This window comes from Denticeps clupeoides, chromosome 16, assembly GCF_900700375.1.
Source record: "Denticeps clupeoides chromosome 16, fDenClu1.1, whole genome shotgun sequence".
NCBI classification, from domain to species: domain Eukaryota; kingdom Metazoa; phylum Chordata; class Actinopteri; order Clupeiformes; family Denticipitidae; genus Denticeps; species Denticeps clupeoides.
This window is the reverse complement of record NC_041722.1, coordinates 19,348,225-19,420,313: the sequence shown is the minus strand read 5'-3', so window position 1 is coordinate 19,420,313 and position 72,089 is coordinate 19,348,225. Positions and strand designations below refer to the sequence as shown.

The following is a 72,089-nucleotide window of genomic DNA, read 5'->3' as shown; positions in this document are numbered from 1 at the left end:
GTTTTAAAATAGTGCTTCTGAACTTTCTTTTTTTTACGCGGTTCTTTATTGCTGCTGATAAATAAGACTTAGAAACGATTGTGAAGATTCAAGTTTTGATACCTATGATTCAACACCAGGCCTACAGCACTTACAGTTAAATTGCCGGGAAAAATACAGTAGTTACAACCTGCTGGTGCCTGAACCCCACCGTCACCAGAACATCTTGGGTAAGAAATTGATTTATTTTTTTCCCCATTGTTTCTCTACCAGCAGAAGCCCCTTACATTGCGTTCTGGCTGTTGTGAAAACTTTTGCACTCGTAAAAAAATACAGCAGATGCGTAAAGAATGTGAGAAGGAACCTACTAAAACTTTTTTTTTTTATTTTACCAACAGCGAATAAATAAAAGGGCATGGGGGGGCAGTGACATGTCTGGTGACAGGCCGCAAAAAGCTTTAGCATCCTGGGGTTGATGGAGAACGACCAGCCATTCTCAGTGGACAATGTCCTCGCGGTCCCTCAGGAGCCTGATCTGCCTCTCCCGGCCTCCTTCCACTCCAGCACACTGCAAAAACTGTGAATGTAGCAGGTGGAGCTGAGGGCCGGGACAACAAACATAATGTGTCTGTACCGACCGTCAGAGGAGAAACCGAGGGGGGATAACCTCGTGACGTGACTGGCCGGGAGCTGGAGGTTCATGTCAGAGCCCGACTTGACCCAACAAGCTTGACCCCAACAGCTTTTTAAAAGTCCTGCTTTCTTCATTATAGACCATGAGGGAAGGGAAATGTGTAAGGACAGGAATGGCCTCACAAATGAACATTTCTGTAAAAAAATTTACATTTAATAACACACTTTTACCAATCATCGAAAACAAATTTACAAGCAGCGGAATATACGGAAAGGATAGGTGCTATAGGCCGGAAGTTGATCAATCATTTACCAAACGAGCTTAAAATGCATCACCTGGCAACAGTGGTGGAGATTTGCAAATCAAATGTAAGGAACTTGAACGAAATGTGTCCTCTGCATTTAACCCACCATCCTGGTGAGCGTCACCAGGCCAACCACTGCCCCACAAATGAACATTTCACTAAAATATTGACATTTAATAAAATAAATTTAAAATATATCTGAAACACTTTTACCAATAATCAAAAACAAATGTACAAGCAGTGAATCATACGGAATGGATAGGTACTATAGATCGGAAGTTCATGTTTGCTGACCGATTTAGATTCGATTAGTGTACAAGTACAGGGCAATGAAATGCAGTTTAGGTCTAACCAGAAGTGCAATAAGCAGCAAGTGCAGGATAAAGGTCAAAGGTTAAGGTTTACCGCATGAGTTTGGCCCGACCCGGCCAAAATGATAGTAATTGGTCAAAGATTTCTAGTTCTAGTTTATGTGGCCTGGCGTGGCCTCTCCTCCCTCCATCTCCCCGAATGGCTTTTAACAGGCAACTTTTTTTCTCGACGTCACCGCAGTGATGGATACAAATTGTAATAACACCTTTCCGCATCATGATCATGATTATCACACCGAGCGGCAGTTTAGCGCACTCCCTTTCTTTCCCTCCCTCCCTCAACCGAGCAGCTGTCTATCAGGGCCTGTTTCCGTCGGGCGCATCAAAGCGAAGGCGTCCTGACACTGGCGGGACGGGGAGACAGGGAGCCGGGTTACACAATGGGCTGACGCAGTCCCAACACTCGGCTCCCGTCCTCTTAAATTAATCATGTCGCCTTGTATCCCCCGCACGCGTGCATAATGGGATGGGTGATAAAACGTTCCCCTTTCTGCTCCCGCCGCAATGCTGTTGCTGTGTGAAAAATGGGAATTGTGCGCACGTGTCTGACCGTTCGTCCCCCTAAACGCCTTTCTGTCACAATTTTGTGTTGAAATAATCAGGTGTCTGGCGACACCCCGATTGTGCTTCTTCTTTCTATCAGTTTATGGCTGAGTCTACGGCTGCCGTAGCGCTCCAGAAGTCCGGCCCGGAGGGTTCGGATGCGGGATTGGCTGCAGTTGTCTGCCGTGCGGCAGCTGAGCGAAAGTGACACCTGCCACCCCGGCATCAGGCGCCGCTATTTATTCTGATGATGTTGTAAAGTGGCACATGAAGCATTAATGCGGCGCCGGTAGGCATCCAGTCGTACGCGGCGCTCTGATTAAACGGCGAATGCTGTTGATTCCCTCTGCTAAAAAGTGTGCCGTCATCATGCCTCCACTCCGCTTGTTAGATGTCGTGCGTCGAGAGAACGGGAACCACCGGAAACCTCCCCTCCCTTATCACGCGTGACCCCACCGAGCGGCCTTCCCTCCCAGCGCGTCCCGGGCCCTCGCCGCCCCCGCCGTCGACAGCTGCGCGCCCCGCGCTCTCCGTCTAGCCAAAGTGCACCGTGCCCTTCTCGGCCTCGGGTGCTATTTAATAATTTACAGCAATTAATGCTGGCAGGGGCCGGGCCCCGCGGTGTCCATCTTCCGCCACGCTGCTGCTACTGTTTTGCGCCCCCGGGGACTTTTTTTTTTCTTTCCTTTTTTTGGTTTCACAGCCATTCACAGCTGGGCCGGATGGAGAACTGAGCGGCTAATACGAGCTCGGCCTCTTCGCCCTGTCTGCACGTGGAGAAATAAGTTCCTGAATGAGAATAAATGTGAGATTTAGGCCCTGAACATCATTACTTCTAACAAATAAGTTATTGCTGATCATTTAAGACATTCCACACCAGGTATTTTAAAATGTCGTGTGGATGACCTGAAAATGCAGACTTAAGAAAAGTCTGGTTTAGGTTAAGCTAGTTAAGTCGAGGTTAACGTTAACCAGCGTTGCACTGGACGGTCACGACTTCTCCGTTAGGTTAAGCCAGCTATCGGAGAAATGATTTTTAAATGTTTATGGCGTAGCAGACGCCCTTATCCATATCGGTCAGTGTACCAGTCAGTAGTGACAGGGGACAGGGACAGTCCCACCTGGGGACACTCAGGGTTAAGTGTCTGGCTCAGGGACGCGATGGTAGTAAGATTGGTGGTTAAAGCCTGTGACTTTTTGGTCTTCTGGTTCATAGGCGAGTGTGTTACCCCCTAAGGCCACCACCACCCTCTTTTGTAAAGTAAGCCATACTTTTAATAATTAAAAGGCCTAATAATGTTAGCAACAAAGCAAAGCATTTGCATTGCATATAAATGCTAAATATAATATAATATAAATGCTAAGATAACAAATGCAAATAATGCTAAATATCGTAACATATTTCTCTAGCCTTGTTACTGCTGAAAACAAAGTATAACCTTAATAGCTGGTTTTAGCTTGTTTAGCATTCATCCATAATTCCAATAAACTTTTAAAAGCTGCAGTGCATTTTCCGGAGTGTTGAACGAGTTCCTGTTTTTGACAGCATTATGTGGAAATCTTCTTTCAGTTCTTCTCTGTGTCTTTAGGCTCTGGTCAGAGCTGCTTTTCTGAATCTGCTCCAGTTTTCACCAACGCCTTAGCAACAACCCAAATATTCCACTACGTATGTATTCATCTTTCTGCCGAGAGCTTGAATAAAACTGTTACCGTGTACGTCATTATCCGACAAAGTGCCTTCAAAAAAATAAAAAGGGCGAAGCAATACTTTCCCAGACTGGCGCTTGCCTTCTGCTTCTACGTGGCCATATGTTTGAAGAAGAAGAAGAAAAAAAAAATGGAGAAGCTACAACCTGAATAAAATTTTAATTAGATTTATACAGGAGCGGTGAGTCATTTATGCTCCATTTTTTTGGAGGTTCCGCTGAGATATATCAAAGAACAAACATGTTCCTCTGACCTTGGCTGAATGAGGAGAGGCTGAGATAACAGGTAACTCCCTCTTATCTCCCAACTTTCTCCGAGGTGGAAACAGGGAAGCGGCCGTGTTCCATTCCGGCTGGAAAATGGTGCACTGCCCTTAAATGATGATTTGGTGTCCAGTTCTGCAAGCCCCACAGTGTGGAAAGTAATGTCCTGTTTCCTCGGAGGAGCCTCCAGAAATGCACACAAATGGACAGATTATTAAAGCAGGGATCAATATGATTAATCTCCAGCATCGTTGTGTTAAATGATCATGTTGGAAGATGCATCCTGCAGTTCATGGGAAGGGTGTTAAAAGTGGAAATTGCAAAAATTACTGGGAGGACGCTGGTGAACAGAAGAGGAAAGGGAACAGGCAGTTGCACGATCATCAGAACGAAAGGCAGTCGAGTAAATTATATTTGTGTTGCTAACTGTGTGGGTCATTTCATCTTTGCAAAGCGGTACATGAATATGAATCAACAGCAAGAAAAGTGAGTCAGTGGTGAATTCTCTTGAAGCTTACAAGGGATTGTGATTAGTTTACTTTCAGGGGTGTTCAAAGATGGTAGTAGCCTAGTGTGTTACACACTCGCCTATGAACCAGAAGACCCAGGTTCAAATCCCAATTACTACCATTGTGTCCCTGAGCAGGACACTTAACCCTAAATTGCTCCCTGTAACTACTGATTGTAAGTCGATCTGGATAAGGGTGCCTGGTAAATGCTGTAAGTGTAAAGAAAACTAGCTCAAATTGCAGGAACATACAGTACAGGCCAAAAATTAACACATGTGGAGTTATGTACTTCACAAAAAGTGGAGACCTGGCCTCCACAACCACCGGACCAGAACCCAATCCAGATGATTTGGGGTGAGCTGGACCAACAAGTGCTAAACACCTCTGGGAACTCCTTCAAGACTGTTGGAAAAGCATTTCAGCTCATCGAGAGAATGCCAAAGCAGTAATCAGAGCAAAGGGCGGCTAATTTGAATAGCTATTTTTGAACTCTAAACATATTTTCAGTTATTTCACCTGTTTTTGTTAAGTACATAACTCCACATGTGTTCATTCATAGTTTTGATGCCTTCAGTGAGAATCTACCAATGTAAATGGTCATGAAAATAAAGAAAACACATTGAATGAGAAGGTGTGTCCAAACTTTTGGCCTGTACTATATATGTGAAATTTATGTTATAGTTATTTTTGCTTGTTGGCATGTTGAGTTGAGCGTATTACAGTGTTTGGCTGCATATGGATTATGTTGGCTACTGTGGAGCCAACATAAGCAGTTCACCAAATTTCTGGACATTTGCTTGAAGACGCGCAGATGCAAAAAAGGCCCCCAGACCGAAACCCAGCTTTTCATATTGCCGGTTAGGCACTAAACTGCTTATCCCTAATGCAATTGTACTGCCCTATTTTATATAAAAAATTGATTCTGCCAAGACAACGTTCTGATTTCATGGCCTTGACTTGTGCAGTGTCGTTCACTCTCAGAAGTCGGATGTGTCTAAGACTGCAAAATGAGCTGAAAGGGGCTGAAAATGAACTGCCTGCTGCTTTGGAAAATAGGATAAATATATCAATGGAACATTAACCTACATGAGAGCACGACCTTAATGCTTATCAATGTGCCTGGCATCGTTTTAATTTCTGCAAATAAAAGGATGTGCTTTTCTGAAAGCTCAGGGCTCAGTAGCATCAAGCACATGTTCATGAAGTTGGTTTTATGATAGATAACGAGCCGAAGCAGCTCAGTATATCAGTGTCATAATATCATAATACAGAAATGGGCTGGAATGGGTCGACCATCTAACCTCATGGCCAATCAACAGTTAGGTCGGTCATCTCACTCTTTGACTTTTATGCTATCTGTCTTACTTAGGTCGTCTAAGGAAGTCTCCGTCGTGGAGAATTATGAGGCCATGCTAAACACCATCACCCTGTCATGCAGCTACGGTTCGCTGCCATGCAGGATGCTGCCAATGCCAATTTTTTTTTTTTCCTCCAGGGCCACCTCGTACCGGGACGGTTCTTCAGTGTTAAAGTAAAGAAAGCAAAGGAGAGGGAGATGAATAGATCTTCGGGATGGACACCGACAGCGTGACAGATATTATTATTATTTTTTTTTTTTTACATTAAGTCCTTCCTCACTTTGACTTGGGCAGGGGATTATGGCAGCCTGGAAAGGTCAAACTTTACCAGATTGTAGCAGAACACTAATCATCCGAGCAAACCCATTTCCCACAGTGACATTCTCTCATTTGTTACAAGCTGTCCAGCAGCTTCAAAGAGCCGTGAGCCACCGGCAGTGTTTGGATTTGTTTTCTTTCATTCCTCCATCTTTTCTTCCTCCTCACTCGCCTCAGCTAAATAAGCTAGAGGGAGGGGCGTGGGCTGCGGGGAGGAAGTGCTTCATCAGTGTTATCTGTCCTGGTGAGGAGAAGGGCTGGCTTTATGTAAAATTTATTTAGACTGCCTTGTAAATGTCCTCTGGAAATGTGACATGTCAGCTCGCAGCCTGATAGCAATCAGCGGCGACGGCGCCCCTGCTGTCTGAGGGCCAGTCCTCCTCTCACTTCCCTGGAACATCTCCACTTCCTGACCTTCACCACCGGAGCCGGAAAAAAAAAAAAAACATAGAGTCAGTTGCAAGTCCCTAAATATTTCATGATGCACGGTATTTAAGAAAAATGCACAAGCGGGAGTGCTGTGCTGTTCACGCTGTACAAACAGGATGGTAAATGGCACCCTGACGTGTACCGATGTCATCATACCTCACTTGAACTCTCAATATTGCAACATCAACAGCGATCATCAAGTGGGGTTGCTAAGCAACGTCATTCAGTTAGCAGTTAAGTAGTAAATTATGTGCAAAAGAACAGACACTTACATTGAAAGCACATTAAAATATCATGAAGCATGAAATAAAGGACGTTAAAAAGCACATATTTCTATTCATTTTCGACTTTAACCATAAAGTAATAAATAGCATTCCAGCATGTCAAGAATTTAATAGGTTTCTCTGGATTGAGCAAGACTGCGTATAATTCATCATGCAAATCCCAGGTTTTAAGCCAAGTATCCTCCTACTCCACAACATTTGCTTTCGTTGGCAGTGGCAGTTTTTGCTCTGCAAATCTGGCAATGATGGAGATGGAGCATTCACAGTCATTGGGATTGTGAATGGGACACACCTTACCTCGACGCCTGAACTTTTAGAAAGCCTCTCAACCAATCACAATGCATGGCTGGACCTGACTCTGGAAATGTTAACTGTATTTGTAAAGTGTTATAAAGGTCCCCTATTATGTAAATTTGACGTTGTGAGCTTTAGTAACATTAATACGAGTTCCTCTAGCCTTTCTATGGTGGCTAGAAATGGTGATAGGTGTAAAGAGTGTTTTGGCCATTCTACTTCACCGTTCTGAGAGCAGCAGCTCAGATGGTCATAAGGGGAAAGGAGCAGTTGCTCGGTCATTGGATGTAAAATTTAGCACAAATCTATTTTTTTTAGTACCATCACAAAAGACTGTGAAGAACCAGTGGGTTCATTTTATATTTTCTGGAAAAATGCAGCCACAACTTCCTGTTGCGCCAAACGCTGTGGTTGGTGAATGGTGTTGATGATGTCATTTCCACGAATGCTCTCTCAGCTTCGATAGGCCCTATACTCTTTCCTCCTCATTAGCATTTAAAGCTACAGACACAGAAAATAAGCAAAAGCAAAAATAAAAAGCTTAATAAAGGACCTTTAAGTGAAAGGTGAATTCCTTAGTACTACAGGGAGAACCTCATAACTTAAGACTACAGTTTCTTCTTTGCAAAAAAGAACCTCCAGGGCAGAGGTTGTACACAAGTGAGTGGACAGCGAGAGCAATTATTATTATCACAGAGCCAGCTTCCGTTTAGCAAAAGATGATAGAAAGAAAAGGTAAGAAAGAAAAAAAAAGATAATTAGACTTTGATTAAGACCAGAGGGAGCCGGGGATAAGGAAATGGGACTTCAGAGCAGGGGCGGCTCATGTATCATCAGTAAAGTATTTCCAAGAACATGGTCGCCACAATCAACATACGTTCCTGTGGATAGGCCCCATGGTGTAATCCACTCCTCCAATTTGGGCCAGTTAGACACTCTGAGGGATCTTCTGCTCCCAGACCCAGATGGTTGAGATCATTTTTCCTCTAATGTATACAGATGTTTTGTTTTTTAAGGCTTTTGAAGCCTGTGCATGTAATTGAGCACTACGATTGAAGGTAGTGTCCCAAACCAGTTTGTAAATTTTTTTTTATCTGATTGCCACTGAATCCACTGGAGCTGCGTTGCAATCCCATGTCTCCCTGTCTGAATGTGCAGACTGCAGACGTTTGACATTAATGACATCTTGGCAATTTCCCATTGTCTTCTTGATTTTGACCTCGTTCCGCTTGTGGATAACAGGAAGATTCCCTTCAGGCCGCAGTCAGAAGCACACTGTGTTAGTGGTTGTTGGTTAGTGGAGGGGCGAGTGTTGTTTCAGGCCGAGATCAATTGTTAATTTGGTGCAGTCATGTGAACTCGGAGTCACCTGGCCCCTTATTCAAAGCGAATTAAGCACACAGGCCGCAAACGAGGTCTTGAGACCCTGATAGATTGGGCTCATTCGAGTGTCCCTGAAAGTAATTAAATGATCCAATTGTTTCGTTCTCAGAGCCATCGGAACGTATTGCTGAAAGAATGCACCCGGAAATGGGAAATAACATTTGTTTTGCATGTGTGGCACGATCGCAGGGCTCTATCACCCCCTCAGCCCCCTGCTATCTCAAGGGACCGACATGAAAGAAGTAGGGAAAAAAATCTTTTATTTTGCGCGGGATGTGAAGAGGACGTGAAAAAAGGTGCTGTGATCTTTCTTCATCTGTGTTTCCAGCCATTGTGCAAGAGAAAAGCAGTGTGCATTAGATGCGTCCTCCATGTCCTGACCACTGCGGTGATGCAGGGGTTTTTCCCACTGGGCCAGAGTTGTGAACATGTGCTTTCTCTCTGCAAAGCCATTAGGTTAAAACCACTCAGAAGCACCATGACAATGACCATCTGTGACCACGCTTGCTTGGTGTAGTCCCATGGGCGCATATCTCTACACCTACATCTGGACCAAACAATTAGGAAGATTTGTTTTCGGATGTGGAAAAGTTACAGAGTGACATTTTGTCAAGATGAACCAGTCCACGCTCCTTTTAATGTGAAATTAATGTCTTGAACACATGTGCAGTTATGTACTTAACAAAAAAAGGTGAACTAAGTGAAAACATTATTTATAATTTTATATTCTAGTTTCTTTGCTCTGATTCCTGCTTTGCACACTCTTGGCATTCTCTTGACGAGCTTCAAGAGATCGTCACCTGAAATGCTTCTCCAACAGTCTTGAAGGAGTTCCCAGAGGTGTTTAGCACTTGTTGGCCCCTTTGCCTCCACTCTGCGGTCCAGCTCACCCCAAACCATCTAGATTGGGTTCAGGCCAGGTCTCCACTTTTTGTTAAGTACATAACTCCTCATGTGTTCATTCATAGTTTTGATGCCTTCAGTGAGAATCTACCCACATAAATGGTCATGAAAATAAAGAAAACACATTGAATGAGAAGGTGTGTCCAAACTTTTGGCCTGTACTGTACACACATGCAACCAACTACATAAATATCTCACACGTCTCACAGAGACAGGTGCCCTATTGGAAAACACAATTGATCCGGATCCATGGGGTTGGCACAGCAGTGAACAATGTGCTAATGGGGTGTCTAATGAATTTGCACCCCTCTGTCATTTGCTGCTAAACGTCACAGGAGGAAGACAACTGTCACTATGGAGGAGTCACAGCAGGCTAAAAAGAGAACAGGCAGAATGTGGTAGAAGAAATCCAGGTTTTACCAGGGAATTTATACCCTCAGATGCTGCGGGTCGAGGGAAAGAGATTGGCCCAGAAATGTGTAATATTTTCTGAAAAACAGGTTTCCCTTTGTGCATTTCATTTCAAGTATTTCATTTTTTTTGCCACAGGTCTCTTTATTTGAGCTTTTGTGATTGTCGAATAAAAGAGTTCACAGAACCATGGGAGATTCTTCTGTCTTTTTGTCTTGTTTTTTTGTATCTAGAGCAAGTGGAGTGGATATCTAGAGGAAGTGGAGTGGATCGCTCCATGTGCTGTCACCCGATGTAGACAGTCCTCTTTCTCTGTCTTTTCTTTCATATGCCTAATAAATAAATTGCCATGTTGTAGGTGTTTTGCAGCAACATTGACAGTTTGGCTCCATTTATTGGAGGACATTAATTGAAAATTCAGAACTCTAATCAGTGGGCTGAAAGCGAAAGCAGTAATGGCAGTCCCATCAGCCAGTCTTTGTCCATTGTAGCCCAGTGATTTGCCATGGTGGCACTGGCTTGTCGCTCAGGAGATGGCCTCTACCCCTATCTGGCAGGGCGGACGCGGCCGATTGAAAGCCAGCTGGCTGCCGGCAACACGCCCCCTCCAGACCGTGAGCGTGAGATTTTTGCACGCTGTAGCGAGGCCTCTAGCATGTCAAGTGGAACTGCAAAAATTCCCTTCCAAAGACAGGGCTCTGCACTTGTTAGATGGGTTTGGTGATGGAGGTCATGGGCCCATATTGCTTCATGGAGGGTGAGGATTTTTGAAGAGGATAAACGGCGTAGGTCAACGCTGGCACTATCGTGGCCTTTCAGGCCAAACTCATGATGCCCAACTGGGTAGGAAAACCATTCTGTCAAGGTGGACATCGCCTGATTGACAGACATTGGCCAACACCCCATCTGCAGTAGCAGAAAGATTGATGTCCCACCAAACAAGAGTGACACCAGCAAACTGGTAGTGGAATAACAACAACAACTATAATAAATGGGACATAACATGTCGTATATAGGACAGACATTTTGAAATAGAATGAGAACAGGGGTCCGTAGGGGAATATAAAGCCTAAACCCTGCAGATTAGTTATTCTTTCAGAAATGAAAGGGCTTAAAATGCCAAATTTGAAGTCGCAAGACGAAAATGTTTCATGCCTGACACCTTGAAGATGAGAAAAAGGGTGAAAACATTGATTGGCAACCAAGAGGTGGTTACCATAGCAACCATACTGCCAAGCTGCCATTGCTTACCACTTACTCCTTTGAAAATGAATGGCTTGCTGTCTCCCCCTTTGATTGTTTCCATTATTTACCTGCACAAACACATATTTTGCAGAATAAACCATGTGGTCATATCATCGTTCTACCTGCTCATGCATCCATCTTGACATGTGAGCATGTCCATTTTCAGTTCTTCAAATTCTTTGCATATAGGGGATATAGACCCTCCACCTAATGCATGTGGTTGGTATACGCAAAGGTCACCCATATTGCCGAGGTGCTTCAGAAGGTAGCAGAGGAGTTACCAGAGAGCTTCAATTCTCTTAAATTAACATGACTAACCTGTTGTCAAAAGCTTGAGTAGGAGCAGCGTCTGAAGTGACATATGTCTTCAGATCTATGCTGTAAGACATCAATCGGGATCAAATTGGTGGCAACATGGAAGCAGGTCTAATAATTCATGAATCATTTTACATCATGCAAAGCATCTATTCGGTTTTATTTATAGATCCAAATGAATGAAAAGGCACAGTATTTGTGCAAGGAAGGCACGTCACAAAAAGTTTGTTTGACTCCATTCGGAGACATGAATCCTGACAGTAAATAAGACTTTGGGAGAGTTTTTGGCAGAAAGGTGGAAGCCAACATTTGACTGGAGAAGAAAGTGAGTGACAGCACAGCATGTCTGTCAAAGTCAGTTCCTCACTGCGGCATCGCTCCGCACCTTTAGCAGTGCTGAGGAACTCCGGGGATGAAAAGAACACCCAAGGCTTGTCGGTGGTGCGGGTTTTATGAAAGAAATCTCTGCATTAATGGGTTCGGGAGGGGATTTGGAGTTATGCGGAGGCTGGCACGGCGGCTGCTGAACCACTGAGTTCCGACTGGCACAAATCTCGGTACCTTCACAAATTATCTAAATTGTATGTAAACGTTACGCCCTCACGTTTCTTTTTAATGAATTGCGTTACGTGGTGTCTGGTCAGGAAATTCAGAGCTGGGCCTTTAGTTGTAAATGTTCGGATACGTTCCTGCCCTCCTCGTGGGTCAACAGGCAGCTCACTGGAACACAATACACGTGGCCCTTTATTGAAAAGAAAGAAAAGAAATGACTTTTGATTTACTTTCTACTTCGTCTGGTCGGTTCAGGCAAGTGTGTCGTGCTACATGTGATCAGATTAGTGGGCCACATGTGGCCAACGGGTGGATGACCTTATGGGGAACCGGTCGCCTTTTAACAGGATCATTTTGGGGGCTGTGGCTGGCCCAGCCCCTGATCCACCAGACGGATCCCCCATAGGGCTCAATCCCATTTAGTGGATATCACCGGCGAGCAGGAGCGCTCCGTATGGTCGGCGAGATTCGGCCCAGCAGCCCTGTTTCCTATCCATTAGCTGGCAACGGTGCCACCTCGCTCTCATTCAATTAGCTCCACCGTACCTGCCAACGGTACAATCTTTCAGGGTCTGGGCCGAAGAGCCCGATCAAGCTATCATCCAACACCTCCGTCTGGTTGAAGTGCATTCACTGTAATTATCCAAAATGCATTTATAATGCATTTTTAATGCATTTATAATCCTATAACAGTAGCTCTTAAATTAGTCAGGATGGGAATAATCAAAAAGTGTGACACACAAGTTAAACCGCTTAAAAAAAAAAAATATTTTAAGGGTGGTAGTAGCCTAGTAGGGTAACACACTCACCTATGAACCAGAAGACCCAGGTTCGAACCCCACTTACTACCATCGTGTCCCTGAGCAAGACACTTAACCCTGAGTGTCTCCAGGGGGGGACTGTCCCTGTACCTACTGATTGGAAGTTGCTCTACACGCATCGGGTCACCGTTTCATGACAAGAAGGAAATTATGCCATCAACACTTCATGTAAAACAATATTTGACAGAGAAAAATGGTTCGTAAGTCCAAAAGCGTCTTCATCTGCATCAAAAAACGGCAAATAAACAAACAAACCAACCAATAAATGACCATCCCCACTGCTCCCTCGGCTCACACTCCCCTAATCTCCGGCGCCCTGGTGTGACGAGGCCAGCGGATGCCGCGGAGTGAGTGTTTCCAGCGTCTCCCCGGCCCAGCAGGGCCCCCGGCCTTATCCGGGGAGAGATCTCTCGGAGAAAATAAAGCGCCTCCCAGCCTGATGCACACCTCCAGCCGATAAGGTGTCAAACGTATCAGTCCCGGCCCCGCCGAACGCCAAATGCCGCCGCCGCTCTGTTTTTGTTTCATTTGGACCCCCGCCGAATCAAGCTGGGTAATCACGCGCTTTCCATGCGGCGCGTGCGGCCGGCGAGGCGGGGGCGGCTGATGCGAACGATACCCGACAGATCGGAATGGTCAGGCGGCGCTCTGTGCCCTGAATACGATTTCCAAGAGAGCCGGACCGCCCGGGCTTTATTTACACGCCTTTATTGGCCGACGTGCCACGGCTGAGATTACGGAGGCTGAGAGGCGGCATTAACATCTGGGGAAGTGCCCGCCGAAACACAAGACTGTCGTACCGGACGGGCTGCGGTACATCTGCCACATTCTGCACGCTGGCCGGTTATCGGAATGACATCATAGAACTACGAACGATTGACGGGCCATGGACCGCTAGGCCACCGTTTCCCCGTAATCAGGAGTATCCCGATCCGTCAAGGTGCCACTGAGGTCCCCTTGATGAAGTGAAAGTGCAGTGATTGTCACTTGTGATGCACAGCAGCACAGCACACGGTGCACACAGTGAAAAATGTCCTCTGCATTTAACCCATCACCCTTGGTGAGCAGTGGTCAGCCATGACAGGCACCCGGGGAGCAGTGTGTGGGGACGGTGCTTTGCTCAGTGGCACCTTAGTGGCACCTTGACAGATCGGGATTCGAACCGGCAACCTTCTGATTACGGGGGATGCTTACTTAACCTCTAGGCCACCACATGTTTTTTGATGAAGGCACCGTCCCCACAGACTGCTCCCCCCAAACAGTCATCCTTTGGAGGACGGTGTCTGTGCCACGGAGGCTGATCTGTGCCTTTTAACGCCTTACCAACCTGCCGTGTCACCTATAGCTGACGTTGTCCCCCACTACTCCGCTTAACGGGGACGGTGCGAGCAGTGAGTCCATTACCATAGAGACGGCCCCATTCAATTATTAGCCCGGCTAATAATCTAACAATTGATTTGTTTTTGCCGCGTCCCCTGCCAGATCGCATGTGCTACGAGTTGTCTGAGCAACGCCTAATGCATTTTAGAACTTCACCGCGCCAACTGAGGCCATGATTAAAAATATTCGTGCGGATTTCTGGCCACGGCCTTGATACAAATGCATCTGTGGCTTGTTCTCGTATGCGTGGTGAAAAAAAATAAATAAATTGGTCGACGGTGTTGAATTCTGGACCGTAACAATGTAGAATATTAACTTTCCATGAAAAGCATGCTCAATTATTCCATGAAAAATATCTCAAAGTACATCTCATCAGTGTAGACGATGGCCCGAATCAGGATGCCAGGGCATGTGTATTAAAAATACATACAAAAGAAAAGATCTGTGTGCTGTGTAATGTTAATACGCTGTGTATTATACTGTTTGACAGTTATACATGCTATGAATACTCTTTGTATATCGATTACTATACAAGACACACACACACAGGACCACCACTAATGGTAATAATTCATTTTATTTCTCACACCAGAGCTCAAACAGAATTTAGCTAAATTTATTGATCACACCAATCACATTAACACCCATCACACATGGAGTCAACTCTCGCATACAACCCTTCAACAGAATGCCAACGTCAGTATATTTATTATATTTATTTACGGACCTTGCAATTTTTTATGTTATTGGACAAAACTGAAGAAACGGGGCTATGATATAAATAACTGTTTATACAATAAGAGCAAACAAGGCAAAAAGTTGGAAGATTTGCATCTCTCCAAACCAGGGAGCTTTTGCTGTGATGGCGGCATTTCACTCCCTTGTCTTCTCTCCACCACCATACGTTCGACAACAGGGACGGTTTACAACCGCCCTGAAGGTTCAAGCCGAACACTTTCTTATCACTCACTCATGTTAATGAGGATCTCATCAAGCGGGTTTTAATGATGACGATATTGAACAAATATGGCTGCCCACTGCTTAATCAAGGTGATGGGTTAAATGCAGAGGACAAATTTCACAGTGCGCACCGTGTGCTGTGCTGCTGTGTATCACAAGTGACAATCACTTCACTTCAAAGCTGCCAAACATACTTCACTTTCTCCTCATACAACAATTACGAAATATGTTTCTTGTATTGGATTCTTCGAAATGGCTCCATCTTAGAGTTAAGGGGCGTCCAAACTTTTGACTGGAACTGTACATGTTTTATGGACTAAAATGTATAGAGCGTCCGTCAAACAGCATGTCTGCAACTGAACAAGAGCCGTGAAAGGTCCTCTCTGGCCCGCAAAGCACGTGGGGAGCAGCCTTCATAGTTTTTTTTAAGGTAAGCGACACCCCTAATTACCCACCCACCTCCACCCACAGCAAGGGGACACAGCCGAGGGAGGGAGGAGGGGGGGGACAAGGGCTCTTTGTGTGGCTGTCATCAGTTTAAGATTCAGGGCTGGAGGAGCCTGTGAAGTGCTTTCCTCGGCCAGCAGGGTCCCGATTATCGTTACTCCGACTTTACACAGACCCCCTTTTTATAGAGGAGTGGGACATAAAACGACCATCTCATTGTCTTGACCAGGCTGCTGTTTCGTCACAATCTTTCTCCCCGACGACACTGTTGGGTCCCCGGGGAGGGCTTTGCCACCATCCGCCTCTCTCGATTGGCCGAATTCGAGCCACTGAGTGCGTCGCGATCTGCGCCCGGGACCGCGCGACAGACGAGGAACTGCTTCCATCTGGAAGCGCCGGGGAAAAAGGAAGCGGGGCGGGAGGAGGGAGGTCACCGCCTGCGCCGAGCTCACTCCGTCTGGCCGTGCGCGCCGGGGATGGTGCGATCTCACTCCGCTGCGCAGCCCCGCTCGGACGCACGCCGCGTGGCCGTGGGGGACGTTCCACGGCGCGTGGACCTGGAGTGCTAGCGCCGGGACCGATCTTGTGGGATGTTGGTCGCGCGTCGACCGTGAGCTGCCCGTCTGGAGCCGCTGATGGGCAGCTGAGCGGCCGGACGTAACGCGTTTACGCACCGCGCCGGTGCGTAAAGGTAAGGGGCGATTTATTTCTTTTTTTTTAAATTACATATATTCATATATGTATGTCTATTCTATATATTTTTAATTGTACAAATTTTACGTTCGATTTTTAAACGATTTCCCATTAAGTTATGTGCGAGTGGAAACGGAGTAAACGGAGCGAAAGGCATGAACGTTCTTGCAGGATGACTGTTCCTACGCAGATCACCCCCTTTCTGCTCAATATTCACTCGCACGATGAGAGTTCAGCTTTAGGGTAGACGGAGCTTTTTTAATTTTTATTTTTCTAAGAGGTGAAGCGGAAAATGCGCAAATATCATAAACGCATCTACAGACGCGTCTATTTTCGAGGAACTTTTTTTTTTTATCGTGCGTACCGTTAACTTTTTTTTAAATTCCTCCTTCTGCGTCGTCACGTCAACGTTTACGGTTCTTCTTCTTTAAAAAGAAATACCACGATCGGCGACGTTAAAGTTTCTCCGTCTTCTTTCATTATCGTGCCGTGGACCGGATACGTGATCCGCGCCGCGGACGCAGGGATCTCGGGCGCTGCTCGTAATTGTCATGCAGGGCACATTTCCACCCGTCCAAAAAAGCAGCCTAGAAAGCTTCGCGGTTCGGGTGTTTTTTTTTTTCCACGTCCTGGCGCTTCAATAAAAAATATAAATCGCGGTAACCGACACCCCCCCTCCTCCGTCCCGTCCTCGCAGCAGATCTGGAATAAAAAGAGAGGTTTAATGCGCCTGGAAGCGTCCAGGTCGCCATAAATATGCACAGCGCGCCCTGCAAGAAGCGCCGCGGCGGGGGCTCGGGAATAACGGGGCGGCCATCTACATCGTACACACCGTTACGGTTCTTATTATTATTATCGATTATTATATGATAAGAACACTGGAAATGAGGGAAAAAGGAGAGAGAGAAAAACCCTCGTGGATCGTGGACACTTTGGTGATCCGCGCTGTGAAAGTCTCCCAGAACTACCAGAAGTCCTGGAAGTGATCAGCTCCACAAGTAGCGGGTCGGAGTCGCTTTTCCTGGGAATATTCGCGGTGTAGAAGATGCGTGCGTCGGCCTCCAGAGGGGAGAGGAGGTTAAAAGGCGCCTCGAAGCGAGCGCGTCATGCAGATGGAGAGCCGGAGGTGGCGCAGGAGGAGGAGGAGGAGGAGGAAGGCGCTCGACAGAGGGTGCTGTTGTTCTTCAGAGGGCCACTCAGGAAGATGGAGCCCTCCTGGGAAGCAGAATTCAATCTAGCCCAGGCTTCGGCTAATGCTGTGGCACTTTGTCAGGATTAACATCTTTCTGGTCGCCGGCTTCTGTTACCTTCGGTGTCACATTACCACCTTGGAGTCGTGTGGAGATGAGGAGAGCGAGACGGTGCGACATCTTGCCTGGTGCAGATATTCCAGTGCATAATGATAAAAAAAAAAAAAAAAACAATAATTCCAGTGACAGCTACGTGTATAGAATGACCTTTAACCTTGACTCCATGTCTTAGTGTGTATGATTTGGCACGGTTTCAGAGTAGCAGCGGCGTCTGGTGGCTGGGAGTCGGTGACGCCGCAGACGAGTGGCCCACGAGTTTATGACATGGGTTTATGTCATTGCCGTCGTGTCCCTGCTTTGTCTCTATCGTCCCGAAACTGGCCGCGAGGGCCGAGAACCGGCCGTGGGCCAAACCTTGCCGGCCATCTCGGTAGGAGCAACGTAGAGAGGCATCTGCCGTGGTCCGTGTTGTACAGGTGGCACCCTGAAGGTGGCTGGCCGGGAGGTTCACCGAGCGAACCGTGCCACCTCTCCGGCGTCTGACCGCGAGGCTTTCCGGGGAAAACCGGCCCGAATGAACGCCAATGCTATTTTGGCAACGTGGTCCTGGGCACGAGCGCGCCGGGCGACATGAAATCATTAATTCCTCCCAGGAAGATTATTAATAGTGCACTTGACACGGAGTGGGGAATCATGGCTTCATTTATTCGAAGCCCTCTTTATTGTGGCGCGCCGACTGCCGGCGTACTAATCACCGCGTGGGTGTGTGGAACACGTTGCTCGCCCTGAAGAGGAGCAATTAAGACGGTTGAAAAGAATGGCGCACTCTCTCTTAAAAAAGAAAAATTTATATATATATATATATATATATATATATGATTTCAACGTTCACCTTGTGATTTTTTTTTTCTTCTTCGTACTTCAATTGTATTAAATGGCTTGCGAAGGTTGCTCTTAATAACCACCTTATTAATGCTGAAGTGACCTGACATGATCTTTATATTCCCATATGCAGTCGAATATGTTTAAAAATTGGCCTTCGCTGCTTTTGTGTTGGGCGTAACTAGTCACGGTTATGAGAGTCATTTTGCGAAATGTGCTTTTGTTATGATTCATGAGGCCGGTTTGCACCGCGAAGGTTACGTCCATCTCTCCGTCTGTCCTCGTTTAGCATAGATTTGAGCGCGGACGCGAGAGCCCAAATTCCCATTAAGAATTCAATCACGCCGAAGCAGCCTGGCCGGAGGTCAGTCCCTAAGTAAAGGTCGAGACCGGGGTGACCTTAGCCACAAAGTGCGTCACAATCGATCCATTTCAGAGGGACACGTGACAGACACCAGGGGCCTGCCAGCCATGTGCATTAAGAGGCTCTGCATAATTAAGGCCCTTTTCAGCACGACCAGGGATTAGACGGTTAGACCTCAGCTCTCTTTGTTTACCTGTGGTCCTCCTGGAGGGGAGGGGTGTTTTAACCTTAAAGGATTTTTCGAGAGCATTTGAATATCGGTGGTCATATCTATTTGTCTTTCTAACTGCAAATCCGGGCTTTGATCAGGCGCTGCATTATCATACGGCGGCGCTGCGTCTCCTCATGATGTTACATCATCTTCCTCTGTTTATCATAAGGGACGCTGTCTGTCAGAGCGGCCATTCTTTAGATGGGTTTCAAGGACGAGAACAAGAACCTTCAAAGAGAAAAACGGGAAGAAAAATATTCTAAATTCTAATTGTATGAGAAGACACCACAGACAGACTTCAAGCTCTGCTTGCCAAATGTTTCTTCATCAGGCAGGATGTATTGGGTGCTCTTGTATATTTAGGATACGCATGGAAGCTGGAAGCCCTCATTTTAGGTTTTTATGGGCCAGGTGAAACGTTTTTTTTAAAACCTACAGACACAATAATACACAACATCATACGTGCCACAAAACACCCCTGACCCTGACACGCACACACGCAGATGTAATATACCTGTACCGTAACCTTTACCCCACCATAGAATACATGTGCACAACAGGCGCTGTGCTGTGTGCATTCTTCCCCAATGTCACTTTGTCCTTTGGCTTGGCCTTTAAAGGAAAACAGAGGACGTAAGGATCTGGTTATGGGTTCGGTTGTGCTGCATTCTGTGTTTTATAGCCATTAACTTTACCCATAATGCATGTAAAATAAAATACTTATTATGTTTTATGCAGTTAAGTGGTATGAAAGATCAATAGGTTTTGTAAAACATAAAAATGGCAATGGAGAAGTAACAGATAAAACATAACAGTTTGGTACGTAGGGTACATAGAAGTCATCTTTACAGCAGTTGCAGGAGTTTAGAAGTCATTAAAAGACCCTATGAAAATGTTATAAAGCATGCACGGGCTATTAGAGAGCTTTTGTTGTTAGTTAGCCTGTGGGGTTTTCACCCATTAGACCACACCAATGATCTCACACCACCAGAACAACCAAGTGTGACAATGGGGTCCATTTAACCAGCAGACGTGTGACTGGCAGCCATTTCATGATGTCTCGCCGTCTGCTTACATGCAATGAACACTTCTGTTGACTGAATGCATAATTAGGGCGCGTTCAGCCGGGTCCGAAGTACCAGCGGTGTCATGTTGTGTTGAACTGAATGCATTTTTGTTTCCAGAAGCTGACCTGATGCTTGGTCTCCATGGCTCTATTTTTCCAATGGTACAATGGCTGTGGAGGGTGCTGTGTGTGTGTGTGTGTGTGTGAAGGGGGGTTGGATCGATGACACACTTCATTACACCCTCTCTGCATCTGCAATAAAGCTAATTGTTGGTTACGCTGGCGTCGGCCATCCCCTTACAACCTCCCCCTTCCTGGTTTCCTCTAAAGAGACATTTCAACACATGCAGGGTGCATGAAACATGGCAACCCTTTACCCCAACCTGGCAAGCCATTGGCCTTCTTTCGTCTTGCCTCTTTTCATGTTTAAACATTGCCTGCGATCTGCAAACAGGGTCTTGAGAAGGCCAGTTTAAATGGACCTCATAATCGATGCATCGCAATGCAGACGTGGACGATTCCTCATTGATGCAGAACATTACCATAATTAAGCTGCTTGGTGATTTTCTGGTTAAAAAGTAGTGCCGGCAGTGACTGTGGCGGCCTGATCTGAGTACCGCACCACTCCAGGTAGGAGTTTGGCCTCGTCCACATGAGCATTTGTGGATGGCAAAAGCCAAGAATGCATGCATGCGTTGGTGCGGACGTATTTGACATGCGGTTGACCGAATGCTGGTGCTGAGCACCCGTGTGGACCCGTCTTGACGTCTGGTGCATTGAAAACCGTGATCGAATCAGATCGCGAGACCAGTGTTGGTTCACGCCTCTACTCCTGAGTGCGAAAGTTCAGTTAATTGCCTGTCGCCACGTGGTGACCGATGTCCATAATAACCAGAGACCTTATCCTGCACCGAGTTGCCAACAATTTCACTTTTTTTCCTTTTTTCTTCTCGCTTTTGTTCCCCTGCGATGGATGCTCATTCATTATGTCCAATTAAGCCCTGGAAGATAATGAAAGGCCGGGGGAGAACACAAACCTGTGTGGGTTTTTTTTTGGTCTGACACGCGTGTTGGAAGTTGTCACCGTGTTAATCACAGTGCCGCTCCGTTTTTTAAAATATTTATCTGTTGCCTGCTGCCTGGGAAATTAGTGGAATGGGGCGGAGGCAACAGCCTGTCAGGCTTCATATAAAAAAAAAAAGAGAGAGAGATGAGTTGCGCTTTTTTTTGGTTCTAACAAGGCAGGAACGCGGCATCGTTTCCACACCTTCTAATGACTGCATTCTGAGCAATGTCGCTGTCATTGGGCCCATGAAATAAAATGAGATGCACGTTATACGTTTTTATCTTTTTCCTTCTCCATTTGCATCTTCATATACTGGCACCCTCACAGGGTTTTAATATTTAATGCGCCACCGGGGCTTGGGGTGGCACGTTGTAATGAAGGGGAGGCCAAGCGCTCCACGCAGCGCTCCACTCTGTCTGCTTCGTTGGATGTGTGCTCAACGTCTGCTTCCCCGACTTCGTCATATCCGACTTTCTATTCATCCATGATCAGCATTCATCAACATACAGTACAGGCCCAAAGTTTGGAGACACCTTCTCATTCAACGTGTTTTCTTTATTTTCATGACCATTTACGTTGGTAGATTCTCACTGAAGGCATCAAAACTATGAATGAACACATGTGGAGTTACGTACTTAACAAAAAAAGGTGAAATAAGTGAAAACATGTTTTATATTCTATTTCCTTTGCTGATTACTGCTTTGAACACTCTTGGCATTCTCTCGATGAGCTTCAAGAGATCGTCACCTGAAATGCTTCTCCAACAGTCTAGAAGGAGTTCCCAGAGGTGTTTAGCACTAGTTGGTCCAGCTCACCCCAAACCATCTGGACTGGGTTCAGGTCCGGTGACTGTGGAGGCCAGGACTCCACTTTTTGTTAAGTACAGAACTCCACATTCATAGCTCATTCATAGTTTTGATGCCTTTAGTGAGAATCTAGTGGTCTAATGGAATATTATGAAATTTAGACTGTAATGGTCATGAAAATAAAGAAAACACATCGAATGAGAAGGTGTGTCCAAACTTTTGGCTTGTAATGTGTAAGAAAGTTTAGTGTGATTTAAAATATTTCCATCAAAATATTGCTGCCGGCCAGAAGCAATTGAAATCCCTACGGACCCAACACTACACCGTCACTGGTCTCAGATTACCGATCAGTGCTACTGGCCTTATAAAATGCAGATTATAGGCCCAGTGTGTTTTATTCATAAACTGCCTTTATAGAAAAGTTGGTACCTGGTCTTTTGTGTTTTTTTTCTTTGACTTGATTTATTCTGGGTGATTGTGAGTGTTTTTTTTTTTTTTTAATTAGGATGGGGATCAGTGATGCCCATCTAGTCATTATAGAGCTTTTCTTGTATTTTATCTGATCTCCACGTCAATTAAAGCCTCTTACTTTAATCCATAATGAGCACACACAAAAACATCTTTCGGATTAAAAAAGGAGGAAATAGGGAAGGCGGCTAAAAGTGAAAAATAAAGATGCTCTTGTTTCCTTTAGTGTCTTCTGTCTTTAGTCAGCCGGCCATCTCCCTTCATCTGGAACATAATCTGCTTTTAATAACTCCATAGCTCCTCCTTGTCTCGTAAGTGACAACGCTTATCTGATTAGTGGCCAGTTTATTATTCCTGTGATGTTTTATCACACTTTAATTTGCATGTTACATCACACATTACGTCTCATTACTGTACTTTTCTGCACCTCATTAGTAAATAATTGACTCCTGGCTTGTGGTTAGCACCTGTTTCATCCCCTCGGCAGCTTCTCCGAGCTTCTCCGCTTGGCTACGACGTCTCTGTTTGCCCAGTGTTCCCAGTGTGCTTTTCCATTGTGTGCAGGGTCCCATTTAATTTGCCCATTTGCACATTAGCACAGAATCTCCTGCATCCGGGGCCCGCACGGCGCGGCTCACCCCACCTCCGCTCGTCTCATGCATCGTGTCAACGGCGATGGCTTCCCTTCTGGGTTCTGCGCCAGTTTTTAACATCAGCCTGCCCCGCTTTCCAATTTCTCCCGCAGATTATATTCTGCATCCACACTCTCCTTTGCTCTCCCTTCAAGTTGGTTCCAAGTGAATCAGATGCAGGGATTTCTGGGTAGGGGGGGGGGGGGGGTCGTTATCATGTGCCTGGCATACAGTGCAACACATCATCCCAGCTACCCACCGGAATACCGGAAAAAAATACAAATATGAACGGCAACTATTATCCCAAGGTACAGGCTTTCACCGCGCCACCAAAAAATAGCAACGGTTAATGTTTCAGCATTTCAGCTCGTTTCCAACTCCCACAAGTCTTAAGATATTAAAACAGGGCTTTGCGTTGCTGAACCCGCACTGGGAGTTTGCGATAAAAGCGCGACACAACCAACGACAGATGAGTTTTCTGCCAGTGAAACTGTGACTCGGGCGCTCATGAACTCACAGTTGCGTTTTTTATTTCATTGTAAGGAATAAAATGGTAAAAAGTCGAAGTTCAGGAGGCGGAGCAAGGGCTATATTGCAATAAAGTACCGTTATAGTGACATGGATATGCATATTTAATACTGTGATTGTTGTGATATGGACTACACAGAAGTTTTACTGCGGTTTGTAAAGCTGAATTTTATGAAATGTAGATCATACTGTAGCTGATATAGGTCATATAACCGGGAGATGTAGCCTCCAACTATATATAACCTCAAACGACCTGCATTGACTGACACATTTGATGGGATTCGAGGTCTTTAACCTCTTTTCTAACTGTAAAGAATTGGATTATGGATCAGTTTCTTCCGAACCCTATCAGTACGTTGTTATGGCCCAAATCACGGCCCGCCTTCATTTGTACATCATTTCAAACACTGTGAGCGCTGAGGATGTCGCCGACGACACGCATTTAAGACCCATTTGGCATCACATTTTACTTGGCATCGACTTATTCCGAGAAAACAGGCATCGCGGGCGATTTACCAAGGGCAGGGGAAGGCTCGGCTTGTTGAAGCGGGTCCGGTTTTTCCCAAACGTACGAGGAGCAGGAGCGAAAATGGATCTGTGGGAGAGATTCAGTTCAGATTCAGCTGGTGGCATGCTTTAAAGAAAGGGCGTCAGCAAATATCATTGGTTTGTGCGCGATAAGTGCAAGAGCGTACAAAGGCGGTGAACTGGCTGAAATTATGATAAAGTTTGCCTCCATTTTCTGGATAAACCTTCCACCTCTGATGGTTCTTCAAAACTTTCCAACCAAGAATTACTTCAAGACGCAAAGAGAAAAAGCAAAACTGTTAAGACGTTAACGCAACCTTCAGGCGCAGTAAGCAAGTGGCTTGTTTGCATGTGAAGAACACGGAGCTTCAGATCTTTTTTTTTTTTTTAGTCCTGACAGGATGCCGTAGACCTGAATAGGTATGCAAATACGCGTCTTTTTCTCTGCTCGTCATTCATTTCATTCATTGGTATTACTGCTGCCGCTGGCTATCTGTCGCTATTATTTGTATATATTTCACACATCTAAAGATCTAATTTCCTTTGGAGGGAAATTGGGACTTAATCAATGACAGTGAATAATATAAAAAAGAGAAAAGAGTGTGTGTGTGTGTGCAAGACAGAAATGCCATTGCAGTGGAACATCTGGTGGCCTACTGAAATGGATTTGGTCCCTTTGACGTGCAGATTCTAACCGAGACAAAAAAAAAAAAAAATCGTCAGCACATGTTTTCACTGCAGATTTTTTCTAATTGACTTATTTTTCAGAAAAGGGTATTCAGTCTTTTGATAATTTTTTTGTTCCTTCTGTCCTTTTTGGTCAAAAAGGACCGTTCGGGGCCGTGGCAAAGCCGCTGAATAATTTATTCAGTCCTGCCTCCAGTAGTTTGGCTAATAGGGATCCATTTGGGCACAAAGGCATGCGTTTGGAAATGAGGCGGATAAACCTTTGGACGGCACAAGGAGCGTTTTGTCTGACACAGGAATTCTGTTGTCTGCTGTTTTGGTTGTCAAGTGCCCCGAGAAGGGAGGATGTGTAGCCGCGCCACAATGGAACCTTTCAGCCGAGCATCTCAGATGCCGGGAGATTCTGCCCTGCCTCTTTTCACAGCGCCCTAATCCCTTTATCAGCCGGCAACAATGGTGGATTCAGCGGCTAGCCGTCGGTGGGCCACGACCAGATTTCCTATGAACCTGCAAACCTTTCACATACAACCATCCAAAATGCAGATTATTGGGGAGACTGGTGGTTATGTGACCCTTGTCCCACAGTGATGCCTTTTAAGATGGCCACGATCGTCACTGATTGGTCAATGGGCTTGAAAATGACGCAGATCAAATGATTTCACCATCAATTCCATGACCTCATTGAGGTCTTTTGTAAAACGTTTGCACCAAAGGGTCCAGGAATCGTTGCAGTTATAGGATCGCAAATGAAACTCAGGGTACAAGAAAAATGACCAGTGAGATTATCAGGAAGTGTACGTTGATTAGATGAATGCATATGATGTGAAGGCACTGGCCATCTTGCATTCGTCCAACCAAAGTTCCAACTGATGGTGCGAATGCAACCTGAGAAAGGACCTTTCGGTAAATTAGTTGGCAAGCTCACTAGGTGGCTGGACGCTATAACTACGATCCTAAAACCGAATTGCTGCGAATCGAGGCTCAAGTGACTCTTTTTGTTGTTTTTTTTCTTTCATTTATCACCCGTCTGTATATTAGATATTGACAGAGGGAGATGAATAAAAAAGGGTGGTTGGAACTGCAGGGTCATTGTTTTTCTGGTGTCGGAAGAACCTTCGGGCTAATTCCCTTCCGCATCCGTCTGGGAAGTGCATTAATGTGTTCGCCCTACAAGTTTGATGCGAAGTTCCAGTTAATTTCCCGCCTGTGTAAATTCTGCTTCGCCAGGCACTTTCCGTTATTGAAAATGATGCCACGAGAAGATATTTTGCCCGGAGTTCTTGACTGCCGTGATTGAAAAGGGTTCGGTGACCCACGCGAACATTTTGTCCTGTAAGGCAGAAGTGACGCGCTGCACGCTGACATTGTGGGTGGCCTATGGGTAGGTCCTCATTAAGCAAACTGGCCATTTCCCTCTCTAATTAGGCTGTTAGGCATTACCATTACAAGCTTTACAGGAAGGAGGGCATAATTTCCAGTTCAATGTGAACAGCACCTGTCACTCGGACAAGGACGCTGGGCCAGAGGTGCGCTCATTAACATGACAGTCGGGCCACCGCTGTTTCCCGGGGAGGGCTCGTAATGGGGAGGAGTGTCCCCCGCGGAGAGCCAGCCCCCCAGCAGCAGGGCAAACACCGTGATGTGAAGCGGCGGAGAAGCCCATTCCTCCCGGTGGTAACTCCCAGACGCGTACGGGCCATCCAGGCAGCTGTTTCCACTCGGAGCTCCACCCACAAGAACATCCTTAATTGAGACGTTGCTTATAGATTTCATCATGCCCACAAATGCACTTCCCTGTGACACTTTTATCAGTCGCTCTTATTTATAGTTATATATATGAATAGATTATATATATATATAAAAAGTCAACCTTTTCTACGTTGCCATGTTTGTGGGTTTTTTTTAAGCGTAGTTAAGTTTTAGGGCACACCATTGTAGAAGACAGACAAAGACTGAAAGAAAGAGCAAACCAGGCTGATTGAACAGCCTCGGAGGGTGGGCCGAGGTTAGAGGCTTCAGAAGTGGAAACGCTGACGTTTACTGCACGCGCCGCGTTTATCTTCTTCCCCCATCTCCTGTTTGGAGCTCGGCAGGTTGCCATGGAAATGGCAAATGGACAGACAATGCTGGCGGACGAAAAGAAAAGTCTGCTTTGGCCAAACTGTTGGCCCGGCGCAGGCTTTCCAATATGAGAGATCACTGGTGGGTGCAGATGTCACGCGGCCCAACTGTTCTGGTTTAGAACAGTTTTAAAGGGGACGAGTACATTCGGACGGATTTGAATCCATTACAGCTCATTTTTATTTGCACAAGCATTTTAAAACCCATTTCTGAATTTGGAGGACACAGAAATTAAATTTTTTGTCAGCCTAAATTCAGTGGTGCAATAACACATTTTATGACTATGTGAGTTGTCTGAATGTAAATGATTCCTCCCTCTGACATAAAAAGAGTTCTGCTTTAGATAGTAGTGAAAAAGCACCATGAAAGTTTGTGGTGTTGGTTCTCATGTATACTGTATTTTATAATATTAGTTTGTGCTCTGATGCAATGATATTAAAGTGATATAAGTCATAGATCTGGCTGTTTAAAGGCGCAGGAGCGTGAGCCAGTAGGGGAGTAAACCACGTTAAAGGTCACAGGGAAGAAGTTGAAAGTGTGCAGTGAAAGACGGAAGGCTCCACCTGCCTCGGGCCCGCGCAGGAAGTTAAGGCGCATCGCCCTGTCTTTTGTGTGCACGGCTCCAGACGAGGGTCCTCAACACATCGCTGTTCAGGTGCTCTTGAGGTAGTACAGGACCTGGGGCCATATTCAGTTATACAATAGTCTATTTAAACACACACACACACACACAGCGCATTTGATACAGACTGATTACGGCGGAGTTCTGGCTTCCCCCTTGTAGGACAGACGGAAGGAACAAAGCTGGTAGTCGACATCTGCAGCAACAGCCTAGCCCCCCCCAACACACCCTCCCAACCCCTCCTGAGATTACTGAACTGATTCAGCCAGATTTGACAGAGACTCCTGTCCACCTCTCCGTGACCTCTATTTCTCCGCCGGGACCCGAAATCCCACCCAGCAGCCGACTTGATGCCCACTTCACATGTCTCCTTGCTGCAATTAACCCACCGTCCAACCTCTCCCACTGCAGGCATGGACACGTCTCCGGGACAAGCCATTACCGAGGCAGAACACCAGATACCGACATTTTGTCAGAGCACATCACTGTCATGTGACAGGCTCCTGACGAGTGATGGCATCGCGCATTTATAAAAAAAAAAAAAAAAAAAAACGTCCCTCCAGGATAAAATGCCAGATTTCAGCTTTCGCTGCACAAGTTGTGTGTGTCCACCCAGTGTAGGTTGTCCTCATGAGGTAGCAGCTTTATATTAGGCCCAGACCCAGATCTGTGCACTTTGTAGTTTCTATTTAATCTGAAGGTGAAACATCTCATCCAGGGCACTTAATGGGATCACCAGTTGGTGAGAAATTTTGGGCAAATTTGTTGAAAGGTGTCATGATTTGACGTAAATGCGGAGTTCACGTGCTTTTGCCGTGATTGCAACACTGTAATCTTTCTTTCTCTAGAACATTATCCAGTTCTAAAGGCATTTTTATTGCTATTATTATCCTGGAACAGAGCTTCTATCGTGGATAAAGTTGTAGGCAGCGGTGGCCTAGCGGGTAAGCAATCGGAAGGCTTCTGGTTGGATACCCGAACCGCCAAGGTGCCACTGAGATGCCACTCAGCCCCCCCGGCTGCTCACCAAGGGGCGACGGTTAAAAGCAGAGGACACATTTCGTTGTGTCGCCGTGCGCCGTGCTGCAGCGAATCACAATGACAGTCACTTCACTTTCACTAGTTTGCTGGTGATGCGCCGTCCGGGTTGTTTGCATGCAGCGAGGGGCAGACGGCCGTCCCTCCCCACCCAGGTCAGAGGTGGAGCCGCGGGGGGACAAGCCGGGACACAAAGCATTTTACAGCCCGGGCGGTTGGTTTAAAAGAGAAATTAATCGTACGTGGTTGCGGGCAAACAATAGCTGATTACTGGCGGCCCGGCTCAACCTGGGAAAAGAAAGGGAAGTGAGACGCGGCGCCCACTTCCAGAAAGTTCTTTTAGCGTGGGCTTCTGAAGTAATGGGCCTGTCGCCGCGGGGGTGGAGGTTGAGAAGCGAATAGTGACGGGTTCGAGCATTTGAATTATCTCATGGCTCGCCATATAATCCCGGGAACGAACGAGAAAAACGAGTTCTTGAGACACAACGGCAGCAGCGTGATGGAAGAGGGGGAGAATTCGAGCGACCGCCACGCGACGGTCAAGGCCGAAAGCGAGCGGCCTTATTTCACACCGAATCTAGCGGCCAGAACTAATCAGCCATGATGGAGATGTAGGCCGCGGCCCAGCGAAAATCCTTATGCGGCTGAAAATGACAGATTTTGGTCATTAGCGGCGTGTGCACTGTGAAAAGCTTCCCTTCGGCGCGCAGGTACGGGCGAGATGCCGGAGAGATGCCGCTCGGATTGATGAATGAGTCCCAGCCGTGTCCGATTAGACAGGAGGAAGAGGAGCCACGCCTCCGTCCTTCCTCTCACTCTCAACCCCTGTAAATAAGTGCCATTTATCGATCAAAGCGCTGCTTATCGACGACTCGAGGTGACCAATTTTCGGATTTCTGGAATGGCGCGTGTGGCATTCCCCGAAGGGGGCCGGAGCCTCTTTTAATTTGGCGCCGCACCTCTGGCCGGCCGCCCCTCCCCGCCGGAGCGCTTCTGACTCGTGTCACTTGATATTCATTGGAGGCCGTCTCTGCGCTTATCGAGATAACACTTCGCCAGCGCCCGGCTCTCTTGGCTACTCCAGGAACGGGCGGGGGGTGGCGGGGGGGAGCGAGGCGCGATAGGTTGCGCGCGGAAGACAAATCGCGCTTCCTTATCGCGGGGGGAAGGCCAGATTATCTTATCTCACCGCTTTCAAGCGTCTGGCTTCATAAAAGTTCGGCGCTTTAAATTAAGAGCATTCGGGGCACATTAATGATAATTCATCGATCCGTAAGTCCCGAGTGATGAAGCAATTCATCTTTCTTTTTGTTGTCGTTGCCCAAAAAGGGTCTTGTGGGTATTGATTCGCTTATCGCCGCTCATCACTTATCATGCTCAGTGGCTCGATTCCCTTCGTTTCCTTTCAAGGCCAACGTTCTTTAATTTATAGTAAGATACTATTTGGAGAGCGCGAGCCAAAAACACAATATGACAAGTGGTTGCAAAGGCTCACATTTTTGCAAGTGAACAATCCATTCGGAAAACCCTATTAAAAGCACTGGAGTGATTCGAGGTCATTTGTATTCATATACGAGGAAAACGAAACGAAATCCCAACATTTTACGAAACTTTGGCCATGATACCAGAGTCTGGCATAATCTGATGAGCATTCATCTTTTTTTTTTTTTTTGCGTGGAACATTGTTTTTATCGGGTCTACGTTGTAGTTAATACGACACCCCTGTCACTGAGACTAAATGCGTGTTGAAAGCCTATCGAATTTCCCCCATTTGCAGATTTTCATACAGGTAATATGATTCGCTCTGGGCCTCTCCTTCAAAACGGAACACCAAGGAGGCAAATTTTGTGACTCCCAGCACTGGAAAAATGTATTGAGAGTGATATAGACAAAAGAGCCTTTTTTTAAATTATGCATATTTGTAAGTGTTGTTGGATTTTTAAGATTTTCTAGTCTACTGAGGACAAGGTCTTTAGATCCCTACAGCTAAAACCTCACTTTTTCTACTTATTTAATTATAAGACATGGAGTAGGCAATGTGTGTTTACAGCTAATTAAATTCTGCAGCGCTGCAGACTTATGTAACTGCACATCTCCTTTGCAGAAAAAAAAAAAAAAGTGTGAAAATTGGCGCTCTGCTCGCAATAATTATTCCATAATGGGCCGCGGAGAGCAGAACTGGGCCTGAGAACCTATCCCTGCGAGGCCGCACGGGCACCTTCTCCCCTCCTCACGGGTGCAAGACGCCCTCCCTCGTTAAGCAGAATACGTATTCCAGAGGCACGCAACGCAAATGCCACGTCTGGGAGGCGGCTGGAATACCAACGCAGACCTCCCGGCGAATACATTACCTCATGCAGCGGCCCCAGACCTCCCGCCTCATCCTTCTATTTTTACCACGCCGCTCGCACACAGACACACTTCGGCACTCACCTTGGCACGTCATCTCCTCTCCGGAGAAACGCTGAGTGTTGGATGAGAGGGGGAGATTTTTTTTTTTTTACGAAATTATGTTTGTTTTGTGCGCGTTTCTCTGTTGACATGCAGATTAATGGAGGAATTGATTTTTTTATTTTTTTTCGGGGGTTGTTGTGGTTGCCGCTGCATGCTCAGCATTTTCAGAAGATCCCAACTTTTTGACCGGCTTAGTAAATTTGGCACCCGCATGACGTTGATCAGAAATATTCCCTTCCAGTGACCTTCTTTTTGTTTTGCGCGTAGTCAGCTGAGCGGTTGATGCTAAGCTGATCGGCTGTCTATTCTGGACTTTTTCCAACCCTACAAGCCAGGAGTGTTAAGAGTCTCTTCTTCTTTGTTTCTTTTTCATGTTCATTTCTTCAAATTTCGTCATGAAATACGAATTATTATCAAGCCAAACAACTGCTGCATTGCAATATGGCACAAGGTGCCTGTTGCAGCGTGTGCCAAGACAGATGTTTCTGAGCTCTTCTGTCTAAATGAGCGGTTCTGGTAATTCGGCCCGGTGCTCCTGTGGGGATCTCGGCTCATCCTTCAGTTGTTAGTTCAGCATTAGCTGCATTCACGCTGCTTGCAGACACTTATTTACTTGGCTCGTTCTTGTGCACAGCGAGTCCATTGCAGATCAATGTTTATCTATCTATCTATCTATCTATCTATCTATCTATCTATCTATCTATCTATCTATCTATCTATCTATCTATCTATCTATCTATCTATCTATCTATCTATCTATCTATCTATCTATCTATTTAATTCAATCATTCATTCATTCATTCATTTTATTTTGTCCAATTTGAACAGCACAGTTGGATCACTGCTCATTTCCTGAATGCCATAACTCCAGGGGATCAAGAAGGATCATGTCAGATGCATGTGTGGAGAACGCAAATGCTGGTTTTCAGCTTCGCCTGTTTTCACTCTGTCTTCTAATATTAATGTGCCATATTGTAAGAAGGTGTGGTTGCACTTAGGAATGAAGGGATTTGTCAAACTTAAATCCCACAACATGGCGGGGGGATTTTTGGGGATAGAATGGAGCTTGTTCGTCTGTGCTTCAGCTAAGATGCTGCTCCCAATTGTTTGAACCCAGTCGCTGATAAATCTAACAGAACTGGAGATAACCTTTCAGCGTTTCCTTCGGATTATACGGGATGTAATGGGCACTCAAAAATGAACTGAAAACTGTCCGGGTGCCTCAGACGCCTCTGCAGATGACCTACAAAAAAGTGATTTCCACAAAGACATCTCTATTTCAGACATGTTCTAGGCTGTTAGGGGGAAACTGTGTTTATTTGCATCATGTGAACCTATTTGTATTACACGATAGGGTGGTGGTAGCCTATGAACCAGAAGGTTCAAACCCCACTTACTACCACGGTGTCCCTGAGCAAGACACTTAACCCTGAGTGTCTCCAGGGGGACTGTCCCCCTCCAAGGGATAAGGGCATGTGATAAATGCTGTAAATGTAAATTGGGGCGGAGGGGCTATCTCTGACTGGCCTTTTGGACGTTGTCGCATGCCACAATGACTCAAGCTCTGGCGTCCCTCGCACCCCAGCTGTGACCTCTATATTCACCCAGGGCCGCGCCTAATCTGCCCCTGCAACCGGCGTAGTCGTCGTCAAAGTCGGTTTCGCACGTTCGCTGGGAATTTATCTGACATTAATTAGCATGCACAATTGCAGATGCGTAGAGATCGGCACATGAGGCATTCATAACCTTCCTGTGTTTTATGCATTGGAGGGATCATTTTCCAACGACAGCCGGTTTTCTAGATCCCATTTATGGTAATTACGGGGATAACTTGTTCCGTCTTGCTCTGTCAGGCTTTAGGACACTGCTGTTAATTACCCTTCACACCGCCGAAGATCTGCACAGTCGAGCAACAGGGGACCAGCACACTTCATCAGCTGAGTGATTGGATGCCTGGGACACGCACACACGCGAGGAATACAAACACGGCCCCGCGTTTCCATGCGACAGCCGAGCGGAATTTCGCCCCACAATCTTTCACGGACTGCCGAAACCTCCTGCGTGGAGCACAGTTTGTTGTTCATCTGTCCCCCTGCTATGGCATCCCATGGCACCCCCACCTCCCTCTGAGGGGCCATCTGTCACGGATCGGCACCGTCCAAGCGAGAATTCTGCCTCGCACAGTTGGTTTGATGGCGGCAAGAGCCCCAAATGCAACCTTTAATTCCTTGACCTTTCTTCATCCTCTCTAACTCCCGGTGGCAATAGGAAGGCGAAAGGAGTAGGGTAGGCATCCTGGCCTCACCACACCCAAGCGATGTGTGAATGTGAGGTTTTACTCTTTTTTTTATGCTTTTTTTTTCTTTGCCCCCTTTCGAGGTCTCTCTCTGTAGAAATTCTGCCGTTCATCCAATCTCTGAACGATGCCAGGAAAAATGACATCAATTCTAACGCTGGCTGGAAAAAAAGCTGATGTCATGGGTTTGAGGCATGGATTGGGCTTAGTGGTCCGAGGAACATTTTTTTCCCCAAAAGTCACATAATTATAATTTCCTTCACAAAGTTATCAGTTTTTTTTTCTCCTGCCATTTCAGCATTTTGGAAAACAGGCTGATATCCATCTGATGTTTGTAATTCGATCACATTGACAGAGAACACCACAATTCTAGGCGTACTGTTTAATTCAATGTAATAGGTCGCTAAAATTGTAGTTCCAGTCCAGTTTCACATTTGTTGTTGTATAAACTGAAGAAACGGGGCATGTAAAGGGGTGAGCGGTGGATTATGATTCATGCACTTACTAGGAAAATATTGCTTTATGCTGAAATCTCACCAGCAACTGTATAAATGTCTTTATGCACTGTATGCGAGCATAGACATAATTCAATGCCATGACATTCATTATATGCAATTAACAGTGCAGCAGAGAGCTGGAGCTTCTCCTGGCCGGCATAAACACGGCAGGAAGGTCTGACTAATCGAAGACGGCGAGGGGGGACCTTGAACCTCTGCTTTGTGCCTCTCAGCCCCCTTTACAAACCGCGCCTGGCATTTACATTTCCGCCAGGGACTGAGAGCACTTCAAAGCCATTTCTCGCTGTGAGTGGAATGGGGGAATGGAGACCTTAAATGCCGCTTCCCTCTGCATTTTAATTCTCCAGCAGAAGGAAGAGAAGCTGACCGGCAACGATAGTCAGTCAGATACAGCGAACCGGTGGTCATTAGCGCCTAATCAATGCTGGTGAGAAAGCGAGAACAAATGAACCCTTTTCTCGCTAGAAAGCACGGGAATCATTGTCTTAATGTCAACACTGCAGCGTTGCTCCTGCCTTGTCTGGGTTGACCTCTGAACCCGGGGTCAGGGGGCAAATAAATCAGGCGAGTAAAAGCATTTATTGAGGCTCCCTTCAGTTTTCAGGTCATTGACCCCAGTGGTTCTTATCCAGTGAGCTAATGGGCGAACAGCATCTTTCTTTTCGGCTTGGGTCCCGGGCCACGATCAAACTATATCTTTTATTTATTTCCGCGGCCCAAGCTGGTGGTTTTGCTCCTGCCCCCATAGCTGCAGACTAGATTTATTGTCTTGTTGCCATGGCTAAAGGCTGATTTTCTCTCGACCAGTTCTTAGCTTGTCACTATAAATAGATAAACAGAGTCCAATCTGTCCAAAGCCCTGATCTTACAGGGTGGCTAAAGCCACCACTACAGCAGGAGGGATTTTCTTCATGTTTTTTTTTTTGTTTTTTTCGTCTATTCCTCCCTTCATGTGCCACTGATGTATTTTATACCCAGTAGCCCTATTGATTGTGAGCTGGGGTTTTGATTAAACTGAGATACAAAAATGACAAATCAATAGCAATGCTGCAGTTCAAACCAGCCGTCTGGTACTTGTGCTACTTTGATCAATTTCGTACAGTTAAAACATACCGATTAGCTTGCAAAATACTGGAATCCCTAAAGCACTGCCATGTTTTATTCATAACCGCATAACTATTCATTCAACCAGTGTGTTTATTTGCCAGAATTCCTTGTGTTCCTGAGAATGCCTGTGTTGTTCGGGAAATGAAATATTTTATTGTTTTGGAGGCGTAATCAAATGCAGCTCTTCTAAGCAGCGCAAAATGCAGCAAACGCCTTCTCATTCAATGTGCTTTCTTTATTTTCATGACCATTTACATTGGTAGATTCTCACTGAAGGCATCAAAACAATGAATGAACACATGTGGAGTTATAAAGTGAAGTGCTTGTCATTGTGATACACAGTGGCACAGCACACAGTGCACAAAGTGAAATGTGTCCTCTGAATATAACCCATCACCCTTGGTGAGCAGTGGGCAGCCATGACAGGCGCCTGGGGAGCAGTGTGTGGGGACGGTGCTTTACTCAATGGCACCTCAGTGGCACCTTGGCGGATCGGGATTCGAATCGGCAACCTTCTGATTACGGGGCCGCTTCCTTAACCGCTAGGCCACCACCGAGTTATGTACTTAACAAAACTCCACAGTCACCGGACCTGAACCCAGTCAAGATGTTTTGGGGTGAGCTGGACACCAACAAGTGCTAAACACCTCTGAGAACTCCTTCAAGACTGTTGGAGAACCATTTCAGGTGACGACCTCTTGAAGCTCATCCAGAGAATGCCAAGAGTGTGCAAAGCAGTAATCAGAGCAAAGAAACTAGAATATAAAACATGTTTTCACTTATTTCACCTTTTTTTGTTAAGTACAGAACTCCACATGTTCATTCATAGTTTTGATGCCTTCAGTGAGAATCTACCAACGTAAATGGTCATGAACATAAAGAAAAAACATTGAATGAGAAGGTGTCTAAACTTTTGGCCTGTACTGTATTCATATTTAAAACACAATTCTGCCACAGCACCTGACGTCAAAGCACATTTTTGGGCTCGTACCTGTTCCTGTGAAATTTCCACAGGAGACACAGAAAAGAAATTCCAAGGATTAGCAATTTATCCCCTTGCTTCATTCGGCAAATGAACATCTTCTTAATTGTGCAACTCTCCTGAGGAAAGGGCGTGGCCTCATGCAGAGGTACGTGCATGGAGCAGGCGAATCGTCGCCTGGCAGCTGCTGTACTGGCTCCCCTTTTGTTGCTGCTCTTGAAATGGTGGCTTGTGTCAGTGGAGAGTGAACACTTGAGTCGGGCCCATGCTGTATGTGTATGTCTGTGCGTTTCTCCTGCCTTACTCACAAAAAAAAGGCCATTACATGAAAGCGGAAAGGAGGATAAAACAGCAGCAAAGACACAGCCGGCCGCTAGAATTACTGAGTTAAATGTTGGATTAGACCCTGAAAATAGCTGGGCTTTGAGTCAGAGTCGGCAGGAGACGGACCTGAAGGTGATGCTGAGTCACTGAGCCAAAGGCCAGCTCCGTCACAGGTGGCTAAACTACGTAGACGGGTCGTATTATTCACTTGTTTAGTTGCATTGTGCAATGTGTTTCCGCAATGCAATTATTTATTCCACTGATTAATTGTCCATTGCGCCTAGGTTTGCATTTTGCATGTAAATTCGGTCCCCGAAACAACAGCCCAGATGCATTTTACGTTATTTGCCTGTTTCATGCAACTTTTAATGAAGATTAATTTAACAGCTCGACAGATTAGAACATTTTAGTCGTATTCCGCTGAGGTTCATTTTTCTTTCTTCCATAGAAAACCGGCTTACAAACATTACATTTTTCATTGTGCCAATTAGTCCCCACAATCATGTCCTGTATGCGACAGTGATAGGTAATTTCCTCGCCGGTGACTCCCACAGGCCTGAGTTGGATATAATCGACTCTGGAATATGACTCATTAACCTAAAGCGGAGCAATTGATGATGTATGTGTGATGATGGGATTATTATTCACAAATAGACCCATCAGTCCCAGATGTGAAGGCTCTCGCTGATTAATGGCGGCTCCTGAAAAGGCTGATAACGCACGGGTCGCATTTTCTCTCTCGCATTGACTGGTTTATTCCCAGTCAGTCGATTGGAATCTGCAGAAAAAGTGCGATCGTATCGCCGTGCACGTGCTATTTCCCCGCTCCGGCTCCGGTGCATCCTGCTGTTAGATGGTTGTCACCAGATGTTCTAAGAGAGACAAAGTGGCTTTGTGAAATCAGCCTCCCTGCAGCGCACGACTGCAGAAGGAAAGCTCTCCCTGGTTTAGCCCCTTCCAAGGATCCCTTAAGCCTTAATAAGATGAAAGCTTGAACTCCAAATTATCTGTGCCAGAAGTCTTTGCCACGTTCCACTCTTGGTCTTAAAAATCTTGAAAGCAGCTTAAGATTGTATTCCTGGGGCCTGCATGCTGGGGTTACTGTTGCATTATTTTGAACACGTCCTGTCCTCTTGTAACGCTGGTAAAAAACACAGGAATAATGTTTTTTTTTTTCGATTAAATACATTTCCTGGCACTTAGCATTTAGCACTGCTGGTCAATACGTCTCATAATGGCTAACAGGAGCCGTTACAAACATGTTTGACGCTGTTTAATACTGCTTTATAGCTGTGTAATATTTTCTAGTAACTTAAACATGCATTGTTGTTAGCTAGCCAGCAGCTTGCATGTTATGTTTCTGTCTTGTTTAGTTTGTTAAAGCTAGTTAGCATCTTTTAGCTATTTACTTAGCTAAACGTCATTAGCATTTATCCTTTTTTTTTTAACAATAACTGTTTCAGCTATTTGAACTGCCTGAACTGCATTATGCGAATTGGTGGATAAAATTTAATGAACCAACTGCGCTCTGTTAATTTAACTCAGCACAGAAGAGGCCAAAGTTTGTTACTAGTCGTTACTCTCCTACGTTTGCGCATCTTTTTGAATTGAAAGCTTTTTCGCTTTGCTGGCCAAGTTGCAGATGTTTTGAAGATGTCCCTGTGAGTATTTGACTTCTCGTGTCTTCGTCATTACTTTAAGGACGTTGTTGCAACTTTAAAGGGAGTTGCGTGTACTCTTGTTTGCATTCCTCTAGTTTTTCGCCTTTTACTCTTTTTTTTGCAGGTCACCTCGGTGTCCTCTACGATTGTTTAACTGTAGGGACAGTTTCAGGCCTGTTCCGGCTGTGAATGAGTGCAGTTCGGTGGCTATAATTGGGTGGTAGTAGCTAAGCGGGTAAAACACTCGCCTATGAACCAGAAGACCCAGGTTCAAATCCCACTTACTACCATCGTGTCCCCGAGCAAGACACTTGACCCTGAGTGTCTCCAGGGGGGGACTGTCCCTTTAACTACTGATTGTAAGTCGCTCTGGATAAATGCTGTAAATGTAAATGAAATGTAAATGCTGTAAACTTGCACGTTGAGTTCATTTGTTTCATCGTGTTTGAGTGAGCAAAAGAAGAGGAAAAATGAACAAAAACGTGGAATTTGGCTTTATGCACCAATGCAACTGGCTGCTATGAGCGGCTAGAAAAATTGTAAGTCAAACTCATTTAAGTTCCCCCTTTCTGCCCTTTCTTTCCGCAGATGAGATAAAGGCATTTTGCACAATTTTATCAAAAGCACACATGCTGGAATTCATAACGCCAAATGGGCTTCTGAATCCTTCCCCCGAACTTCGCATTCTGTTTTTTTTTTCTCTTTTCAGAGATGAATTGCTAATCACATTTATGTTTCCACTTTGCAAGGATGGGGGCTCTTTCTTCTGTGGCCCATTGCTGGGACACCTTTGCCCTGGCTCCCCTTAATAGAATGCAGTTGTGTAATGAGTTTTTAGCTATTCATCCTCTCCATTTCACTCCGCTGCAAGGGCGCCATTGAAATTGCATCTATGGCATAATTTCGCTGTTTACCAAACCAATGAATTACCTTTCTTCAGAGTGAGATGCACAGTGCAAAGGTATTGAAAAAGTGGAGATGCTTTTTTTTTTTATTCCCCCCTCAGTGCTTTTCAATAAATTGTGTGGAGCTCAAACAATAATGCTGTCAGTCACTTGGATTCAGCAAGGGAATACTGAATCATAGAGGGGCCTTTTTTTACGGAGAAAAGGGGTCTCGAAAGCAGGCGTATTGAAACAAATTCACTCTGGACTCTTTGCGCAAAATCTCTGCTCTTTTTACTCTTTTTTTTATCTTTATACATTGACTTTCACTCATTTGCACACCTTCACCCTACCTATATATATTGTATTTTATTAAAGGCATAACAGTGTAATATATGGTTACGTTTGCAATATTTGCATATTTGTTTTCATTGTATACTTGCAACATTTGCAATACTGTGGTCTGTAGCAGTCGCTAAAAGCATTTCACTGCATATCATAGCCTGTATGACTATGTATGTGACAAATAAAAATTGAATTTGAATTTGAAATTCAGCAGCAAGTCCGTGGCCGTGGCTCTCTTCATATCGTCCCGTGAACTCGATGCGAGGTCGCACAGAAATATGAACGTTCGCCTCTTCCCTCCTCCTCCGCCCGGGTCTTCCCACAACCATTTGTCCTGGCCCACTAACCTTAAGAATGCAGAGTATTTTATTTTGCCCTTCAGTCTCAAATCAATTCCAGACACCGCAGTTTCCTGCGCCCCGGATCCTCCAGGACGAGGCCGTCTGAAAGGCCCGTTGCTCCTCAGTTCTCAGGAAATGAAAGGGTTTCGGAGTTTGGAGGCATGTGGCTGTAGAAAGAAACATTTCAGTCACTTCCTCTTCTGTGACGGAAATAATCTGTGCCCCTACGTGTCAGACAAAAGACATAAGACATGGCTTTTATTAACTTTTTAATTATGGATGAAGTGTCTTGAGGGTGATTGAAAAGCTGGGGAGATGCAGATGTCTTCTGTGAATGTTTTTATAACCCAGTCATTAACATTCTTGGATATGCAGTAAAGCTGTGGAGGGGTAATTAGAATAGCATAATAACCAGAGACATAATTATGATGTTATTGATGTATATAAGAAGGCGAGGGGGTCGGAGGCGGGTATTAAATGTCCTTTAATAATTGGAGACACCATATTGAAACAGAGTATGTGTATCATCTAGGGGCAAAATGCACATGTTATTATTGTTGCTTTGTACCCTTTACTGATATTAATATATGCACAAATGAGGAACGGAGTGAACAGGGCCATGTCGGTAATTATCGCTAAGATCCTTTTTACATTTTTTTAAAATTGTGTTTTGCCGATGGCCATGCATCACAGGGAACCTTTCTTGGGACTGTGTCGTGTTCTCTGCATGTTCTCCCGTCCCACGCAACTTCCTGCAGCTGGGCATGCAGAATCGCGCTGTGGCACTCGGCCACATTTCTGACCTTCAGCACCGGTGCAGAGTGCTGAGCCCGGTTCGCCTCTGTAAGGTAATATGGAAGCATAAGATCCTCGTCTCCAAGGGCGAAACGGTGCCGCCCCCAGCCTAGAGAGAGGCCCTCTACAATATCACTGATGGCGCGGGGCCTCGCCTCCTCCTCCACCGTCTCCGGTGCTCTTTTCTTCCGCAGGCTTGGTAACGAGACTCCGGCGGTCGCTACGAGACCCCACGTCCCTCCAACCTCATGGCGGAGCAGCCAATTACGGCCTGTCATCATGGCGGAGCTCTTCCAACGTGTACTCTCACCTGTAGAAGAGCTTCATACACGAGCAAATTTGTCTTCTTTTTCCTTTTTTTAATCCCCATAAGCAAGATTTTGGAGAAAAAAGAAGAGAACATGAGTCACCGTTCTGAATGCAAGTGGGGAAACACCTGCAACGATTAGTCTGAATAACTGAATGGCAATTTAGAGTCAGATTTCGACCGCTGAACATAATTACTGACCACAGGAAGAACTGTTCCATGGACGGAGAAATCCAAAACCTCCTTTTCACCCCATAGGGATGCATTATTGTGGACATTTAACCTGGACCTTAACGTGGACCCCTGACCCTATATACACTTTGTAACAAATGTCCCTTTTCACAAATCCTAATTTTACCCCTTTACAAACAATCAAACTAATAAGTAATTAATAAGAGAGTAGCATCAGGTCGCTTCATGTTATTTCACCTACCGTAAGTTCTGGCATGTCAGCTGCGACTTTCAAGCTAGAAAGACTCAGAAGACCCAGGTTCAATTCCCACTTACTGTCTCCAGGGGGGGACTGTCCCTGTAAATACTGATTGTAAGTCGTTCTGGATAAGGGCATCTGATAAATGCTGTAAATGTAAATGTAAGTTAAAGATGATCAATCTGGCTGTGGAAGAAGGAAATAGAGCTGCTGCACATAAGCTCGAGTGCAGAGGAGGACGATGGCCTGTGTTTTTGCCAAGAAAGTGTGCGACGAAGTAATTGCATTCCTTCAGGCTGTTCAATTCCAATCATTTCTGTTCAATTAAAAGTGAAACAATTCTTTCCTGTAAAATCTTGCTTCGTTAATATGTTTCAACGGGGACACCTGCAGCTTATAGAGCAGTGCGGATTATTTACTTACAATTTCATTTTTCTTTTAAAAATCAGTAGGTGTGGCCTATACATAGATGGAATTTATGGTAGTTATTTCCTAAGGTTTAAGTGTTCCACAGAATTGCATTTAGCTGGCAGCTGGCACCAGGACATGTATCAGAAATCTAGATCAAAGAAATGAACATAATAAATAACACACACACACACACACACACTGCATATCCCAAGATGGTCGATGATTGTCGAATGTAGCTGGGGTTACGAATGAGAACAGAATAACCTGCCAGGTTTAAACCACGCCATGCACCCATCTGTATGCACCTCTGCCCGGGCCGGGAGTCATTTGGCTGTTGGCCTCTGAAGCCCCTGCAGAGGGGGGCAGGACCGGCAGAGGTTGAGCCGCTGGGGGAGCAATTACCTGTCTGAATACGTACCTGCGCCGGAAGCCAACGAGGGCTCCGGCGCTGTTCACTTGACCCTGATTTGCTCCCATCTCGGCTGCCAGCATGGAGCCACTTGCAAGCGATATCTTCCCAGGGCTTCCTAGAGCGGGCGATGTCGCGGTTCGCGGAGAGGGATGTAAAAGAGAAAGTGCCTGCCGGTTGATGGGAAGAGGTGGCATGCTGCTGGGTTCTCTAAAAATACCGGAGGATAAACTCAAGGGTACCTGATTCCTCCATCAAAGGCTTGGACTCCATGGAAGGAAATGGCTGGAGGGAGAGTCTTTCATTTTATAACAGGCCTGCCCCATCTAAGTACCACTCTCCATACTCCACAAGCAGAAGCAGGGCAGATCAAAGCGTAAAGAAACGAACCCTCAAAACATTGGTTTAAATATTTTTTTTATAATCGAATGTAAAGCAAACGTCATTTTATATTCATATTAAGGGCCAATTTGCCTCGACAGAGTGCTCTGGTCCTTCATTAAGAATGTAGCATTTTGATGTGGGGTTTATCATTTATTTAAGAATGGGGAAGCCGTTTCTACATGACTTCGTATTTATTGTTTGAGACAATAGGCCTTGACTCTGCCGTTTCCCGATACTGAGGAAGGGCACATGTGCACACATATGCAAACGCGAGCCGTAATCCTGCTCCCGAGTAATGGCAGTTGCTCTCCGTCTCCGCATCCCTCCTCCACGACCTCCACCGGCGAGCGCCTTTAACCCAGCTGCCGGGGGAGGCAGGCAGGCGCTGTGCGGGATTCCGTTCTGCTTTCATTACACGCGCCTGAGTGACAGTTTTTTATATCTCGCCCTCGACATGCGGACCTGGGCAAATGAGCAGCCGAGCTGCTGCACACTTACGCACACAAACATGATCCGGAGATAAGCATGCATGTGCAGTGGGGATATACACACATGGAGCTGGAGGTGCACGCGCCCACACACACACACACACACACACAGCTCTTCTTAAAAAAAAGAAAAAGGAAGGAAAGAAAAGACAGGATAGCCTGTGGGAATGTTGGAAACAGCAACATATATCAACACTACAGAGACATGAATCACCTTTATTGCTTAAGACCATTTCTGCACCCTTATACAAGAGTGTGGATTTACAGTGTGTGTGTGTGTGTGTGAGAGATTTCACCGATTTTCTTGTTCTCTTCGCTGAAACACGTGTAGAAAAGCTACGTTCTTCTCATTCCACCACAGCCTGGACCTCTAAGGCAATGGGAGAGCTTTAAATAAAAAGAAAGAAAGAAAGAAATGTCCTCGTCAGATTCATGATTAGTGGCTGCATGTGGGCTTGATGGCATTTCTTCAGAGGCTGGCGTTGAAGGCGCATGGCCACTCAGGAGGCCAAGATCTCCCTCCAGATGGATGTCGTGTCGGGAGTCGGCCTTTCGCCGGACATCTTGTCGGGGCGTTAGCGCGTGTGGGCGGTGGAGTTGAGTTGCTCTGATCCAAAGGAACGGCGGCCGCAGCAAATGTCCCTCATTTTCTGGGCCCTTCAGACCACTAAACCCTTTTGAACTCGCCACGTCAATTGACCTATAATTATGTAACTAAATTAGAGCAGAAATGCTATGTTGTGCAACATTTTAAAAAGCTTTTTTCGTTCGTACCGTATGTATTTTCTACAGAAGCCACAATTACAGGCCATAAGACTACGTAGTTATTAGAGCACAGAGGGCGGCCGAGCGAGCGAGGGAGAGAGTGTGTGTCCTTTTTTTTGGACTTGGTGAAAAATCGATCTATAAGCAGTTCTTGATGCACTCCTGGCTCCACTCTGCGCCTCTCCAGGCAAGATCTCTGAGATGTTATCAAGAGCCAAAATGTTTCTCTGCATGCATGTAAATTATGTATCATCAGGAGGATGTATGCGAGGTTATTATGAAGATGGATCTACTCTGAAGAGCTACACTTGGTGCAGGTTGGCATTGATGTTGAAGTAGACCATAGATCTCTCAGAGTAGGTGGAATGCCCCGTCACACACTTGTATCGCAGTAGTTTCACAACGTAGCCCATTTGCTTTGGAGTTTTATACATCATATAATTTTCCTCTTGGTTTGGTTCCTTTACGGCAAAACTTTCTGTCTGCTGATCGTTCAGATGCATTACAACTAAAGTAAATACAGGAAGCAGATCTGTGGGAAGAACATGATGGCAAATGTATGCAGGTTGGCTGTTGCCCCGGCGATTATATATTACATGATATGCATTTACCTTTTTAGGCAGAACATACATACATTTGTTTCGATCACTGTTTTCACATCTGACGAAAGGAATCGTCAGTTGGGAACAAAGTTGGGTTCGATTCATACATGTGAAAGCGCACCAAATTGCGTCCAGGGAGGTGACGTTGAGCGCCAGAGGTAATATTGTAGGCTGTTGATTTGAATTCCGGGTTTAATCTCACTTTTTATCACTGCGTCGCTCGCCATGGCCAAATCTTTACGTGTCATTTTGAGCCTTAAACAAGGGGGCGCTTTGTTTTGCGAGGCCGAGCTAATCTCCACCCCACTCCTTTAATCGAACGTTGGGCTGAAAATTTTCCACCCAGGTGGCTCGAAATGCCATCGGATCCCCGTGTAGCTCACTTGTCCACCTGGGACCATCACGCAATATTTTTTGGACAAAACAACAACAATTTTTTCAGACTTACTTTGAATGATATTTTCGGGCCAGAAAAGTCGATTTGTGGGGTTTCCGTGTCTACAATGGTAACACACACCCCTTTGAGAGACCAGGACCCTGGGGGAGCAAAACACACTCATCCTCACGTATTGGGCTGACATTTTGATGGCCAGTCAACAGCAAACGGTGGGGTGGGGGTAAAATGTCTTCTTTCTTTTGCAGTGCTGCCAATTTACAGCCGAGAAAGTGGGGAGTATGAAGCCTTATCAGGCGTTCATTATGGGCGCTGACAGAAGGGAGGCACGGCTGAGTTAGGGCAGCCATTTCCCTTCTTCACTGGTGGATGCTCTTTATTTGGCCTTTATTTATGGCCGTCTGCCACGGAGGGCTCGGGATTTCTCCCGCCGTCGTGACAACCGGGTTCCCCCCGGTCTCTCTTTCCCCCTCTTGTCCTCTATCTGCCTTTTCCTCATTCATTCCCTGTCGAGTGTGTAGCAAGCTAGCTGCGATTAAGGCTTCGCGTGTACGGGGGTGGGAGCCACGGAGGCGGAGGGTTCAGAGGGAAGCGTTATCTTCAACTCCCAGGATGTTAAAATCCCCCGAAGGCCCATTAGTCCCCTGTCCGTCCATGCTCACCCGAGCGGGATGTGATGAAAGGCCATCACGGGATTTCCACCAACACCTCATCTGGTTAATTGTAGGAGGTGTAACACGACAACCACTCACATGGCTCCATTTCAGCTCTCGTGACACTGGGAAGACTAATTAGACAACAGATTGACAATCATTCCCAAACAGATCACTCCGAGTCCAGACTGACGTAAAGCGAAGATGAACCACGTGGTCTGTTTTTTTTTTTTAATGACGGGATGCCAGTCCTGTTCCAAAAATTCCCCTTTTTTGGATTATTTTCTCAAAATATATATATTTCTTGAAATATATATATTTTGAGAGGGCTTCTCTTAGACCTGCAGGACAATTACGAAAGCAGGGGTACATCAGACGTTTCACCGCTCCCTTCCCCGTCGAGTCTTCAAACTCCATGTTCAGTGCAGTGTTTCTGGCGACGGGCTGGAACGCTGGCTTGGAGAACACCAGCAGTGTAATGTCTAATTAAATAAGAGCAAATGGGCTTACAACCCCTGTCGCTTAATTAGTTCAGGGTACACCGCCACAAAATGAATTAATACGTTTAGATTTGAGCAGACTCAATTAAAGTCTGATTGCAGCGTGGGCCACAAACAAGCAGTCCGCCAAAGTCGCCAACTGAGAGCATGTCTGTCTTTATTTCAGAGCTGGAAAGGAAGGGGACGGGGAGAGGAAGACGGGTTGAGACGAGGGGAGCTGGTGATGAGCTACTCTAGAACTGGCCTCGCCCTCTGAGAGCCAGGTCTGCATGTGACCCCAAACCCCACCCCTCGACCTTGACTTTCGACTGTTCCGGCATCCAGCGGAGACGTCTTTCTGGTAGAACCGTCCGCCCAACCGAATCGTACCTGAGGAGGAGAAGGGCAGGAAGGAGTCGAGGGAAGGCTGAGAGCGGCCAGGATGTGGGAGGGACGGGGCCTGTGGGTGTGGCTGCTGTTCCTGTGCGCCGCGCTGGGCGGCGTGTCAGCGGTGATGCAGAAGGCCCACCGGCGCCACCTCTCCCTACATCGGCACCGAGAGCGGGGCAAGGAGGGCCAGGTGCTGCACCGCTCCAAAAGAGGCTGGGTGTGGAACCAGTTCTTCGTCATTGAGGAGTACACGGGACCCGACCCCGTGCTGGTGGGCCGGGTGAGGCTTCAGTTCTTTATTCTCCTCCTCCTTTATTTCCCCGCCCACATTTCCTCCTCCCTCCCCTTCACGTGACTGGCCATTGATGAAAGTCACTGAGGTTTTCATTACCAGCAAAGTCCTTGCAAAATCCTCCATTTGTTCCACAATAGCAATCAGTGGCCCACTTGATTAAAGGTTATAAATTGGATTTCCTTTTTAATAACACAGAGGTCCCTGGTGACTCCGGCTTCTGGGAATGGGCGATTTATGGGCTGACATGATCATAACAAATGAGGACCTACATTTGCCTCTTGCAATTCCATCTGGGCCGAGGCAGTAGTTTTAAAAGATCGGAAGGGAACTTTAAAAGGTTTCAAGCTGTTAGCTGCTTCAATCCATAAAGTGTCTTAATCCATATAAAATATATAAAATAAAATTTTTACGAACATTTTACAAATTTTTTATGAGGCATTAAGGAATTGTTACTATTCTTAAAACTAATATATTAAAATTAACTTATTTATAGAATTCTTTTTGCATACTAAATTATCTTTTTACACAATCAGGCGGCTCCACCTAGTGTCGCATTCTTACATGACATCTTAAATGATCAAATGGCTTTGTAATCTTCCATTCCAGACCTGTATCTTTATTTAATTTGAATTATATTTACTGTCTGTCTGTCTGTTTATTTACAGCTATGTGTTCACTTCCGAAAAGTGCTGATGTTTAATTTGACAGAAAATGCATCAACCCGAAGCTACTTAATATGCATCTCACAATGTCTTCGCTGACCGAAGTAGTCGGAAAATGTGAACAATCGAAGACGAGTGAAATATTTCACAGTCCTTACGTCAGCAGTGGTGTTAGCGGGAGGTCCGTGTGACTTGGAAGTGTGAACTATACAGATTCAGATCTTTGCCAGAATGCAGTGCAGCGATGCTCCTCAAAAGTGTTACGCCGTCCTCACACTCGTGACGGGCGTTCACAGCTCTCTCAATGTGACTTCAGCTCGTGCTGACTTCCGTGTCCCTCTGTCCCCTCAGCTCCACTCCGACGTGGACTCCGGCGACGGGAACATCAAGTACATCCTTTCAGGGGAAGGGGCAGGCACCATTTTCGTCATTGACGACAAGACGGGCAACATCCACGCCACCAAGACCCTGGACAGAGAGGAGCAGGCCCAGTACACGCTGACGGCCCAGGCCGTGGCCCGGGACACCAACAAGCCTTTGGAGCCGCCCTCCGAATTCATTGTCAAGGTCCAGGACATCAATGACAACCCTCCCGAGTTCCTGCACGGGCCCTACTACGCCAGAGTGCCGGAGATGTCCAATGTTGGTGAGCATGGGGCCGTGGGACGTCTCAACTGTCCCCTCACGGGCGCTATCTCCAAACCAAGGACCCCGGGGGCCAGAGGAACAACCAGATCCTCATGCATTATTCAAATGGCGGAAATGTGATCGTGCGGAAATGATTTGTTACAGTCGCCGCTGTTGTTCTGCAGTCAAATGGCCAGCTTGTTTATATTGTGTGTGTGTGTGTGTGTGTGCGTTTGGCCGCAATGCATCATCTGTAGCGCAGCGCTGTCACAAAGGAACAGTCTGTTACCCTTCGGTGACAACCCAAGGTATGCTGCTGGGGACCCGAGGGTTGAACAGATTGGGCCGAATCAATAGCTCTACCCACACAGACGACCATAAATCCCGTTTTTAACCGTATTTTTTAAAATCTCCGCGTAGTTCCTGTAGATCAGATTGCATCAAGGTCCGACTCTGGGCTGCGGCAGAATTCCAGTTCATTAACGAACTTCTATTGTTTAGCAACGCGATTTTTAATCTTGCCACTTGCTCCCTTTCTCCAGGTACGTCTGTGATCACCGTCACAGCGTCAGATGCCGACGACCCCACGTACGGAAACAGCGCCCGGCTGGTGTACAGCATCCTGCAGGGCCAGCCGTACTTCTCGGTGGAGCCGCAGACAGGTACGGGCCTTACTTCTCCCTTTTCCGTGCACGGGCGGGCGCAGGAGTCTCGGGGGTCGGGTCGGATTTCGGTCTGGACGCGGGCAGTTTGATAAGGGTCGCCCCGCGCTGGTTCTGGTCTTCGCCAAGATCTACCAGCAACCAGATTAAGCAGGTAATATCCTGGTCGAAGAAAGAGCCTCCCCGCGGTCTGCTTGTAGGCTCTGAAATGTGTGTGTGTGTGTGTGTGTGTGTGTGTGTGCGTGGCTAATAACCCAGAGCTGGAGGTTTCTCTGGACCCTTTCCAGCACTCACATTTCTCATTCATTTCGGCCTTATCTGCATTTCATGCAAAGACTTGGCTAAATATCACCGGCGAGCGAGCAGCTCAGCGGAACTCTCCGGCAAATCGGCGGGGCCCAGTTAGCTTACAGATGAGAGAGACGCAGGAAGTACACAAGTCTAATCACAATCCCAGCAACCCGCTCAATTTTAATTACCTAAAGGGAAATAAATTAAAGTGGAAACAAAAAAAAAAAAAATCACACGTTCCTTCATCGCTCTTCATCCAGACGCATGAAATTATTTTAAGCAGATTTAGACACTTGATTGAAGTGACACCTGTCACCGTGGCTTTGCCGCTTACGCCTGCCTGTAGGGTGTTAGTGTGAGGTCAGATGTGGGTCTTTTGAGATTTAAAACGAGTTTCTGGATTAATATTTTTTTTAATAAATGTATATATCTATTTTTTTTTATTTTCCAGGGGTAATACGCACAGCCCTGCCCAACATGGACAGAGAGGCAAGACAGGAGTATGACGTGGTCATCCAAGCCAAGGACATGGGGGGACACATGGGTGGTCTGTCCGGGATAACGGAGGTGAAAATCACCCTAACGGACGTCAACGACAACCCTCCCAAATTCCCTCAAAGTGAGTGCGGGACGTTCTGTCTTTCTTAATTTCACAAATTCTCATCATTATTTGCCATATCTTGTCTAGTTTCACCTTATGATGTGACATGGCATTGAATATTCCAGCTACCCTGTGAATTGTGACATTTAATCCACAGCCTTGTTATTACATGACAACCTGCTTGCATGGCCACAGTTACACAAGTCACACGATTCTGAATGTTAACCAGGTTAAATATTGGCTCACTGATTCAGCCAATGAGGGACGATTAACATGCTGATACTCCTTCAGCCCTCTTTTTATTGACCCAATTATATATAAAACTTCCACCTCTGGCAAATCTTTTACTGCCGATCAGTCACAAAAAAATGAGTCCTATGGTGCTGTGTAGTGGTCCAACTTTGAAAGTCATGGAACTTACGGTTTGTAGATTCATTTCTGACTATTTACTGCTGTTCATGGGGGCGAAATGTAAATATCTTTAAAATAAATCTGCAGAAAATGGTGTCTTGGATGGTCTGGGCTGCTCAGGTCTCGCTCTTTTTCCTCTTATTTCAGCAGAAAGGGCTGCTGCGGTGCTTCAGCCACCTGGAATAATAAAAGCTCCTCCCTTCCTGACAGTTTGAGCGCGTTTTTTTTTCTGCTTACTGAGCGCAGTCCGGTTAGTTTTTACTCAGCCGCAAAAAAAAAAAGCGAAATAAAGAGGACTGTCATTCCTCGCCGGGCCTACAAAGCGAAACCACGGCGTGAACACGAACGAAAACATCCTCCCCCTTGTGCTGCTTCGTGGACCCCGGTCCGTCCGCGAGGCCAGTGAAGCGTTGTTTGCCGGGCTGCCGACACTCTCGTTCCCGCGTGGAAAAGCCGCCCGCCACGTGGGAGTTATTTTTGAATGCAGCCGAAGCCCTTGGCCCGGCGGCAGGGCGGAGAGCCATATGGTCCTTCTGCTCTGCCTCGGCCGCGGGCGGGTGTCCGTAACCCCGCGACGCAGACAGATACACACGCAGGAACAGGCCACACACGTGCGGCGCGGCCCGCGGGCGCGGCCCCCGTCACTCCGCGCTCACGTGCCGCGCCTTTCCCTCGCAGGTGTGTACAACATGGCCATCTCCGAGGACAAGGTCCCTGGGGAGGAGGTGGGCCGTCTGAAGGCCAAGGACCTGGACCTGGGGGAGAACGGGCTGGTGGAGTACCGCTTTGTGGAAGGGGACGGGATGGGCGTCCTCGAAATCAGCAAGGACTCCGAGACCCAGGAGGCCGTCATCAAGTTGAAAAGGGTGAGGAGATTTTTTTCGTTTTGTGTGTGTGTGTGTATGTGGGTAATGACTGGGGCGGCGGTGGCCTGGCGGTTAAGGAAGCGGCCCCATAATCAGAAGGTTGCCGGTTTGAATCCCGATCCGCCACCGAGCAAAGCTGCTCCGGGGGCGCCTGTCATGGCTGCCCACTGCTCACCAAGGGTGATGGTTAAATGCAGAGGACAAATTTCTCTATGTGCACCGTTTGCTGAAGTGACAATCACTTCACTTTCGACTCCTCTTCGGTTTTCATATTACATCAGAGATGAGCATTGACTTTCATGATCGGCTCGGGGGGGCTTCAGGGGACCCTTCAACCTGACCCAAGGCCACCTCCTGTCACCTCCTGTCACCGGCCCCGGGAATTTTCAGATGTTACAGCCGTCTGGGCGTTCACACGCTCTTTCAGCGCTCTCTGCAAAACAGCGCCACCTGCTGGTGGATTGGCTCATCTCCGCGCCAACACAAGTGTCCTTGTGTCTCCACTCGACTGTGGTTCCAGGGTCTCTCTGGGAACGGAAAATAAAAATAATAATACTAATAAACCTGTTTACACACCCCGAGTAATCTGGCAGCCGACGTGCATTTCCACCGAAGGATGCCAGGATGACGGCCATCGAGGTGCCGAGAACGAGCGTGTAAACATCCGCCTCGTCCTGGCCCTGAGCGGGATCGGACGTGGGCTGCATGCCGGCGACCCCCCCAATGTGATTACCATAACAGGACGCGGCAACAATGATGATGAAAGCTATCAGTGGCAGATAATGGGACGGCGGTGGAGAGAAGGTGAAAAATTGAATTGTGGAGGAATAATGGCCGGTTGCTTTGGAGGAAGCCTGCCGGTGATTGGTCTGTACGTGTCTGGGCCTGTTTGTATGCACGCTTGTATGTTTGTGTGTGTGTGTGTGTGTGTGTGTGTGTGTGTGTGTATGAAAAAAAATATATATCCAACTCGGCTCGATGTGGCGCAACTTCGCTCAATAACATAATGCCTCCCTGATGCACCACTCGGGAAATCATCACCTTTCGCTCTTCAAAGCGTGCCGAAAATTAAAGGCGAAATTACTGCCGGAACTGCCGGGGTTTTAATCAAGTATTCTGTTTCAACTGCGGGCAGCCCGCGCAGCCTGCATATTAAGAGGGGAGGCCCGGCGTTATTGTGCGCATTACCCGCCGCTGATTACGCTCAGACGGTGAGTTATAAAGGTGGAAAAAGACGGGGCGGTGAGGCGGAGAGGGAGAGAGAGAGGGGAGATGAATGACCGAATCTGGTGTCGAGAACTTCAGAAAACCGTGGAAAAAAAAGGATGTAAATAAATATTTTGAACATGTCTTCCCTCGCACGTCTCATCTGTGCGAGGGGTGTGACGGAGCGGGCGGCTAATCACAGTAGAGGAGCTGCGGTGAAGGTTCCAGGAGGAGAAGGAGGTCGCGCTGAAGTTCATGGTGACTGGGGAGAGTTCCTCATTTCCCTTCGCAACAGCGCCCCCTAGCACGCCTCCCCGTGGAGGGGAAGAAAAGGAAAACGACCCACAACGAGATCCAGATGTCTCGGTCGCATGCTGAATTATGCTCTGTATCCACATGTAATTGTAGACTAACAAATAGCTTTCCTTCTGAACACCTGGGCCTAGTGGCAAGCCGGGACTCTAGATCCATTTCACTATCGAATTGCCTTGCAGCAACATTTTAGTGTGTGTGTGTGTGTGTGTGTGTGTGTTTATATATATATATATTTATATATCAAATAGACTAGCTAACTTTGAGGTCTCGTCTTGCAGACAGTGGACTACGAGACCAAGAAGACCTACACGGTCAAAGTGGAAGCCTCCAACCCCCACGTGGACTCACGTTTTATGGCCTGGGGTCCTTATAAGGATACAGCAACGGTGAAGGTGAATGTGGAAGATGCAGACGAGCCCCCCGTCTTCATGTTGCCCAGCTATACTTTCGAGGTGGATGAAAATGCTCCAAGTGGCACCCCGGTCGGCCGCGTTCATGCCATGGACACCGACACGTCCAACAACCCCGTCAGGTAGTACACTTCCATTCACATTTACATTTACAGCATTTACCAGACGCCCTTATCCAGAGCGACTTACAACCAGTAGTTACAGGGACAGTCCCCCCCTGGAGACACTCAGGGTTTTTAGCCTCTCAAAAAAGAATGTCCTCATATAAGCTCGCTTACATGGTGGCTTTCAGAGTATGCCACCATGTAAGCGATTGGGCATGTGGTACGGATTGGGTACCGACAGGGAGCATAGAAGAATGGCGCCGATATTGCTGCCATCTTGTTTTCTTTATGTTATGTGTTTTAGTGCTTCTCTGACCACTAGAGGGCAAAGCAGGTTTAGATTGAACAGAATCAAAAGCCAAATGTAATGTCCCGATCTATTAAGGCATAGGACACTCACCATCAGAATTTGTGTATTTGCCAGCGCCACCAAGTAAGGGACCTTCCATAAACTAATGTAAGATGTAGAAAATGTTAGGACACAAGTCACATAGACCACAAAATCAAAATTTGTCCCCATCAAAAAAATTTAACCAAGTCAGTACAGTCTGTGCAGTTTTTGTACTGATGTGTCTTTGCCTCTGCAGGTATATGATTCCGCGCTACACAGACCTGGGCCAGTTCTTCACCATCACACCGGAGGACGGTTTCATCAAAACCACTCAGCCGCTGGACCGGGAAAACCAAGCCTGGCACAACATCTCCGTCAGCGCCACGGAGATCGGTTAGGCCCCCTTGTTTTTTTTCCGGACTGGAAATGCGGGGAAAAACAGGCAGGAATTCGCTCCGCTCTGGTCACTCCGCATTCCCTCACCCTCCGTTCTTCCCAAACCCCCCCGCTCTCATGTGGTGGCGCCGACGCCGGGCCGCTCCCGAGCAGACGGCCACAGATTGCGATCCTCGGGGCTAAAGAACGAGTGGCTCGGCGCGGCGCATGCAAATCCCAGAGGGTTATATATTTATTCGCGTGTGATCTCGGCAGGGAGCTCCGAGTGTTCATGTGCGGTCTGAACTGCTCACATCAAGTCTATATTCCCGTCTTCCCTCTCCCCTCAGATAATTTTTGCGAGTTTGATAATTCATGTTGTGCCTCAGATCAGACGCTCGCTTTTGCGATGAATTTGTCTCACTTTTGTCTCCGAGCGAGATCCCAATGCATTTTGTACTCTTGACAAGAACTGTTGCCAGAAACGCAATCGTAGTGAGATTTGACTGGGCTGGATCTCTAGTGGTTTTTTTGGGGGGAATAAGAGCCTCATTATTGACTCTGCTGTTGTTTGTTTTTTTTTTTTTTGCTTTCAGTGGGTTCTTTAATTCTGATAAAGAATTCGGAATTCGGAAACGAATCAGAATTCCGACATCTCTAAAGCTCGGCTTTGTTGGTTTGTTTCAGGCGGCCATCACCAAGACGCCAAAGTTCGCGTCAACATCAAAGTGAAAGACGTGAACGACAACGCCCCGGAATTCGCCACCAACAATGAAGTCCTTGTTTGTGAAAACGTCACCCCCGGCAAAGTAGGTGAACGCGGTCACGCAAAGGAACTAAAAAAAAAAAAATATGATTTCAACGTTTCTCCTTGCCTCCTCTTTCCATAACGCCAGGTTGTTTTCATGTCTGCGGAATAAAATGCCTTCTGGATATTTATTCCCATCACACTTTCGCCATAAAATGTTGAGGTGGAGACTAAGGGAAGGCGAACGAAAGGAAAAATGTTTTACCGCTTCTTTGAAATAAATTGCCCACAAGGTTTACTGCTAAGGCCAAAATGGTTTATTTATGTCGCTGCTGTTCATCTGCTTTTTGTTGTTTACAGCATATATATATATATATGTTTTTTTTTTTACCTGGTTTCCCATGGATCCTTCTGGACTCTGAGCTGAGGCCCTTGAAAAGTTATGGATCATTTGAACATGCAAGGGTCGGGTGTGTGCATGCTTAGGTTCAGATGAAAGTCTTCTTGTTCCCATTTTTTGTCATCGGAGCAGTAATTAACTGTGATCTGCTTCTGAAACCATGCTGAGATTTTGATTCTGAGGGACTCGGGACTGGATAGTCCTTGAAAAGTCCTTGAATTTCATCAGCCAAGAACATGAGGGGACCCAAACTTACCCTCACCCAGCAGACGTTTGGTTGTGGAAGTGTAGCTTTTTTCTGCTAATCAGACACCATTTGTCCTTTGAACCCTTTAACATTTCAGATTAGCTTGTGTGTCTCATATTTTTTTTATAAATTCTGCCTTCTGTGTCCTGTGATCTGCAGCTCATTGAGACGGTCAGCGCCATTGACAAGGACGAGATGGCCCACCAGCAGCACTTCCACTTCAGCCTCGCACCGGAAGCCGCCAAGAACCACAACTTCTCGCTGAAGGACAACCGAGGTGGGTTGGAGCTGTGCGGTCGTGGACAAGTGTTCATTCGACTCAAAGATCTAATCAGTCTGGGCTCTGAACGGCCCGGGCTCTAGCAGAGTTCTGCCGCACCAGATGGGCTCGTCCCCATGCATGCTTCAATAATTTGCACCAAATCCTCTGTGAGGAAGGCAAGGACTAATTTGCGATTATCATATGGTGAACTCAATCCAATGGAGCTGTATTAATTATTATTAATTACCATGGCATCACACCCTCCCCGTTCATCCCCACCCTTATTGTCTGTGGCGCATTTAGACAGGGGAAGGTGTCTAAATAGGCGCGTGTTGTGGCTTCGTCCCTCACAGTGCAGAGAGCTTCCCCTCCACCTGCTGCTGCTGGGGTCTGCAGCGGCGCAGCGCAGCTGGGTGGGAGCATAGGCTGCACCCCGCGGTGCTCAGGCTGGAGATGCCGGGGGCGGGAAAGGTGGAGGGCGGAGCCCCTGTGTCCTCCACTCTGGAGAATCCATTCTATGGAGGTCATGAAAGGGCCCATTAAAGGAAAATGGGTCTGTTTTGTAGGTATTATTGGATTATAAGATCAAACATGAATCGGAAATAAAAAATACGATTTGGTTGTAAGGGGCACAATCTACACACATATAGTTTTTACACTAGACCGTGCCTCTTCTAAGATCAGGGCTCAAAGGAGGAGTAGAAAAGGTTATTTAAAACAGAACATTTATTAAACATGAATTAAGAACTCAGAGCTCGACCCACCCACAAAACCAAAAGAGTCAAAATGTCCATCAATCCCAAAAAGAAAAGATAATCAACGTGGTCCACTAAAAAAACAAAAGAAAATTGTAGAACAAAAACTCAAAAGCATCTACCCGGGTAGTATGATTTTTCCATAAAAAAATGTATGGCGTGATTTCCCGTGCTTATCTGTATCCTGGACGAAGAATGAAGTCCTGGAATGATCCACGTTGCCGACGAGAACTTTCTCTTGCACACGTTCACTTCCACGGCAGTTTTCTCCTGGGCCGCCGTCCTCTTCTACAGCGCGGCCTCTCCACTCAAAATAGTCTCAGTCAAAAAAAATACACAACCTGAAACAAATACTATATTCGGTTTCATCTAACTTTACTTTAAATAAAATAAAAGACTGTTATTTCTTCTTTTAGTTTTATTTTCTAAAGTTTCTATATCCAGTGTGCTAACACGCTGCCGATCTCGTTCACCTTCTCTCGTTCTCTCCCTCGTCTGTTCTTTTCTCGGCCGCGTCACACTGCCCCCTGCAGGGTGGGCATCTCAACAACCATGACATTAGGTTTCGATTCAAACAACAAGTAGTTAGGATAAAACCAACCTTTTCTTCATGTCTACTTTAAGTGGGTTACATCCTCCCCCCCTTAACCTGCATGCATCCTTGCATGTTGCACCCTACACTACTTCAGATGCTAGGGGTTCTAATTGACCTATGTAAGGCATAGAATCAAATGTTTGGGAGAGGGCCTGATCTAACCCTGCTAATATTGAGTGCATAACCATGACTAGGGGGTTCCCTAAGGTTGGATAGGTTAGCCTTTTTGGAGCAGTTTTGTCTCTGACAGATCTTCTTATTGGCACCTGTGTCTCAGGGGCAATGTCAACGCTTTCTGACTCATTCTGTTCTTGCACATCTCCAGCCCCCTCAATCAATTCAGAGTCAGGTTGTCTCCCATTTCTTGGATCACGATCCTTACTGAGATCCATGGTCGGAGAATCAAGAAGATCCTGGGTGGCTGTTTCGATCTTGTTTGGCTCTGGCACAGGCGAGCAAAAAACAGGAACTGCCTCACTACCTTTGTCAACATTTATATTTACAGCCTTAAACGTAGCAGCTGCAGGGTTCAATGTAGACACATCAAGGCTCACATTTGTTTCCTGATTGTCAAGGAGTTCACTATTGTCCTCAATGTGCTCTCCAAGTTGAGGTGTTTCCTCTTGTCTTTGATTGTCGCTAGCCAGCACATTTCTCCTAAATGTTGAATGCTCATCAAAAAGTGAATAGTACTCATCCTCATCTTCCACTTCAGACAGTTCTTCGTTGTCCTCAGCTCTCTCAGGTTCTGAGTGAGACGGTTTCTTGGGTCTTTGTTTGGACCTCAACTTGGGTTGAATATCTTTTACAGCGGAAGGAAGAAAACCACATGGCAAAAGCAGGTCTCTGTGCAGAACTCTTTCTGGTCCATCTGTGGAATCAGGGACAACAACATAGACAGGGGAGTCTTGAAACTGTTTAACAACAACGTATATTGTCTCACTCCAACGGTCAGCTATTTTGTGTTTCCCTCTGATGCCGACGTTCCGTACCAAGACCTTGTCTCCTGCTGCCAGGGTGGACTCTCTCACTTTACTGTCGAACCTTTGTTTGTTCTGCAAAGCATTCTTTAAACTATTCTCAGTGGCTAATCGATAGCTTTCTGTCAAATGCTCAGTCAATCTTTTGACATACTCTGAGTGAGATAGCTTACTGTTCCTTTCAGGGTCCAGTCCAAATGCTATGTCGAGTGGGAGTCTTGGTTGGCGACCAAACATCAGCTGATATGGTGAAAATCCTGTGGTGGCATTCTTTGTGCAGTTGTATGCATGAACAAGAGGTTGAACAAAATCTCTCCATCTTACTTTATCTCCCTCTTCTAGTGTTCCGAGCATCTCCAGAAGCGTTCTGTTGAATCGCTCCACTGGGTTTCCACGTGGGTGGTAAGGTGTCGTCCTTGTTTTCTTTATGCCAAGTAATGCACAAAGGTCTTTGATCAGTGCTGATTCAAAATCACGACCTTGATCACTGTGCAATCTCTGTGGAAATCCATAGTGGATGAAAAAATTACTCCATAGAGCCTTTGCTACAGTTTTAGACTTTTGGTCTACTGTCGGTACTGCCACTGCATATTTGGTAAAATGATCTGTTATTACCAAGATGTTCTTAGTGCCCTTTCCGTCAGGTTCCAGAGAAAGGTAGTCCATGCACACCAGCTCCAAGGGACGGCTGGTTTTTATATTCACGAGAGGAGCACTTCTCTCAGTTTGTGCTTTCCTCCGGATACACCTCTCACATGTTCTGACCTTTTCGCTGACATCCATGGCCATGCGTGGCCAATAGAATCGAGCACGGACCAAGTCCAGTGTCCTATCGATGCCCAAATGTCCAACGGCATCATGAAGATTCTCCAATGCAGTCTTCCTGTATTTCATTGGAAGGACTAGTTGATGGAAAGGCTGACCTTGGCTTATACGTTTTCGGTACAAGACCCCATTTGAAAAGATTAACTGATCCATTACTCTCAACATCAGCTGAACTTCTCTATCTTCCTGGCACCTTAACCTGTATGTGAGTCGCTTCCCTGCCTTCAAAATGTCTATTATTCTACTGATGGTTGGATCCTGGTGTTGCTCTTTTACCCAATCTTCAAGTGATAATTGCGGCAATGTACTTGACCCAAGGATATCACTTTGACAGAACTCTGCAGGAATTGCAGAGGCCTCAATTGACAGACATTCAACTAGTACCGGTATGTGGGTTGTGTCTGATCCTGTTCTTGATGCTGAATTACACTGATGTCTCTGACACACCGCTTTCACTGCTTCATGCGGGAAGTGGGCTTCGCTGTTGTCTCTCAAAAACTGAGCAATAAATTGCTGAATGCGACTCTCCTCATCCTGAGAGAAATGATCAGGTTGGTGCTGGTCACTGGGGTGTGGACGCCTTGAAAGACCATCTGCATCCTGATTCTTCTTCCCAGCTCTATATTGGATGTTAAAGTCAAAGCTCGAAAGAGATGCAAGCCAACGATGACCTGCTGCGTCAAGTTTAGCAGAGTTCAATACGTATGTCAATGGGTTATTGTCCGTAACTACTGTAAATCTCACTCCATATAGGTAGTCAAAAAACTTTTCTGTGACCGCCCATTTTAAAGAGAGAAATTCCAGCTTGTGTGCGGGATATCGTCGTTCACATTGACTAAGTCCCCGGCTTGCATAAGCTATGACCCTCAATCTGCCTTCCTGTTCTTGATATAAAGCAGCACCCAAGCCTTGAGTGCTTGCATCTGTGTGTACAACATAAGGCTTTTTGGGATCTGCAAACCCAAGGATCGGAGCCGTTGTGAGCTTGTGAATGAGAGTCTTAAAGGCTTCTTCACAGACTGACGTCCATTTTTCATCAAAAGGTTTCTTAAAGATCACACTCATCGGATGGGTTGAGTTCTTCTGGAAAAGGACTGTTTTTCTCTTTGGGGAAAGGTACCCAGCTGTCAAGTCATTAAGAGGTCTTGCAATTTTGGAGTAGTCCTTTATGAATCTCCGGTAATAACCTGCAAATCCAAGAAAAGACTTCAGTTCTTTAATGTTGTTAGGCCTTGGCCATGTTGTCAAAGCAGCAGTCTTGGCTGGGTCGGTCTCCACCCCCTTTGCAGATACCACATGCCCGAGGTATTTGACGGATGTTCTAAAAAATTGACACTTTTCGGGTGAAAGTTTTAAGCCAAAATCTTTCAATCTATGGAGAACACGGAGTAGTCGGTCCTCATGTTCTTCAAGTGTAGCTGAGAATACAATGACATCGTCTAGAAAGACCATAACTTCTCCTAAATTCATCCCTCCCATGCATTTTTCCATTACTCTCTGGAAAGTACTGGGTGCGTTGGTGACTCCCTGTGGCATTCGGTTAAATTCCCAGAACCCTAAAGGTGTCACAAATGCAGTCTTATGTTTATCTTCCTCCTCCATTTCTACTTGATAATAGCCTGACTTGAGATCCATAATGGAGAACCACTTTGACCCTGCTAAGACTGAAAAAGCTTCTTCTATGTTTGGCAAAGCATACGCATCCTTGATGGTCTGTCTGTTCAGTTTACGGTAGTCTACACATAGCCTGATGTCACCGTTCTTTTTCTTAACTACAACAATTGGAGAAGCAAAAGGACTTTCCGATTCACGTATGATGCCAGCATCGTGAAGTTCCTTCAGATGACACCTGACAGCCTCAAAATCAGAAGGATGAATTGGTCTGGGTCTCTGTTTAAATGGAGATGGGTCAGTCAAGCGTATTCTGTGTTTTATCTCGGCTGTATGACCAAAGTCAAGATCACCAGATGCAAAAACCTCTGGCAGTGAATTCAATTTCTCCGTAATTCTCTGCTTCCATGTTTCAGATAACGGAGAGTCCCCAAAATCAAAAGTGAAACTACCCAGATCTGACACATGCACAGCGTTGCATGATGTACCACATGGAGACTGGACAGACGCACCCTTTTTGACATGGGCATCAGGAGAAGACAAGGGTGAAACAGCCTTAGGAAAAGAAAGGCTGGCAATGCTAAGACCTCCTGATATTCTGATATCATGTGAAGTTTCGTTCTTAACCAAAACAGGTACTTTTAAAGAAGAAGAAGATGTGGGGCTTGTCATGACATAGCTACAGAACAAGAGACCAGGTGGTAAGTTTGACTGAGGGGGCTCCACTAAGAGAGTCCCATCGGCTACTACTGGGATATGTTTAGCATATCCTTTCAAAGCTACTCTTTCCCCAGCAGGAACAACAAAACTCTTCTTGTTCTGGAGCTTCACAGTGGCCACCCAACCTTTTTGTTGGTTTACTTTGAATCTGTTATACAAGTGTCTCACCAATGGAGAGCGGCAACTGTCTTTGATCACATGTTTCCCATTCCCATTCTGGATCAATGTGCACTGTTCATACAAGAGATCTAAAGTATTTGTGCCTATCAACAAGGGAACATGCACATTAGTTCTGTGATCTGGCACGACAAGTGCAAGAGTGTGGATCTTTACAGGTTTCCCCATGATAGCTTTTGGGAAATCTATGCTGACCTGGATATAACCCAAATAGGGCACTTCCTGACCACCTGCACCTTCTATGTCTAATAAATCTTGAATTGGGGAAATATGCTGGTGTGGTAGGCAACGTTCATGAAAAGATTTGGAAATTGTGGTAACCTGTGAACCTGAATCTAGAAGGCTTTCACACTGGACTCCTTCAATGGTAACAACTGAAGTACATTTTGGCCCTACTAAACCCTTTGGAAAAGTACCCTCTACTGGCTGAACTTGAGAATGAGTCACGCATTTGACAGTTTCAGTCCTTTGGTTCTGGGAAGGACATCTTGGTTTCCTTTGGGTCACAGTAAGTCCCTCTACTGCAACCCCACCCAGTTTAAATGTGCATACTGGGATTGCCATTTGTCTTGTTTGGTTTTCAGTTCCTTATATTTCTGGTCCACCAAGGGCTTATTTGGAGGATTTGAACATTGTCTGGCTAAATGGCCATCATCTCCACATTTAAAACAGAACCAAGCTTTTGGCATGGGTTTCGGTTCTGTTTGTTGAACTTGAACTTCAGCTACTTTAGCTGATGGGGTTTCCTGAGCAGGAGTGTGGTGTTTCTTGACATAGTTCTGCGTTCTTTGTTCTCTTTTGTTGGTGAGCTGGACTTTTAATTCTGCAACTTGTTTACGCAGAGCCTCAGTTTCTGTAATGTATGCCTGGAGAACATTTGCATTTGCATCATGAGAAGAAGGTGGATCATTCAAGAGTTGCATGTTCATAGAAGATTTGATCTTTGTATTGCTGAAATGACGTTGCATGCGATCCTGCTTTGTAGCTCTCCTGTCTTCTTCTGTTCGAAGCTGCAGTAGGAAGTCAGAAAAATCAGGCGCTTCTGTTTTACACCCCAACTGCAATGTCAGAATAAGGGACTGATCCCAGCACCCTCGCTGAAATTGACGCATTAATTGTCTGTTGGCATCTGCTTTGGCAATTCCACCCCTCCGTATAGCTGTGGAAATTAGCACTTGCAGCCGCTGCAAGTATTCCGAGGCTCTTTCTCCTGTGTTCTGATGAGTGCTAAGGAACTTTGCAAAAATCTCTTCCCCATCTTCTACTAATCCATATGCTGATTCAAGGAGTTTCACATAATCGCATGGAGCTGCATCTGGGCCTAGTTGTCTAATTAAGTCAGATGCTGGAGGAAGAAGGCTTTCTAAAATTTTACGGCGCTGCATGTCGACAGGGGTTTTATCTTGAACCATAAGTTCCACATGAAGTGACCATGTCTGAAAATCAGCCTCACCTGGGGGCTTAGGAAATTTTCCTGAAAAAGGACGAAGACGTTTGGATGCCTGGTTTGAAGCATTTGTGTTATCATTCCTTATGACATGCTCCACAATGATCTTCTGAACATCGGGTGGATTTAGAATGTCACTGCTTGGTTGGCTAACTCCTACTGGATTGGACATTAGCTGTAACGGTGTTTGATTTGCACTCCTACGGGAAGGCCTTTGAGCTAGGTGGGACTTATCGCATCGCTTATAAATTAAAGGGGTCCTATCATCATCAGAATCAGTTTCATTAGCAGAGGTTGAGCTGTCACTGGAGTTTGAAAGGTCTGGTCTTGCTGAGGGTGTGGATGTTTTAAGACTAGAGGTCCCTCTATATGCTCTATCCACACGCCACATAACGTCAGGGTCATTTGCACTAGGAAGATATAGTGGTACATTGGGAACCAAGTTTTTGACAGATTCCTCAGACTCAAATTCTACCAGAGCTTTAACACCATTCTCTTGACCGGTCTGTCTAATCCTAAGAAGCTTGTTCACAGCCCCATAAGATGAGCAGAATTTTGTAATTTGTTCATCAGTATCAAATGATGTAATGCCTTCAACATAAATAGCGTTCTTTAAATTTACACCATAAGTATGTACAGAATCCATGGCTACTCTCAATGAAATACCAATAAAACTTAGTAAATGCAATGGAAAAAAAATATTGTCTCTAAAAATGCTGTCTCTCAGTTAAATTAACAAGCAGTGTAACAATGTTTTAAATAACCCGCTACTCCTCCTGGCTGGCTCGCCAAATTATGTAAGGGGCACAATCTACACACATATAGTTTTTACACTAGACCGTGCCTCTTCTAAGATCAGGGCTCAAAGGAGGAGTAGAAAAGGTTATTTAAAACAGAACATTTATTAAACATGAATTAAGAACTCAGAGCTCGACCCACCCACAAAACCAAAAGAGTCAAAATGTCCATCAATCCCAAAAAGAAAAGATAATCAACGTGGTCCACTAAAAAAACAAAAGAAAATTGTAGAACAAAAACTCAAAAGCATCTACCCGGGTAGTATGATTTTTCCATAAAAAAATGTATGGCGTGATTTCCCGTGCTTATCTGTATCCTGGACGAAGAATGAAGTCCTGGAATGATCCACGTTGCCGACGAGAACTTTCTCTTGCACACGTTCACTTCCACGGCAGTTTTCTCCTGGGCCGCCGTCCTCTTCTACAGCGCGGCCTCTCCACTCAAAATAGTCTCAGTCAAAAAAATACACAACCTGAAACAAATACTATATTCGGTTTCATCTAACTTTACTTTAAATAAAATAAAAGACTGTTATTTCTTCTTTTAGTTTTATTTTCTAAAGTTTCTATATCCAGTGTGCTAACACGCTGCCGATCTCGTTCACCTTCTCTCGTTCTCTCCCTCGTCTGTTCTTTTCTCGGCCGCGTCACACTGCCCCCTGCAGGGTGGGCATCTCAACAACCATGACATTAGGTTTCGATTCAAACAACAAGTAGTTAGGATAAAACCAACCTTTTCTTCATGTCTACTTTAAGTGGGTTACATGGTCATCTGCTCTTTACTGCAGTTTTGGTGGGATAGGATTTCAGCTTAAAAACACAAATGCTACTGATCCATTTGCATTTTATATTTATCAGATGCCCTTATCCAGAGCGCCTTATAATCAGTAGCTATGGGGACAGTCCCTCTGGAGACACTCAGGGTTTAGTGTCTTGTTCAGGGACGCAATGGTAGTATGTTCAATTTGAACCTGGGTCTTCTGGTTTATGGGCGAGTTTCTTACCTGCTAGGCTACTACCACCCTATCCATAGGGAATCAAGGTAAGATTGATTATCAGCTGCGATCAATCAGTACAATTGTCATTTGATGTCTCTAAATTCTATAAACATGTAGCGTGTGGGAAGACCTGCATGTGATGCATAAGAGCTCCACAGATATTGAGTGATTAGGGACACTGCATGGAGCAATGTATTCATTTTCTAGCACATAAAATAGATTTTATGGGTTAATGTTGTAATGCCAGTTAACTTAATTGAAAAAATAAATGTGAAATATAGGCAAATATTGCCTATATTTAGGAAATTATTATAGTCGGAAACACCATCACCATTGACAACATGCTGTCCCCCATGAGGTCATGATCATGTGGGTGGTAGTAGCCTAGTGAGTGACACACTTGCCTATGAAGACCCAGGTTCAAACCCCACTTACTACAATTGTGTCCCTGAGCAAGACACTTAACCCTGAGTGTCTCCAGGAGGATTGTCCCTGTAAATACTGAATGTAAGGATCTCTGGATAAGGGCGCCTGATAAATGCCATAAATAAATGATCAGCATTAGCAACATGTTGTCTGGTGCTGTTAACTTCTACGTCTTCTGTTCCTTCTCCAAATTCCTCTTTAAAGTGATATTTTACGGATTTTCAAAGATAAACCCCTCTCGTCCTTCCCAGGGTCATGGCGAGGTGTCTACCGAGAGTGCTGGCAGCCAGAGTGATGGCCCGCTCCCCATTTGGTCTGTTTTAATGGAAAAGGAAATGAGGGTTTTTTTTTTTTCTTTTCTTTTAAGCGGCCATTTTCAAAAGCCAACAATATGCGGGAGACAGATTAGACCCCTCTGATTTGTGGGTCCTTTCAAAAATGGACACAGATTTCAACCCCCCTTCCCCTTCCCCTTGCGTGCATTTATCTCATAACATAGCAGCTCACACATATCTCCGTATCTGCCAGTGCTGCTCTCAACCCAGAAGGGCCTTCTAGCGTCCGGCTACACTGGGTGACGCGATGTCCGTCAAAGCGTCATTTTCAGTCGCTGTGTCATTGTTATAGGGGATGAGAATGATCCAGCATGCTCCCAGTTCTCCTACTTGACCTTCGAGCCAGAAAAGATATCATGTGTGTCAGCAGCAACAGTAATACGGAGAGTTACGGCTGATATTTATCTCGGATCTGTAATTTGAAACAATGCATTATCAAATTTGGATTGAATACGCACTGTTATTATATTTGCTCTTTATAAACGCGAATCAACTACTTGTGTAAATGTTAGATACGTAATGCCATTTTGTACCGGTGCTGTGACCATTAACCTAGTTCTGGCTGGCCTTATTATAGCCAATTGTGGATTAAAAGTGGCTAATTAATACGAAATCCCAGACATGAACCAGGTAGAATCGATATTTATTTAAACAGAATGGCATTTCAAATTAAAAAGAAGGGGAGCAGGTCGGATATTAGACTAAGTGATACGTTGCTGTGATCGTCTAGATGGAATATGATGCAGAATTATAATGGATAGCGCCGCGTTGATGGAGTCCATCTCAAGCGTCATGATATCTGGGCGCCGTTGCCGTATCATTAATGGCCCCGCCCTGGCTGAAGCCGAAGACACCAGGCGCCAGGGGAAGAGAAAATTACACAGCCACAGGCCCCTAAATGAACTCACTCCATCTCTGCTCGCGGTGTGTGCCCTTCGCAGCCTTCCGAGTTAAGGGAGCGGCGCTTGGCGCGGCTCCAACCTCTCCCGGCCTCAAATAGAAACCAATGGCGCCCGGCTCGCCGCGCTCGGGCTTTGATTACACCTCCAGAGCTGATGTATGTTCACAACATTGCACGTGGATTTAATATTGAGAGGTCCTCGCCTCATCGCTCCCGCCGCGGGACAGGATGTGGGGCGAGCCCGAGGAGCCCTGGTCCCGGAGCCACAGCCTTTTAACTCGCCGAGACTCTTTTGATTCGTCCTGTCCTGTCCCATCCCCTCACCTCCCCCCTGCCTCCTTTTGTCTTTGAACAGACAGCACAGCCAGCGTCTATGTGACACGTAAAGGCTTCAATCGGATGACTCAGTCCATTTACATGCTGCCCATCGAGATCAACGACAACGGCTCGCCGCCCATGAGCAGCACCAACACCCTGACCATCCGCGTGTGCAGCTGTGACAGCAAGGACACCATCCTGTCCTGCAACGTGGAGCCCTTCGTGCTGCCCGCGGGCCTCAGCACCGGGGCCCTCATCGCCATCCTGGCCTGCATTGTTATTCTGCTCGGTAAGGACCTGGTTCGTGTGAATAGCTAGCCAGATAGATCGATGGATGGACGAATTATACACAGTACAGGCCAAAAGTTTGGACACACCTTCTCATTCAACGTGTTTTATTAATTTTCATGACCATTTACGTTGGTAGATTCTCACTGAAGGCATCAGAACTATGAATGAACACACGTGGAGTTATGTACTTAACAAAAAAGGTGAAATAAGTGAAAACATGTTTTATATTCTAGTTTCTTTGCTCTGATTACTGCTTTACACACTCTTGGCATTCTCTCGATGAGCTTCAAGAGGTCGTCACCTGAAATGCTTCTCCAACAGTCTTGAAGGAGTTCCCAGAGGTGTTTAGCACTTGTTGGTCCAGCTCACCCCAAACCATCTGGACTGGGTTCAGGTCCGGTGACTGTGGAGTTCAGGTCTCCACTTTTTGTTAAGTACAGAACTCCACATGTGTTCATTCATAGTTTTGATGCCTTCAGTGAGAATCTACCAACGTAAATGGTCATGAAAATAAAGAAAACACGTTGAATGAGAAGGTGTGTCTGAACTTTTGGCCTGTACTGTGTGTGTGTGTGTGTGTGTGTGTGTGTGTGTGTGTTTATTTACATTATTTGTTGACCTTATTGTCCACTAGTTCATATTTCATAGCATATTACTCACTGAGTTCAATCTGCTTTTCATGTACATTTATATATGTTAACTCTTTTCCTTGTGATGTGTTTTGGGGAGATTTACCTTGCAAAAAAACAAAGCTTTTAAAAAACATGGTCTCAAAATAAAGATTCCACTGTGAAAACCCAACATTTCGAAAATGTGATGACATTAGCAAGATTCACACAATAAATTGCCTTGTCATTTCAACACTGGTTTAGCATAAAATAATAATTTTTGTGATTTTTTTTTTTTTTGTATACACTCTTTGAAATATTTACTTAACACCGAGCATCTCAACCCAACGCTGTTGCTGAGACAGTTTTAGTATTTATTCATGCTTGACAATTTTCTTTTTTAATTATTCACATGCCTAGCGCAGTAATTACGTGCCTCGGATTTAACACTGTTTAATAAGTTGCTAGATGGGAGAATGTCTTGTTAACTTGCTCTTATACGAAATATTGCATGTGAAGCTCGTTCAGTTCTTGTTGTGACTGAATATTTCCCCCCTCCACAGCGATTGTGGTTCTGTTCGTGGCCTTGCGGAGACAAAAGAAGGAGCCGCTCATTGTGTTTGAGGAGGAGGACATCCGCGAGAACATCATCACGTACGACGACGAGGGCGGCGGGGAGGAGGACACAGAGGCCTTCGACATCGCCACCCTGCAGAACCCCGACGGGGCCAACGGCTTCCTGCCGCGCAAGGACATCAAGCCCGAGCTGCAGTTCCCGCTGCGTCCGGGCCTGCGGCCGGTGGCCAACAGCGTGGACGTGGACGACTTCATCAAGACGCGCATCTCGGACGCGGACAACGACCCCACGGCGCCCCCTTATGACTCCATTCAGATCTACGGCTACGAGGGCCGCGGGTCCATCGCCGGGTCGCTCAGCTCCCTGGAGTCAGTGACCACAGATTCGGACCTGGATTACGACTACCTCCAAAGCTGGGGGCCGCGCTTTAGAAAGCTCGCCGACCTTTACGGCACCAAAGACGCAGACGACAACTCTTAACGTCCACCCATTACTGTCCCCGCGACCCCCTCACCGCGCACCCTTCCTCCCCGCCTCCACTGTGTGTAGTGTGTCAAGTTTACTATAAGTATACCACAACACATCTATTTATAGTAAACTTTAGTTTGTTTCGAGTATACGCGCAGTATACTTCATCCCTGCCAGGGGCTGGACGGAGGGCGCTGTGACCACGAGTTGCGGGGTAATTAGAAGTAGAGTAAAAAAAAAAAAGGCCCGTGTGGGATGTACCGCGCGTGCGTGGAGACTCGGACATGAGTGAGGATGTGCTGACGGACGGGAACAAGCACCACTACGTTTTACTTTGTTGTCTTGTAGGTTACGACAGGTCAGGAGCGGGATGTAGGTCACAGAGAGACATGGGATTGTTCATACTGTGAATGAGCTCACGAACAAAAAAAAAAAAAAAAAAAGAGAGAGCGAGAGAGAGAGAGAGAAAAAACAGATGCCTTATTAACAAAACCATGGGGAAAATATACAAAAAAAAAAAAGAAATAAAAATAATAACAATAATAAACAGGAAAAAACCGAGACCGGCCTCTTCTGTAGCGACTCCATGACTCGCGAGGAGCTCTCCCCTTTCATTATTCCACATTTTTTATTTTATTTTTTAATAAGAGACCAGACGCAGGTGGACACAGAAGACCACAACTCCGAATATGGATGAATATGGTTGCCCCCTCACGATCAATCACAGAGGAAGACGAGTGAGCTCAAAACCGCCTTAAAACTACAGACACTCTTAAAACGCAGTGCATTTTTTTTGTAACTTGAAAATTATATCCTAAAGCAAGCTCAAATCCATATAGCGTATGTACAGTGCAATGTGCAAATATGTCTCTTGAGGATCAAACTTGCGCCTATTGGTTCATGTCAGTTCTTTTTCTTTAATTATAATTTCAGTTATAATTTCTTTTTATTATCATTTATTATTTGCGATTCTGTTTATTTTCTCGTTTTCCTTTTTTTTTGTCATATGTAACTCTCCTTTGTGAGGAAATAGCAATCTGTGCTGTCGCAGTGAAAAAGGAAAAAAGAAGAAAAAAGAAAACAACAAAAAAAAAGCTAATTTCTATGTCAATTTTATGGTAACTATTTGTACAATTTTAAAAGTTCTTATTTTAGTATACATACAGAAAACCAGTATTTCAACATGTAAGAAAATGTTACAGCATCACACTTATATTTTATGAACATTGTACTGTTGCTTTATTATGTGCTTCAATCTAAGAAGCGGACAAACTTTGAAATAAATGCTCTTTTTATAAAATGATGAGTGGCGTTGCAGGATCTGATATGTCTTTTTTTAGTGGTGATACAGCAGCATCATAATGTGCGCCAGAGGAAAAGTGCGTCTTATCCACAATGCTTGCTAGTTCTACTGTTAAGGGTAAGTTTGACATTTTTGAAAAAGTGAAATACCCTGATGAAGAAAAGTTTAAAGGAAGGAAGTTGTGATCTCTCTGCTTCAGACAACAGCTCTAAATATCTTCTGCATATTCAGTGTGTGCCCATAATGATTAATTTATAGCCTGCACACATACATCCTGCACCAAGTTCTCAAATTACTTTGGTGCCAGTAGAAGCAGTTACAGTGGCACAGTTAGTGCTCACATAAATTCCTTTAAATCTGGCCGGGAATCTTTGATTCTTCGTAGTGTTTGCTGTTTTGTCTGGATTACAGAGAAGGAGGTGGTAGGACCTGGTCTTTTCGTTTTTTCTGTATTCTGTCTGGTCGAAAGATATTTGCTCTCTGCTGAATGTAACTGTTGAAAACTGCAAATTTGGAAGAGACAGCAGGTGAATGGTTACCGAAAGATACTTTTCTCCAGCAGTTGACCCATGTAAATGGTACAAATTTCATAGAAACGCAGGTTGAACATTTGCCAACCTGCCTCTCAAATCCACAAGGATTTTTGGAAATTTATCAGCAAGACTGAACTCAGAAAGGGTCCAAAGAACTTTTTTTGCCAAATGGTTTCTTTTAGCAAACTAATGAAAGAGCATGTGTGTCCAAAATTAATTTCCCAAGGGCCAAATTAAGAATTTTTTATTCTAAAGGTTCACACTTTTACACTTCATATAAGAAGTTAGAATCTAGAGAAGAAAGTGAACACAGCAGCACAGCACATGGTGCACATGGTGAAATTTGTCCTCTGCATTTAACCCATCACCTTTGGTGAGCAGTGGGCAGCCATGACAGGCGCCTGGGGAGCAGTGTGTGGGCACGGTGCTTTGCTCAGTGGCACCTCGGCGGAATGGGATTCGAACCGGCAACCTTCTGATTACGGGGCCGCTTCCTTAACCGCTAGGCCACCACTGCTCTACATGATTGCCAAAGCATGTGTAGATTGATAATTTCTTAAACAATATCATTGTTCATTATCCAGTTTTCTAATTTGACCACAGATCTATATTGCATAGACATATCACTTTTATTTGCATCATTTTGCAGAACACAAATTATTTACACTGGTCAATAATATTTTAGATTATGCTAATCTGTAACAATCAACTGTATTGTAAATTTATATGCATGATTTTTTTGGTCTCTGTGGTTAAGGTTTTGTTGGAATTGGAGATGCTGCAGTTGGCAGAGCTTCTTTTGTCCTTTCCGCATTACAATATTGGACTGGAGCGAGATTGTTTTTGACCCGTTACAGGTCTTTTTTTTTTTTAAAGCGCAGAACATGGGTTGTAATATGCAGACAGCAGCAGTGTGCATTTCATCAGGACTGTATTGTTGTTTGTCATTTTATCCGCTAAGATGCGGAGCGTTCTTGCTGTGTCAGGAGGCCTGATAACACGGATAATCTGAAAGAACAAGCATTGGCAATGTTAGGGCTGGGGGGGGGGCTGGTATGTTTGCCAATCAGCAACCTCTGCGGCGGAATTAAAATGTTTTTTTTTTCTTCCAGTGCTCACATGCACACCACTGACTTTCTTGCCCTTAATCCCTCAAAGAACTGCTGCATTTCAAGGAAATTCCCCCCTTTATAAAACACACAAGAATCCATGTTTGGAAATTGCCCCTCCCTGTTGTGTAGAACTGTGTCTGTGAAGCTGGCCTGTTCACAGATGATCCATCACGGCTGATATTTTAACATTGACGTAATGTAAATAATCCTGGTTTATTTACAGTGTAGACTGAACTGTGGGACTTTTTCTTTCCTTTTTGCATCGTTGCAGCTGCCCCACCTCCAACCTCACCATAATCAGCATGACAATGGTACACAGTGACATGATGGCAAGCGACAAATCTCGTGGATCATTTCAAAATGGCTCCATGCTTCTGACCAAAGGCACAAAAGAATTTAGCAGAAATAAAGACCAGCTACAGACTCCTATGAGATCTTGGTTGGGCTGGATTTGCGCTTTTAGCACTGAAAGGTCTCCCTTTTGGGTGGCACATGTCAGAGCTTGATGTATGAGTGGCATGAAAACAACCGCAGGAAGAGCCATGATGGATTAGACCGTGGTCTGCGGATCAGGTGTCAGGGATCAGAGTGGCCGGACGGTAAACAGCAGCCTTTACTCAACGCTGCCCATCACAAGGTCTCCGCGGGTCCCGGCCGTCACCTCCAGCCTCTGCCTCTCGGCAGGGCGTCGGAGCTCCCCCGGCTGGACCCCTATCCAGTTAGGCAGGCCTGAGGTGATTATCCTGCCCCCTTCTCCAGTCCCAGCAGTGCCATGGGCTGAGGTGGCACGTCTGACCTCTGTCTCTCCTCCACGAGTCACAAAGTAGGGAGACAATGCACTCCAGCAGGCAGCGGGCCTGTCTCTTATCTCCCGAATCCATAAAAAAGTGTCAGATTCTACCCCAGGAACCATGAATCAATAGTTCCTTCCTGACACGGGCGCTGCAAACATTAAATGTGAGGCCGAGGCTGCACCTGAGGCCAGGAGTGTGTGGGAGTGTGAGAGAGGTGGGCCCATTAGCTGCTGTGTGACAGGCTTATTCCTCTTGTTTTTCAGTCCCTTGCGCTCAATGTTCAGGGGAGTTTCTCCTCTGTGCCTTCCTCACTCCCGTGCATCCTTCTCTGACAGGTACGCCTGTAATTTTATATTTGATAGATGCGTTTGCCGAACACCGAGAGTCTTCACCCACTCCGGCCCGGGACAGACCCTTCCTCGATGCCCATCCCCTCCCCTCCCCCCACATATCCTGTATATACATTTACAAATGCCTAGAGGCTGATGGATATTCCCCTTCATCATCCTCACCTCCCCTGTGCCTCCCAGGCTGCTGATCAGCTCAATCAATTGAGCAGAGGTACATGACAGCAACACGAAACCCAACCAGAGCACAATTGGCTCCAACTAACCACCGTCTGTAACGGGATAGTGCTAATAGTGCATTATCACCGAAGAAAGGGGGGCCGCTCTTTAAATAGCCCTGTCAGTTAATTGATTTTTCCCCTCTTTTTGCCTCTTTGTGGTTGGCTGCTGCATCGACCTTACAAGCATGAATAAATACAAATGCTTATTGCAGGAGATAATGGAATAAATTTATTGAAAGAGTCCCCTCTCTCTCTCAGAGACTGCGGACGATGGGGTCCATTTGTCCAGGGCTTTGGTGACATAACGACTCTCAGCTTTCCTGGGAGGGTTGTTTCATTTCTATGG

General features: G+C 45.8%; 1 protein-coding gene across 1 annotated transcript; it reads left to right on the top strand.

Moving 5' to 3' along the window:
• The first annotated feature begins 15,599 nt into the window (after positions 1-15,599).
• Positions 15,600-68,150, top strand: cdh11 (cadherin 11, type 2, OB-cadherin (osteoblast)). Its single transcript, XM_028955728.1, has 12 exons — positions 15,600-16,101; positions 45,589-46,071; positions 47,100-47,394; positions 47,918-48,037; positions 48,780-48,947; positions 50,019-50,206; positions 52,006-52,259; positions 52,829-52,965; positions 53,635-53,756; positions 54,502-54,619; positions 65,527-65,778; positions 66,952-68,150. Exons 2-12 carry the CDS (start codon positions 45,844-45,846, stop codon positions 67,443-67,445), a joined length of 2,376 nt encoding a protein of 791 aa, XP_028811561.1. The 5' UTR covers positions 15,600-16,101; positions 45,589-45,843; the 3' UTR covers positions 67,446-68,150.
• Positions 68,151-72,089: the final 3,939 nt, after the last annotated feature.

Excerpts from the sequence above, each read along its gene's own strand:
- cdh11 (XM_028955728.1), top strand. The coding sequence starts at position 45,844 with ATGTGGGAGGGACGGGGCCTGTGGGTGTGGCTGCTGTTCCTGTGCGCC. Across the intron at positions 52,260-52,828 it reads ACGTCCAACAACCCCGTCAG|GTATATGATTCCGCGCTACA; the intron begins GTAGTACACTTC and ends TTGCCTCTGCAG. Across the intron at positions 52,966-53,634 it reads CGTCAGCGCCACGGAGATCG|GCGGCCATCACCAAGACGCC; the intron begins GTTAGGCCCCCT and ends GGTTTGTTTCAG.